This window comes from Mirounga leonina, unplaced genomic scaffold, assembly GCF_011800145.1.
Source record: "Mirounga leonina isolate KUSES-001 unplaced genomic scaffold, KU_Mleo_1.0 Mir_174, whole genome shotgun sequence".
Classification (NCBI taxonomy): domain Eukaryota; kingdom Metazoa; phylum Chordata; class Mammalia; order Carnivora; family Phocidae; genus Mirounga; species Mirounga leonina.
In genome coordinates, this window is record NW_023270451.1 from 69,959,250 (window position 1) to 70,030,674 (window position 71,425).

Genomic DNA, 71,425 nt, shown 5'->3' on the forward strand with positions numbered 1-71,425 from the left:
TTGCATACCCATTACTGAGACGTTCTCACATTGTCAGGAACGTCCACTGCAGGTTGACGCAAGTAGGGTCTTTATACTCTCCCACCCTCCTTACTCCTAAGGCCCCGTTGTCTTGCCAGAGCAGCCCTCAAAGGATTCAGCTATAAACCTGTACTGCTTTGATAAGCATTTAAAAAAATGAAAACCATAAAAAAAGAACAAACAATGGATCTTGTAGCTGAAAAAAGTTTGGAAACTTCAGCTTTATCTCATTTGGTCATCGTACCACCATGTGAGATTTGCATGGTCCTCATTTTTCAGAGGAGGAACAGAAGGATTAAGATCTAGAGGAGCGGGAGGATGAAGGCAAGAGGAGGCTGGGAAGGTGAAGGGTGGCTGTGGGGCTCAGCCAGGAGTAGGGTGAGTGCCTGCTTGAGAAGGAGTGCCCTTATGTTTTGTGCCCTAGGCACCTTGCTGGCTGCACCCTAGTGAGGCTGTGGCTGGAGGCTGAGCCTGAGAGAGGCCTCCCCATGGCCAGGAGCAGTTGTCCGCAGCCCTAGGATCTGACAGCCACCCTGAGATGGGCTCACCCTGCAAGGGGCAATGGGTTGGAAGTCGGGGAATCCTCTGGGAGCTGGGCTCCTGGTAAGCAGAGTTTGGCCTGAGAGCAGCAGAACCCCAGGACCAGGCACATTCTCTGCTTGTCCCTTTTCTCAGGTGTTTGGTCCTGAAGATTGCTTCTCAGTGTCCCTGAGAGGAGCCACCTGAAGGTGCTGCGGATGCAGATGAAGAAACCCACAGACATGCAGGGCTTATGCAGGTGCTTCATGCCTCCAGAAGGAGGTGTGGGCAACTCTGTTGCATTTAAAACATCTTGAAGTTAGGAATTGTGGGTGGAGGTCTCAGGCCCACAGAGCCATCTCCCCAGCTGCTCCCTATGTGGCCAGGACACTAGGAAACCTCTGTTCCCTGGGGCCGTTGCTGAGTCATAAACGCATGGGACACATTTCAACAGAAATGCCCATTTGTTAAGTTTGAGGTGACTTTCTCAGTCTCTTCCACTTATATCCAGGACAGTCCCAGAGAATTTAGCTCTGGTCATGACCACCTCTTTCCAAGGGCACTTCTGGAGAAGCAGGCCTGACCTCTCTTTGCCTCTCTCAGTCAGGCTGCCTCTTCCATGAATGAGTGGGTCCTGGGGGCAGAGACCCTTAATCTTCTCACCCTTAATCTTCTCGCCTCTTCCACCCATCACATTGGGACAGAGTGCAGTCATCCGTGTGTCAGGAGAGGGGGCATTGAGTGAGAATGTGGGGGTCAGCCGTGTGGAGGGACAGGTGCTGAGGTATTTGGGGGCTGCAGAGGCAAAGGGACATCCTGGGAGCCTGAGGAGTTGGCCTCTAGTCCTGTCCACCGTGAGCAGGCAAGGAACTCAACCTCTCAAGACTGTTTCCTCATTTATAATGTGGCAGTAATAATATTTGCCTCTTCGGCTTGTTGAGACAATCAAATGAGAAGCAGGTGAGAAAGCACTTGACAAAGCAGAAAATGTTCTGCTGGAGGGAGGCTTTATTTTTACCTCTGAGGAATGGATGGTGGAGGAAAGAAAAATGTTGGTATTTGGGGAGAGGATGGTGGGAGAGAAAGGCATGGGATAGGAGTATTAGGGAAAAGATGATGAGAAGTTTGGAATTTGTAGATACTGAGGAGAAAAGGGGAGGGGAAGAGGTAGATAAGCTGCAAAAAGGAGATGCTAGCATCTACCAAAATGGTGTGAGGGATGGTATGTGTAATGTGTTGTGGTATGTGCGTGGTGTGTATGTGCTGTGTGTGGTATGTGTGGTGTAGGTGTGTGGGTGTGAATATGTTATTTGTGGTGTACGTGTGTGGGGTGTGTGTGTGTCCCTGTTAGTTTCCCACCCTGTTATAGCTTCCTCTGCCTCAGGCTACTCTTCAGGACTCCAAGGGCCGTGGTCGGGTCAGCCAGCCTGGGCCTGCCCCCTGGTGGCCAAGAGTGGCAGGGCGACCGGAGTCTCACCAAGGCTGTAGTTTGGACACATCCTCTTCCAGAGTCTGTTGCTGTCTTCCTCTCCTATTTTGTAGATCTCAGGCCCCTTGTGAATGACAGAATCAGTGTGACAACAGGTGCAGTCGTTCCTAATCAGGTGGCCGTTTGTGGAACAGTTCCTTTAGGACCGCAGAGGAATTTCCATCCCTGCCGGGACTTCAGGCAGTGACTGGGTGATGGGGGGGCGCGGGTGGGGGATGTCTCTGGGTTCAGGCATTTTTACTCCACACAATACACAACTGCTTTGTTTTTCCTAAGAAGGATTTTTAAAACAAACAAACAAATTACTGAAGGCTAACAGAATTACATTGTGCAGGTTTCCAAAACAAACACCGTGACTAATGGCAGGTGTGCCGTACAGGCTTTGTTCTGCTTTTTACTGACCCCGGCTCCCTTAAGAGCTGGCCCTGGACCTTTAAGACCCAGCCAGATGAATGGGTTGGTGTCTTTGCTCTGCTCCTGTGATGATTCGTTCACTCATTTGTTTCTGATGCAACAAGTATTTACTAACTGCTCAGCACACATCTGACACTGTGCTAGACGTGGGGGTCAAAAAGATGAATAAAATGCACACCTCTCAGGGGCGCCTGGGTGGCTCAGTTGGTTAGACGTCTGCCTTTGGCTTAGGTCATGGGTTCTGGGATCGAGCTCCCTGCTCAGCGGGGACTCTGTTTCTCCCTCTGCCTTTGCCCTCTCTCCCCCAGCTTGTGTGAGCACTCTCTCTCTCAAATAAATAAATAAAACCTTTAAGAAAACAAACAAAAACACACACCTCTCGAGGGTCTTGGCTAGAGGCTAGGAAGCTTCTTTAGGATAAATGCTCGCATGAGGCTGTTAGCAGGGGTCTCCACCTGCACTGAAGCTTTGGTCCCCAAAGGGGTCTGGTGTGTGGGGGGGCATTCAAGATTTGGTGACTTAGTGGTACAAAGCATGGGTGTCCTCAGACTCATCTGTGTCAAAACTCATACCCTGATGCTCAGAGATCTTAGTATATTAGGTCTGGGGTTGGACTCAGGAGTCTGACTTTCATAAAGCTACTGGAAAGTCAGGTTTATGACCCCTTCTTTAGGCTGTGGCTGGGATAGGACAGTGGAGAAAAGGCAGTGGATTTCAAGTGACTGGCTTGTGGCTTCATGGGGAGGGCAGCTCTCAAGACAGCCAGCCACTGGCACCTTGCTGGAGCAGGACCCAGAGAGCAGGGTCTACGCCGGGTCTTCTGTGGCCTGACAGAGCTCTGTGGACTGGCTGGCCTGGCTTGACCGAATCATGGAAAAGCTGTTTGTTCACCTTCTTGGCCAAACATCACCAGAAAGATTCACTTCAGGAAAGAAAGCAGCTCTGTATCTATGGCAACATTTCCAAAAGTATGCTCTGGAAACATGAATTCAAAGTAATTTATAAATATTAATGCATAAATATTAATTTCAAATGTAGAGAGAAAGAGAAAGAAGAGATATTGACTCATGATCAACTCAAATTAAGATACACTGGTGTAAAAATAAAGTGTGTTTTTTTTAAGTAGCTTACTCAGAGATTTTGTTAAGATGACTTTCTAGGTGGGGTGGTGTTGCATTCAGCATTTCCCAAATAGGCTACGGAGCTGTTTTTGTGAGCCATCTCTTCTCTTCACACTAGGGTTCTGGGGAGCATTAGTTTGAAAGAAACTTTTTTTTTTTTTTTAAAGGTTTTATTTATTTGTTGGTGGGGGGGAGAAAGAAAGAGAGAGAGAGGAGCCTGATGTGGGACTCGATCCCAGGACCCTGGGATCATGACCCGAGCAGAAGGCAGACATCTGACTGAGCCACCCAGGCGTCCCTGGAAGAAACTTCTTTACAGTTTCCCTGTTCTTCCTCTCCACCTACAAGGTAAGAGAACAAATTGTTGAGACCTCAAACCAGGCTGGCACTCTTCTTTTTTCTAAGATTTTATTTATTTTACTTGAGACAGAGAGGGGGAGAGAGAGAGAGCACAAGCAGGGGGAGCAGCAGAGGGAGAGGGAGAAGCAGGCTTTCTGCTCAGCAGGGAGCCCGACTCAGGGCTCGATCCCAGGACCCCAGGACCCCAGGACCCCAGAATCGTGACCTGAGCCGAAGGCAGACGCTTAACCGACTGAGCCACCGAGGCACCCCTAGGCTGGCACTCTTAACAGGAGTGAAAGCCTTATTTTTATGTATAAGGCACAGGTATCCTTATAGTACATAAAAAGATAGAGGGTATGTATCTGTGGTATTAAATTTTATGGGGCAGGGAGCAGTTGGGGGGGAAAGAGCCTCCTCAACGAGCAATGCTGAGGAATGCTGGCAGACTTTCAGCCAGTCAGACTGGGATTGGGGGACAGCTCTGCCACTGTGTGACCTTGAGGTAAGTTATTTGAGCTTCAGATTCTTCCCCTGGGAAATAGAGATTCTCACCACCTCATGAGATCTCTGTGAGCTTTACAGAAGGTGTTTGAAAACCAGAGGCTAAAGACATACCGTTAGGCCTGCACCTTTGCATCCATTGTGGGATTGCCGCAGAGTTAGCTAATCATCTTGGGCTTTTCTGCCTTTAGGCTGTAGACAGAAGCATAAAGATACATGAAGCTTGGTACAGCAGGTCTAAGGAAACAAAAATGAGAAAATACTATTTTAGCTTGTAAGGTAAACAAAGAAGCAATTTTACCTGGAAGGGGGTCCCCAGCAAGTCAGAGCAGGCACTCAGGGGTAGCTGCAGCACCACCTGCGGGGCGCTCCACTGCTCCCCTGGGCAGCAGGGTCCCAGAGCCCAGGGAACAGCTACTTCATCTTGCAGGCCCAGCCTGCTGGGTGTCAGAGGCTGGATAGACACTGAGGTGGGTGAGGCAGGCTGAGGCAGGAAATGTCCGCTACACCTAAAAATAGTGTGGGAGGGAACAGGAAACAAAACTTTGGGCCAACATGGAAATGCTTTCTGAATTATCAGGAAATCAGGATTAAGAGCTGTGGGGCAGACACCACCCTGCAGCAAAACTGCAGTTCCCTGTGAGCCCTCTCCATGGAAGGAAATGGAGGAAGCCAGACTTGGTCTCTGGTGGGGAATGGGGACTAACTGGGAAAGCATTAGGTTCAGTCCTTTGCTGCATTACTAACACAGCATATCTGTATCCTCTTGATCTTTAATTGCATGGAGAGGCAGGTCTTTACTAGGGTGGCCAACAGTTTTCTTGTTCCTGGACTAAAGGGGTTCTCAGGACATGGAACTTTGAGTTTTAAAACCAGGGAAGTCCTGGGCAAACTGGTAAGTTGGTTACCTGACACTTAACACAGAATGCTTAAATCTCTCAAACTTCAGTGCAGGGGGTACAATCCTGCCTACACAGAGCATCACCTGGGGGAGTTCTTAAAAATCTCAGGACCTAGGGGCGCCTGGGTAGCTCAGTCGGTTAGTGTCTGCCTTCAGCTCAGGTCCTGATCTCAGGGTCCTGGGATTGAGCCCCATGTCGGGCTCCCTGCTCAGCTGGGAGCCTGCTTCTCCCTCTCCCTCTGCTCCTCTCCCCACCCCTCTCTCTTTCAAATAAATAAAATCTTAAAAAAAACCAAAACATCCCAGGACCTAGACTGAAGTCAGACCAATTAATTTAGACTCTCGGGGTGGGATGCAGGCATCTGCGTTTTATTTTATTTTATTTAGGATTTTATTTACTTGAGAGAGAGGGAGCCAGCACACATGAGCAGGGGGGAGGGGCAAAGGGAGAAGCAGACCTCCACTGAGCAGCGAGCCCATCCGATCCGGACTCCATCCCAGGACCCTGGGATAATGACCTGAGCTGAAGGCAGAGGCTTAACTGACTGAGCCACCCAGGCACCCCCAGGCATCTGCATTTTTCTTTAAAAAAATTTTTTTTATTTATTAGAGAGAGAGAGAGCACTTGAGAGAGAGCATGAGCAGTGGGAGGGAGAAGCAGGCTCCCTGTTGAGCAGGGAGCACTGATACAGGGGCTTGATCCTAGGAACCCAGGATTAGATGCCTACTGACTGAGCCACCCAGGTGCTCCCAGGCATCTGCATTTTAAAAAAACTCTCTAGGTGGGTGATTCCTGTGTGCAGCTAAAGCTGAGAGTCATGGTTTTACTGTGGATTAAGTATCACCTGGGGCCTGTTTTCCGGGCTTCCCCACCAGAGATTCTCAATATATGATCTGCAGTGGAAGCTGGGGACGTTTCTCTTAAAACTAAGTCAGCAGTGATACCCATGCAAGGGTTCCCTGGGCACACTTTGTAAAACACTGATCTAGAATCTTACTCTCTTGTGGATCTATTAGCTTTAAACAGAAGGGGATGTTCTGATCAATCAAAACATTTATTCAACAACTACACACTGGAGGACTATAAGATGACTCAATCAAGTTCCTCTTCTAAAAGCAATTAACTTCTAATGAGCAAGACAGACACACTTTAGGGCAGCTGGTGACAAGTCATCCCTGGAGAAAAAAATCTAGGATTGAACCAATGAATAGCATTGGGTTGAGCACCAGAATTCCTGGGCTGTTATCACGACCCATATATTAATGAGCTATGTGTGCAACCCTGGGAAAATGATCCCCGTTTGCTCGTCCTCATCTTCCTTAGCCGTAAATTGCACGGTTTGGACGACCTGATTTTCTTTCTTTCTTTTTTTTTTTTTTAAAGATTTTATTTATTTGACAGAGAGAGAGACAGTGAGAGAGGGAACACAAGTAGGGGTAGTGGGAGAGGGAGGAGCAGGCTTCCCGCTGAGCATAGAGCCTAATGCGGGGCTTGATCCCAGGACCCCAGGATCATGACCTGAGCTGAAAGCAACCGCTCAACCGACTGAGCCACCCAGGCGCCCCTGGACGACCTGATTTCTAAGGCCCTGCTTCGTCTGAAGCTGACTATGAACCTTGCCAGCACATCTTGTTTGGAGAGCAGAGTATGTAGGGCTCTGGGCAAGCATGGGGATGCTATGGGCAAACTCCTTGTATCCTGAGAGGCGGTAACAGCACTTTTTGCTAAAAAGAAAACAGGGGTGCCTGACTGTAGAACATGCGACTCTTGATCTCAGGGCAGAGCTCCCTTAAAAAAAAAGAGAGAGAAAACACGTTTCCATGGGGAGAAGAGAGTTAAAGTCATAGGGTCCCACATGGAGGTCCCCATTGGGACCTAGGGGGCACCTGAGTTGACTATAGCATTTGTTGCAGATGGTGAAGGATAGAACAGAGCCTTCCAGCAGGTGTACTAGCTTGCTAAGGCTGCCATAACAAAGTACCACAAACTGGGTGGCTTAAACAACAAATTTATTTGGAGATCAAGTTGTGGGACCATGCTCCCTCAGAAGGCACTAGGGAAGGATCTGTTCCAGGCCTTTCTCCTAGCTTCTGGTAATTGCTTAGTTTGTGGAAGCATAATGCCAGTCTTCACATGGAGTTCTCCCTGTGTTCAAATTTCTCCTTTTTATAAGGTTATCAATCATACTGGATTGGGGGCCCAGGCTACTCCAGTAATGATTCATGTTAATTGATTATATCTGCAATGACCTTACTTTCAAGTAAGGTCACATTCTGAGTTACTAGAAGTTAGGACTTCCACACAGGAAATTGGGGGGGGACACAATTCAACCCACATCAGTGGGGATGCACTAATAGTAACAGCTAAACAGATTCAATTACTGAAGAAGGCTTAGAGGTCCAAAATGATAGTGCTTGCAAACCTACAGTTTATTATAGCATAGCAACACCATCAAAGCAGAGATACCATCACAGCCAGAGGCTGCTCATGGCAAGGGGCCTGGGGAAGCCAAGTCCCAGCTCCTATTGCCTCCCTCTGTTAAGGTCTGTGGCAGGGCATGCTCTTTCAAATCAGGAACCACCAGTGGGTACCTGGAACACTTCAGAGCCCCAGATTCTTGGTCCAGATTTCTTGTAACTTGTCATGCAAGCATATCCTCACTATATAACCACCTCCAAATGGCAGAGCCTCTGGGTGGGTGGCGGTGCTCATCTAGACCAGGTGCAAATCATCAATCTCATTGCTATCAAAGCACAATTCTGACAAGCTCGTACATACCACCCCAAACTCCTCGGGGGCATTGTTATAAAGCAACACTATTAATCAGTGTGCTCATGCCTTAACCAGGGTCAGTCCCAGGTGAATCCCAGACCTGCTGGAATTAACCCGTATAGCCGGGGGGCGGAAGGAGTTCACACAAGTGACCCTCTTCACTAGGTACTGAGTTCCTCCTTCTGTATTTCAATATGTGTAAAATTCACATGGACCTTAAGAATAAAAATCTGAGGCTGTTTGAGAGACTAGGCCATTCTGTTCCCTTTGTCACTGGCCTTGGTTTGGGGGCTGGTGGTTTAAATTTTTTTATTTTTATTTTTTTTTAGTAATCTCTACACCCAACTTGGGGCTTGAACTCATGACCCCGAGATTAAGAGCCAAATGCTCCTCCAACTGAGCCAGCCAGGTACCCCTGGGGGCTGGTGGTTTAAATCTAACTTTTATGTGCATGTTTTTTAGGTCTTTTGTAGCTCCAGCTACTAGGGTCCCTTCTTCCTTCTTGCTGCTTTCCTGAACCACTGCCCAGGCATTTTTGGTCCAAGATGCCTTCAGCATATGATGTGTGGGACAGAAGCCTCCATGCCTGCCCTCTGGAACTATGCTGACAGTCCCTTGCTGTCACAGGGAAGTGGGCGTGAAGGGAAGCCCACTGATGTGAGTGAGCCCAGTAGCCTGAGCAGGTGCCGAAAGGAACTTGCCCATGCTCATTTAGCTTCAGGAGGGCCATCCAGAACTGGGGGTGCAAAGAGCCTGGGCAGCTCTTGGGAGCAGGAACAAGAACGAGTTGGAGTCCTGGTTCAGTTGACTGATGGTCTGTAGGAAGCAGCATGCTAAGGGCCACTGTAGGCTCAAATAGGCAGTAAGAGCCCCAAATCCCAGGTATAGGGGAAGCCGAGGGTCCAGCTGCTTTCCATAGCCATTTCTTCTACATGGAGGTAGAACAGGAACCAGAATTGGGAGTGAAGCTTGCAAAGTGAAGTGAATAGTAGAACGAGCAGAGCAAGACAGCTGGTAAGGCTGATGGGTGCTGAGTCTCCAGGGGGTCTCCATTATTTCCAGCCCACCAGGAATAGCCCAGAGCTTGGGAACTGGCTGAATCTGCAGAGATGGCAAGGGGCCCAGGGAGAGGTGACAGAGGAGGAAGCCAGGCAGGCTTCCTGAGACAAAGGGCAGAGAAGACTGAGGCCTCAGTGGGGTTTCCTGGCAGTGCTGAAGCAGTGTTAGAGGTGGAAGATGCCAGGAGCCAGAGCAAGGGGAGGAGGGACTCTTGTTCCTTCTGGGAATACTTGCAGCCCTGGCTGGGAGGGGTCTGCCCCATCTTCCCGGGTCCCCAACTAAACCACATTTTCTCTGCCTCTACTTCTTGGTGTCTATAGCTTAGCCTTATTTTATAAAATTCGCCCCTGTTCACCTCCACCCCTAACTTGGACAGACACAGCCACGGTGTTTATGAATTTAAGTTTTGTGTTCAGGAAGATCAAAGTAACAAAAAAAGGATTGGAAAAGCATTAAAAAGGGATTGGAAAAATACATAGGTTTAGGCAATCCCTGTGTAATTTTGCATCTCCCTCTGGAGTTTCATGGAATGTCCATGAAGTGTTTATGTAGATGGTGTAATAGTTTTGGATAAGTAGCTTTGTGGTAGGTAATGATGATTATTTAGGTGTTATATGCCTGCTTTATAGTTCAGGGGTCTCTTGAGTAGTCAGTATGCTCATTTGCCTGTTTTATGTGACTTAAGAGTAAAATTTTACAATTTTAAACAGTTGTGGAGGCTTGAGTTCTAGAAGCTTTGCATTTGATGAGCTTTTCATTATGTGTATGATTCACTTGAAGCTGAGACCTTACTTAGTTTAAGGGGACATTGGAAAGGCCACTGAACTAGGCAGGTCCCTGTTAGCCATGTGACCTTGAGCAAAGCACTTCTGTAAGCCTCAATTTCTTCCATCTGTGCAATGAAGAGAATGTATTGCCTACCTTCCAGGATTAATGGCAACAGTGTATGTGAAAGTCCTTTTTGAACTGCAAACATCTATGCAAGTGCCTGGTATTATTCCTGCTGTTATTATTCAATATAACATTGTTTCCATGGGAAAGTGCAACTTGCTTTATGACAATTGGATTTACAATGTCGTTTCCAGGAATGCATTTATCTCGAAGTAGTCTTTGGCCAAAAGCAACATAACCTGACCCAAGGATAAAATGCACTGTGGCAAAAGACAGGAACTGCCCAGGCAGATTTTGAAATAAAAAAAGAAAATGAAAACTTTCCCCAGCTATGATGCTCATCTTGCTCCACCTTGCCCTCCTGCAGAGAAGTCCTTGTATTAGGGTTCTCCAGAGAAACAGAAAAAACAGGATGCCTCTGTGTGTGTGTGTTTATCTATTTATTTTAAGGAATTGGCTCATGCAACTCTGGAGGTTTGGGAAGTTCAAAATCTTGAGGGTAGGCCAGTAGGCTGGAGACCCATGGAAGGGCCAATATTACAGTTCAAGTCCAAAGGCAGTCTTCTGGCAGAATTCCCTCTTCTTTGGGGGAGGTCAGTGTTTTTCTATTAAGGGCTTTAAGTGATTGGGTAAGGCCCACCCACATTATGCAGGGTAATCTGCTTTCCTCAAAGTCTATTATCATTTTAAATATTAATTTCATCTAAAAACACCTTCACAGAAACACATGAAATTCACCATTATAATCTCCCTCTGTCTCTCTCTGATGCCCTTCTCTTTCTTTAACCCCTCCCCAGGGCTATAGCAACCATCCTGAAGTTGGTGTGTTTTGTCTAGTCGGTGTTTTTATACTGTTACTACATAGGTTTGTGTATCAATATGGCAGGTAAACTGAAAGTTTCAATTGAGGCATCCAGATAAAGGATGAAGTATGAGGCCATGTTAAAGAATTTACAAAGGAAAACCAGCTGCAGAACCATTAACTCTTATCTACCAGGACAGTATAAATGAGTCGGGGATTTAAGATTTGAGGAGGATTTATGGCATCAGCTGTTGTCAGTGAGCACTGAGCTGTGGGCACCATTCTCCCACCCTAAAATTGAAAGGCATCAACCAGAACTCTGAAGATCCCTGAAGACTCAGGAAAAACCAGAGAAGGGAGTGTTTTTGAGCCACCTTAAATATCTCCTGGCTCAGAGACAGTGATGCTGGTACTAGACCAGTAAGGGCTTTCCTGTGCCTTTCTTCTCCTCCTTCCCTCTTCCTGGACCCGGAGAGATCAGAAACCAGGGTTGGCAAGGTGGGAGAGGAGGGGCAAAAACACCAGGGACGGCAGGCAGGAAGAAGCCAGCCTCATTTCCCACTGGATGGCTGGACTGCAGCTGGCCTGAGCTGCACAATGGGAGAGTGGCTTTTGATCTTTTGATTCTTTAAACTTGCCCCCTCCCCCAGCCCAGAGTGTATTTCCCTACCCTGTTGGTATTGGGCTTGGCCGTGTGACTTACCAATGGGATGTTAGCAGATGTCACACGAATAAAGCTTGCAATATGCTTGCATCTAGGACTTCCCTCTTGTACTTCTGCCATCATCAGAAAACATGCCCCAGGTACTGTGGTTCCTAAAGAATGAAAGACTTGGAACAGCCTTGAACAGAACTCACAGCCTAGAGCTAAGCCCAGCTGAGATCAGCAGAGCCACCACAGACTTGCGAGTGAGAAATTGATGCTTATTTCTGTGTGTCGCTGGGCTTTGGGGTGGTTTATTATGTGGTGTTAATAATGAGAACAATGGCAATAATTGATAAAAGGAGTAACCAAATAAAGTTGAAAATTGTAATGATTACACTAAGGTAGACATTATTTATTGACTAGAACTACCCAAGTTTCATTCTGGGGTGGGGGAAGAATATGTCTAGCCAAATAAATTTAAAGGAGCATTAATATGGGGCCCCTGGGTGGCTCAGTCGTTAGGCGTCTGCCTTCGGCTTGGGTCATGATCCTGGGGTCCTGGAATCGAGCCCCGCATTGGGCTCCCTGCTCCACGGGAGGCCTGCTTCTCTCTCTCGCACTCCCCCTGCTTGTGTTCCCTCTCTTGCTGTGTCTCTCTCTGTCAGATAAATAAAATCTTAAAAAAAAAATAAAGGAGCATTAATAGACAGCAATAAAGTTGCTTTCTGAATATCCCCGTGAGTCTTGCTTGTTCAGCTTAACAGTCACATATACTTCCATTAACGGTATGTAATAATGCTATATATGTTTAAAAATTTACGCAAATAGCATCATGTTACATTCTGTAAATTGCCCTTTTCACTCAGTGTTATAAAAAAATTAAAATCTGAAAAAAGGGGTGCCTGGGTGGCTCAGTCATTAAGCGTCTGCCTTTGGCTCAGGTCATGATCCTGTGGTCCTGGGATTGAGCCCCACGTCGGGCTGGCTCCCTGCTCTGCGGGAAGTCTGCCTCTCCCTCTCCCACTCCCCTTGTTTGTGTTCCCTCTCTGGCTGTGTCTTTCTGTCAAATAAATAAATAAAATCTTAAAAAAAAAATAAAATCTGAAAAAGGATAAAAAGTAAATTATTGAAAAATGAATATACCACAAATTTTTTTAATTTTTTAAAAGATTTTATTTATTTGATAGAGAGAGCACAAGCAGGGGGAGTGGTAGGCAGAAGGAGAGGGAGAAGCAGGCTCCCCGCCGAGCAGGGCTCTATCTCAGGACCCTGAGGTAATGACCTGAGCCAAAAGCAGATGCTTAATCGACTGAGCCACCCAGGCACCCCTGAACCACAAATTTTTTAATCCATTCTCCCAATAATGGGCACTTAATTTGTTCCCCCATCTTTTTTGGGGGCAGTTATTACAAACTACGTATCAAGAAACATGTTTGTATTTGAGTCTTCCTGTTCATGTCAACACAAGTCTCTCAAGGATATACACTAGAATGGAAAGGTAGTCACTGGTGCTATGTACCCCTCACCAGTATTTCCATTTTCCTCCTGTGGGGGGAAAGACAGAACTGCACGCCCCATCCGCTTCAAGTTAGACCTAACTATATGACTTCTCAGGCTAATGAGATATCCGTGGAGGTGATGCATTTCACTTACAGGTGAAAACTTTGAACAGCCAGTGTGTGACTTGCTGTTTCTCTCCTACTACCACAATGACCAGCATTGTTCTGGATGGTGAGGTCTGTCAGGGAGCTTCTTAGAGTGAGAATAATGTGGAGCCCAACCCCTAGGTGTCCCAAGATGGTTGTGTAGCATGAGGAAGAAATTAACCTTGATTTGATCCCCTGAGATTTAGGTTAGTTTTTCAAGCCAGCACAGCCTTTCTATCCTGTCTGAAATATAAATCAGTACTAGAGGGTACTCCTAGGAGGGGCACCCCATAACAAAACACCTATGGTACTGGCTTAGTAGCTGGGTAATGTGCAGTGAGGAAACTTACCGACAGCTGGAAAATGGCCATTTACATTATGTAGTGGAGAGAGATTTTCTTAAACTGCACTTGTAGGAATTTGGGAGGCAGCTAATTGACCTAATGAACTTGGAGATTTAAGAAAAGAGGTTGGAAAGCACAATATTAATTGTAAGTTAGTCACTCTTGACAGTGTTTGGTGAGATACTAAAAGAAAAAGATGAAATCAGGGAAGAGTTGGCTGGTGTGCAACACTTTTAGGACTGGAAAAAGCAAACGTTTCTCATTATGAAACAGTAAAAATAAGAAAGGCTTAGACAAAGAATGATTGAAATTCAGTTTTGTAAGCAAGGGTTACATCAACACTATAGATGTCATATCCATTTTAAAATCTCTGGTTGTATTAAAATGTCTTCTAGTAAATGTCCAGGTTCTTTCCATTGGACAGAATGTATTGGAGCGGGGGGTGGGGGGCAGGGAGACTAAGGGTATAGACCAAAATACCTTCAATTAAGTCCAGAGTGACATGGTGGTAAGGAAACAAAGAAATGCAGCAAAGAGGAGATATATTCATAAAGGAAATTTGAGTGTGTCAGTTGGTACTTAGTGCTGCCTGGGATCATACAATAAGAGACTGAAGGTTTTAAGAGAATTATACTGCCCAAAGAACACTGGCCTGATCTTGACTTTGAATCTTAAAACAACACCTGGGTGCCCCAGGAAGTATGCTGGGAAATATGCTTAGTCCACAGGGAGAACATACTCTCTGGTGTACACTTCAGCTTTGGCCAAGGAGCATAAGGAGAAAAGGAAATCTCTTGGAGGGTCGTGTCAGAGCCTACAGAGAACATTTCAGGAGGTGGAATCAGGATCTAATCAAAGAATATTCTTCATTCATGGGGAAGAATGCTCTGAGATTGGGCGCCTGGGTGGCTCAGATGGTTAAGCGTCTGCCTCGGCTCAGGTCATGATCCTGGGGTCCTGGGATCGAGTCCCACATCGGGCTCCCTGCTCAGCAGGGAGCCTGCTTCTCCCTCTGCCTCTCTCTCTCTCTCTCTCTCTCTGTCTCTTATGAATAAATAAATAAAATCTTTAAAAAAAAAAGAATGCTCTGAGATTTTGCAGTTGCTACGGATCAGTGTCTGCTGTGTCCCATTATTCTCTTTTCTGAATGGGAGTGTTTATTTCTATTTTCCTGTCCCATGTTCTATCATTAAATATTGGTATGTTGGAGAAGATAACTAGTCGTATTCGTCTCCTGATGAAGAGGCATCACATCTAGATGGAGAGACAACTGCCCCTCACCTTGATGTAGAAATTACTGTGAAAAATTGGATATATTAGACTTCGAGCTTGGTGCTGCACTGGGGCTGGGATGGTGCCGTGCTAGGATGGGTTGTCTCCCTTGGGAAAGGGTTGAATATATTTTGCATCCAGAGAATAATCAAATACTGGGTATTTGGATGGGGATAGACTGTGAAAGTTGTTAGGGCTATTCACCAATATTTTTGATTCTCCCCTTCTGAGCTCTTATGCTTGGTGGGCCCCTCCAGTCTGACATTGGTCAGGAATGAATCCCACACTTCACAAGAAATGCATAAAGAAATACTTTATAGAAAAAATGGAACACTCACAAGACCAGGCTCAGCAAGATAGAGATGCATGTGGCCTCTCTTTTCCCATCACCTCTGGGAGAAGCATGCCAGGCCAGGCCACCTCCTGGCAATGGCATGAGTTTCATTCCAGTGAAGTTCCCCTTCATACCTTTTAGTACGGGAGTCTCCCTTTTCCTAGGGGAGTCTGAGAATGTGGCCTTCTTAGAGGAGAAGATGTAGGATTTCTGATGTTGGGCAGTCTGGATGTGGGATCCTGGCTTTACTAGGTTTCTCTAAGGACCTTAAGCCTGTGAGAAGTTCTTTCTTTTCTACTGAGGGAGGAAGGTTCCAGTCCAGGAAACAGAACTCAGGTGCTATCTTTCCATTTGGGAGAAGGGGTCATCTCTCCACTACCAACCCATGTGAGAGCCTAGGATTATACTTGCCTGTCCTCTTAAAGGTTGAAGGACCCCTTAAAGAAGGGTCCACATGACCTGCTTTGGCCAATGACAGAGTGTTTAAAGCCTCTATGAGCCTGTGTGCCACTTGACCTTTCCTTCTTCTTTTTTTTTTTTTTTAAAGATTTTATTTATTTATTTGACAGAGAGAGACACAGCAACAGAGGGAACACAAGTGGGGGGAGCGGGAGAGGGAGAAGCAGACTCCCCGCCGAGCAGGGAGCCCGATGTGGGGCTCGATCCCAGGACCCTGGGATCATGACCTGAGCCAAAGGCAGGCGCTTAACGACTGAGCCACCCAGGTGCCCCGACCTTTCCTTCTCCTTGCTATGCTGACCGTTGAAGCTCTGGGTCAGGAGGCTCCGTCAGTCTGTGCTCCTGAGTGAGGACAGCGTGGAGCAGACATGAGAGACTGTGAGAGACAAGTAGCATGAGATAGAAATAAACCTTTGTTGTTTTGAGCCATTGACACTTGTGAGTTGTTTTTAGCTGCAGCAAATTGTTTTAGTCTATCCTGACTGCCACAACTGGGTCTGCTGGGTGATGGGGTGCACACAGCCTTGTGGAGTGATTGTTTCAGTTGGTACTATTCCTTACTGACTTTCTTACCGAGAGAGAATGCAGGGCTTTGCCTTGGATGTTCCCTTACACTCCCTGCAGTGGTCATTGTTGGCTTCCAGCTGGTCTTCGAGCAGCTGCTTGTTATCCAGGACTCAGAAGTTAGACAAATCTGTCGAGGAAGAAGCAGGAGAATCTAGGTGGATAGGAGGAAGACTGAGAGACAGGCATAGTTTGAAGGCACATGGAGAGGTCAGCCACGACTGGGAGAAATGCGTGAGTGTCCCAGGTCTAGTAATAGAGGGCCAACCCACATTAGCTGAGGCAGCGCTGCCTGGAATCCATGCTTGGAACCCAGAGAACAAAAGAAGGATCAGGCGCCAAGACCACGGGCCTGGGCAACTAGGACTCAGAATTCTGGCAAGGGTTTTGGTAAAAGGCAGGGTATTCCCAGCAGGCATACGGCACATGCTGTGTCAGCCACCTTCTGGGTCAGTAGCTTCTTACATGGCTGATGTTGATCTTGGCACCCAGGTAGAGCTGTTTGTGGAAAGATAGACATCTGAGTGGATGAGCGTTTGAGGAGAAGAGTCTGCGCTGCTTAGGCAAACAGGCTAAGATTGGGCTCAGTCGAGCTGCTCTTCCTTCTTTGACCTCTCTGGTCCAGCCCTTACTGGGGCTTGGGCATTTCCCCTCCGCACATAACTTTTCTTGGCAGTCCTCATTTTTATTCTTTAAATCTTCATTGGTACCTGGCCCATTAGGGAGAAGGAAGGCGAAGGGAAGTCACATTTATCAGGTATCAAGTACTATGTGTAGGCATTGAACCACGTGCCTTACACGCACCATCCCATTTAATCTTCACAGAACCCCTTTGGGCTGCTGCTGTTGTTATTCCTGTTTGATCGATGAGGAACCTGGGGCTTGGAGAGGTGAGTAATTTACCTGAGGTCACTTGAGCAGAAAGTCTGTCTGACTGTAGAGCCCCTGCTCCTAACCCCGGCACTGCATCTGTGCTTATTAGCAGAACGATGGTCCTTCAGTCCCATGTCATTACCCTTGAAGTCCCCTCTGGAATCCCTAGATCATTTGCACAGGACAGGACCTGCCTCTTGTCGAGTTCACATTTTACCTGCTTTCTCAGATGGCAAGGCTCACCCTTATTGGCACCAGAGTCCCCTGGAATAAGCCTCATCTCCCCCCAGTACTGCATGGCATGTTTAAACGTATGATTTAGCAAGCCCACATAAGTGTCACCAAAGGAGGAGGAGCTGCTCCCTCACTTGGGAGCCAGCGGGTTCTGTCATGCAGGTGGAAGTGTTTTTGGGGGCCCTGGGGTAGTGAGTGATAGTCAAGACCAGAGGGGGGTGGTGCAGAGCAGGATAACAGCTGTTCCTGGTGGCTCCGAGTCACATTTGGAGCCTAAATTAGCCTGTTCTTTTCCAGATCCTCTATGGGCTTGTTGCAGGCTGCCTGCCTACCTGGCTCATCTCCTTGCAGGCATTGTTTTGTCCCTTCCCCCCATTCCAGTCCTTCCTCTAAGGTTCTTTGACTAGAGTTAGCTTACTGAGAGGCTAGACAGGGCCACCTAAATGTGGGCTGAGGGATGGAGGGGTGCTCAAATCTCTCCCCTATCTCTTCCTGTCCTTAGGAAGTTTTACCATTAGAGATTAAGTCTTTAACTAGAATGAAACTTGAGAGGTAGTCTTACCAGCAAAATGTATCAGATTTTCCCCTGAAGACAGTATATTTGCAAAACATACACAAATAGAATTCTCATATAATTCTACTACTATGTAGGGTAATTATGTCAAACACTTTTCTTGCCTCCTGCCTATCTCACTCCCCCAGCCCCTGTGCCCTGTGCCCTTAGAAGGCTTCCCTGATAGAGGGAAGGAGCATCAGGGCTCTGAGTTGAGAGGTCAAGGAGGGGCTCCACCAGAGGGAGCCAGCAGAAAGGGCCCTTTGGGCCCTTCTCACAAGTCTGCTCTCAGCTGGCTGTGCTGTGGCCTTGGAGCTGGAAAACTCCTCTGAGCCTCACCTCTTTTGCAAACTTGGTGCAGAGCCTGCAGAGAGCTGCTTTTTTTCTGGGCCTCTGTTTCCTTTCATGGAAAACAAAGGTTGAAGGAGATAATCCTCAGTACTCCTGCCTGTTACGATTATGCAGTAAGTCTATAATTTTTCTCTGCAGAGTCTGTACTGAGAACAGTTTTCTGAGTCTTGGTGTTTGCTGGCTCAGCACTGTGGCTCTCTCTGTTGAAAACTAATCTGTGCCCCACAGTTGATCTTAAAAACAAGGCAAAACAACAACCAGCTGCTTTTCTTATTAACTGTGCAAACAACAGAGGTAGTCTGGGAAGGGGCTGCTGTCCAGTCGTATGATGGAACTGGGCTCTGCTCCAAGGCGCAGGGTTGACGGATGCTCTCCTGGGGGGAGCCTTTGATGCACCTAGTATCTACTTGCAGCAGTTTGGCTTTCCACATTTTTGACATTGTCTCAGCCCTCCGGAGGTCCTATCTGACTGGGGTCCCTACCAGTTTTTAGGCAGAAGGCAGTGTCAGGGCACTTCCCATCACTCAGGCCTGAGTTTTCTTTGGAACCTTTTCCAAAGTAGCTCATTCTTCCAGGGCGTGTGCTGCTTTAATACTTTTAATACTTCTTCTATGTCTCATTATTTTAAATATTCTGATTTTCTTGTCTCTATCCATTTTCCCTTTATTTGAAATTTTTGGTTTCTAGTACTCTTGTTTGTTTTGCTTGCTGGCTGTTGCTCATGATGGGCATGTCCTTACAATTTGGAATTGTAATTTTGGATCATGAGCTCTCACTTTCAGGGAGCTTCATTTGTGGGTTCAGTGCATGTTCCTTCAGAGTAGTTTTGCAATTGCTTCTTAAGAACCGGGATTCCCAGCCATGGAAGCAATTTCATGTTAATGTCTTTATCTGGGGATTCCCGGATCCACAACATAATTTCAAATCCCAAACCCTCGCAAGTCATAGCCCCCGTGCCTAGAATTCTCAGGGGAGACTTCTCTAATGGACTAGGAAGGAAGAGATACGTGTCCTTGCAGTCTCCTTCGTGTCCCATGTACGAGGGCATGAATTTTTCTGATCCATCCCTTTACTGAGTTTCCATCTCTTTGAGAGTTCTGGCTTTATGAGGAGATCTTAGTTCCCACTTCCCACCTTGTCCCATGCCAAGCCTTGTTTCCTGTTCTTGGATATGGGAAGCTCCTGAGATGAGATGAACGGTTTGGATTTAACTGGGGCAGATTAACAGCCTCAGATTAGCTGGGGCAGCACTGGTGTCAGCTCATGCCCGTACTGCCAACAGATTCCAGCTCCCTCTTGGTTTCTGTCCCTGGGGGATTCCCCCTTTTCCTTAGGAGTTCAGCTAAATCAAAAATATTTTTCTGTTACATTTCCCCCAGAATTTCTGGGAATTTTCAGGTTATTTTGGTCCCCATCTTGCTGGAATCTGAATCTCCCAGGCCCTCCTTTCTGCTGAATGGGAGTAAGTAAGAAGGGAGGAGAGGGCCAGAATTGGTTGTGTTAACTTGTAGATAGCCTCTTTGGAACAGGGGGATATCATCTACCTCAGTCGTCTTTACCTCTTTTACTCACGAGAATTTTGAAAAATGATGTGTTTTGTGGCTCATTTTTTTTTTTAAAGATTTTATTTATTTGAGACAGAATGAGAGAGACAGAGAGCACATGAGAGGGGGGAGGGTCAGAGGGAGAAGCAGGCTCCCTGCCGGGCAGGGAGCCCGATGCGGGACTCGATCCAGGGACTCCAGGATCATGACCTGAGCCGAAGGCAGTCGCTTAACCAACTGAGCCACCCAGGCGCCCTGTGGCTCATTTTTAAGTTCACTTATGAACACTTTCAAAATATGTTGAAATAAATGCAAAGGATATAACTTCCGGCATATTTGAAATGTTTTCATTTAAAAATAAAACTTTTAAAAGCTTTTAAAAGTGGTAGTGATTTGATACCTACCATCATTCATTAAAACATACACATAAAACTTCTTTTTTTTTTTTAAATTATTTATTCATGAGCGAGAGAGAGAGAGGCAGAGGGAAAAGCAGGCTCCCAAGGAGCAGGAGCCCGATGTGGGGCTCGATCCCAGGACCCTGGGGTCATGACCTGAGGCGAAGGCAGACGCTTAACCATCTGAGCCACCCAGGTGCCCCTAAAACTTCTTTTTTAAATATTTCAAACTTTACATCAATTTCCTCTTTGAACTCATTTTTCTGCACCATTTCCTCCTAAATAAATTTATCCTGATGGAATGTTTTGCCTTTAAAGTGTTTTATTGATCATCCTCTCATACTTCTCAGCAGCGCAAAGATGTTTATGAAATTAAATTTTATTTCCTGCAATCATAAGTCCCTAAGTGTTGAGCACATTTCTTCTGGGTTGAGTTACTTTTGCAATTATTTTCATTACTGTTTTAGAAGATTTTATTTATTTGTGAGAGAGTGAGAGAGATCACAGAGGGAGAGGTAGAAACAGACTCGCTGCTGAGCAGAGAGCCTGATGCGGGGCTTGATCCCAGGACCCTGGGATTATGACCTGAGCTGAAGGCAGATGTTTAACGACTGAGCCACCCTGGTGCCCCTGCAATTATTATTAATATGCCATTGATCAAAATGACATGAATACATTGCAAAATTTGATAAATAAATGCTTAAAAATGGAAATAGTCAATGAGATGAAACTGACACATTAAGTCAGGTATCCAAGGACATATATCAGTATTGCTCCAATGAGACAGGATTCAGTATACATTTTGCTTTTATTTTTATAGATGTAAACCCTGAGCAACTTTGTTCATGTAAATAAGAGGATGAGAAAAGGAAGTTTTGTTTCACTCATTATTCAATTCTTTAATTTCATCTAATTTTTAAGCCAAAATCACATTGTGATCTATCGTCAAAAATTATTTTTAGCAGTCTGTTAGTTAACTTGGTTAGGTTTTCCTCCAATTTTGCAGACAGCGAAAAATTGAAAAATCATATGACTTAGAAAAAGTAAATGGAGTCACTAATTTTCTCACCATGTAAACCAGTGTTTCTTTTTTTTTTAATAAAGATATTATTTATTCATTTGAGACAGAGAGAGAGCAGGAACAGAGGGAGAAGTAGAGGGAGAGGGAGAAGCAGACTCTCCACTGAGCCAGGAGCCTGATGCAGGACTCGATCCCAGGACCCTGGGATCATGACCTGAGCCGAAGACAGATGCTCAACCATCTGAACCACCCAGGTACCCCTAAACCAGTGTTTCAAAATTGTTTTGTCAGGTGCCCCAGAGGTTTGCACACCTGAGAGTAAGGCAGTGAGATTCTGGGTGGGTGAAAGATGTGCCTTGCTGTTATAAAGTGGGAGAAGGGAAATCATGTTAGAAAATCCTCTGCTGTAGGTGTTTTAAGGTAGATCAATATTAGGGAGGGGAGTACATTTGGAAATTGAGTATCTGGAGTGGAAACTGATTCCCCTTGAGACCAACAGTCCTGAGCACCCCCTTGAAAGTTTTCTGGAGGGGCGTCTGGGTGGCTCAGTTGTTAAGCGTCTGCCTTTGGCTCAGGTCATGATCCCAGGGTCCTGGGATTGAGCCCCGCGTGAGGCTCTCTGCTCTGTGGGGAGCCTGCTTCTCCCTCTCCCTCTGTCTGCCGCTCTTCCTGCTTGTGCTCTCTCTCTCTCATTCTCTCTGTTAAATAAATAAATTAAAAAAAAAATAAAATGAACACCATGCCATGGGGTGAGTTAGTTTGTCTCAGTGCTAGTAGTTTCATCTGTAAAATGGGAATGGAGACGGTGATGATGGTGATGATGATTGATGATTGATGATTGATGATGATGATGATGGTGGTGGTGGTGGCAGGGACAATATCCACTATATAAGGGAGCAATGATCTTTTAGCCAATACCTTCCAATCCTGGACATTCCTAGCTCTCTCTTCTGTTTAGGCAAAATTCGTCTACTCTCTCCTCATCACTCTCTTCATAACAAGCCTTCAGCTATTTGATGTTTGAATACCTCTTCCCTTGGTCATCTCTTTTCCAGGATAAATCTCCTGAGCTCTTTGTTTAAATGGGGTTTATAATTTTAAGACTCATTATCCTTCTGGTCTCTCTCCTGGATATATTCTCATTTGTCAAAATGACTTTTAAAATAAGGTGCCCAGATTTTATCATCATACTCCAAATGTGGTTTGACCAGGGCAGAATGCTATGAAATTGCTGTTTCCCTTGATCTTTAGATGTCATCTGAACACTTAATAGTTTTTCCTGAGCATCCTCACTGTTGACTCGGTAAACTTTAAGCCACCACCCACAGATTATGATGCAGCTCTGCTACGGACCCAATCTCCTATCCTATCCTATAATTTTGCAATTGACAGTTTATGAACTTGAATATGGGACTTTACATTTATCTCTCTGAAACTTAATCTTAATGGGCATAGTCCATATTGTAGCTTTCCAAAGAGATTTTGAATCCTGATCCTGATTCTGTTCGTTAAGGAGGAGAACACAACACATGGTAGTGTATAGTGAATATGAGGGCTTAGGAGAAAGAGCAGTGGATGAATGGTTTTATGAACTTACTCAAGCCAATTAAATCATCAGTATTTTAGGTTCTTTTTAGTTGATATCAGTCACTTCTATTATTTAGAGATAAAAGATAGTGTTGGTTTTTTTTCCTACTAAACCTTGTACCGAGTGGTATGTATGAATGAAAGTAAGTCTCAAACTGAATTTTGTTAAACATGCAAATTCTTATTAGCCAACAGGCACAAAAGGGTCATAAAGCCCACTCTTGAAAGCTCCATGATGTCCCAGCTCCCTGTCCCTTGGGCATTCTTCTAAGCACTTCACATACTGGGGTAGCTGAGGCAATGCTTGAGCAGAGGATTCTGTGAACTTGCCATTTAGGGTCAGGTGACCATCCTCTGTAAGCACTGGGTGAGTCCTGAGGTCCAGGGTGCTCCTCTGCAAGCTATGGGCTGCTGGGCTCAGTGGGTTCAGAGCCCTCGTTCACACACGGCTGAGAATGCCTGTGATGTATGTTGCCGGTCTGTGCATCTTCACCAGCATTTATTTCAGTGATGAAAATATTTTCTAACATCCATTAGACCAATTTACAAAAAGTGGTAATGTGGATTAGAAATTAAGTTGGTTGGAATGCTTATAAGAAACCTTTTGAGGGTGCCTGGGTGGCTCAGTCGGTTAAGCGACTGCCTTCAGCTCAGGTCATGATCCCAGGGGCCTGGGATCGAGTCCCACATCAGGCTCCCTGCTCGGCGGGAAGCCTGCTTCTCCCTCTCCCACTCCCCCTGCTTGTGTTCCCTCTCTCGCTGTCTCTCTCTGTCAAATAAATAAATAAAATCTTAAAAAAAAAAAAAAGAAACCTTTTGAGTGTGGGGTTTTCATGAGACTATCCAAATGCTAACTGTACCCTGGAGTGTGTATTCCCCATTAAAGAACTCCAAATGTTAAATAACCTCCCCTAGGCCTTCCATGGATAATTGTGACATATGTTCTTGTGCTGGTGAATTTCATATGTCAACTTGACTAGGCCATGGGGTGTCCAGGTATTTGGTTAAACACTTTTTCTGGATGTGTCTGTGAGGGTATTTCTGGATAAGATGAACATTTATGTATGTATGTATGTATGCATGTATGATTTAAATTTAGTGAACATACAATGCAATATTGGTTTTTGGAAGATTAACATTAATTTTTTTTTTTTTTAAATAAGTAGGCTCTGTGCCATGGGCTTGAACTCACAACCCTGAAATCAAGAGTTGCATGCTCTACTGACTGAGCCAGCCAGGGACCCCAAGTTTTTTTTTAGATTTTATTTATTCATTTGAGAGAGAGAGAGGCAGAGAGCACAAGCGGGGGGAGAGGGAGAGGGGAGGGAGAAGCGGACTCCCCGCCAATCCTAGGACTTAGAGATCATGACCTGAGCCGAGGGCAGATGCCCAACCATCTGAGCCACCCAGGCATCTCCAGGTACTCCAAGATTAACACTTGAATTGGTAGAGTGAGTAGAGCAGATTGCCCTCCCCAAGGTGAGTGGACTTCATCCAATCTGTTGAAGATCTGAATAGAACAGAAGAGGCTGGGGCGCCTGGGTGGCTCAGTTGGTTAAGCAACTGCCTTCGGCTCAGGTCATGGTCCTGGAGTCCCTGGATCGAGTCCCGGGTCGGGCTCCCTGCTCGGCGGGGAGTCTGCTTCTCCCTCTCCCGCTCCCCGCTCTTGTGCTCTTTCTCTCTCTCACTCTCTCTCTCAAATAAATAAAATCTTAAAAAAAAAAAAAAAAAAGAACAGAAGAGGCTGAGTAAGAGAACTTCTGCCTGACTGCTGAGCTGGGCCATTGGTCTTTTCCTGTCTCAGGATGGAACTGAAAAATTGGCTCTTGTTGGGTCTTGAGCCTGCTGGCTTTTAGACTGAAACTTGTACCGCTGGCTCTCTTGAGTCTCCAGTTTTCCAACTGCAGATCTTGGGACTTGTACTTCATAATCATGTGGGCCAATTGCTTGCAAAAAAATCTCTTGATCTATCTCTATATTTCTATCTATATGTATATCTATATATCTGTGTATGTATTTGTCTCCTATTGGTTCTGTTTCTCTGGAGAACCCTAATACAGCTATATATATATATTACCATCTATGCATAAGTATTGTGAAGTAAGTTATAATAATGTAGCGGATTGAAAGTTGGGCACCTTGGTTTTCTTCCCAAACTCTTCCTGTCAGCTGGCTCTGCATGGCACAAGGTGGTCCTTTAAGGGTCACCAGAGTGACACAGGGAGTTTCCATCTGGCTGTTCACCTGTTAGCAGCAGGACTCAGTACCCATTCCACAATGTCGCATGGTCTAGGTTAAGAATTAGACTTTTCTTTGGGGGTGGGGGTGGATAAAAAGAACTTATAAGGCAGAGTCAGCAGAAGGAAAAGGTACAGACCTCCCCCCTCCCCTGGTCCCTCCAAAGGGGCATACCAGGACCAGGTGCTATGCTGGATGCACAGTGTGGCTTTGCATTCCAGTGGAAGGACCTTATTACTACTTGGGGTCTGCCTCTTTGTGGGGGCAAGTGTGAGAGCAACCTGATAGTAGGCAAGGGAAACCTCAATGCCTGGCACAGGACAGTCTGGGTTTTAGTACCAACTGTTACTGAGTTTTCTAGAAACACCTGTTCTGTTCTGTTCAGCACCTGCAGACCTGGGGCCCATTGGAAGTTGCAGCTCCTCTGCAGAGGTGTAGGTGCAGGGAGGGGAGGAAACCTACTGGTCCCATGAGAAGCTGGGCTTGGGTGCTGCACTTTGCACTGGGAGAGTTGGGGGCCTCTTCCCAGCTGGCTCAGTGCCCAGGAAACCCAGAGTGAGGTCTTGGGGTCATTTTATACAGTCCTGGCCCTTGCATCACATTTTGTGACTGAGGGCTGTGCCCCTTCCTGGGCCTCCATCTTCTCCTTTTTTAGAGTGAAGAAATTGGTTTTTGGTATCTCTCAGGCTCTGCATTCTAAATAGGGCTAGAAGCCCTTTTTCTCCGCATTAAACAAAAACAGCTACATAGACACTTGATACAGAAATGGTACGTGTCAAATATATAAAACTCCAAGATTCAAAATATTGAGAAATTTTCCTTCAGGTTTTCTTGCACAAATGAGTAAAATCATGTACATTTCAATATTTTGCTAATAATGATGCTCAGTGACTTGAATGTGTAAAGAGATTTTAAGAAATGCTCAGAAACAACTGATAAAGGCTTTGCATCGCTGAGTGACTCAGTGAGCATTTGTAGGATAGTGACGTTTCTTTTGTTTTCCTGAACTCATTAACAAAGGCATACGGAAATTTTGTGTTCATAGAGTTCTGTCTTTTTTTCTCCCTGAAACCATTGCAGTTGTTTTAACTCTCTGTGTGACGAATTTTGGAGATTCAGAGCCCTTTTTAAAAGTGCACATCTTCTTGACCTCAAAACATTTGTACATCCAGTCTTCACATTTCATGGCCAAGTGGAGCGCAGGACTGTGGCAATATTTTGCCCACTGGTTTTGGCAGTGCTGGGGGGAGAATCCGGAGACAGGGCCACAACAGAGATGTCGATGCCCACTGCTGAAGGTTTGGCCTTCCTGCATGGACTTGGTCACCACGCAGGTGAATAATTATGATGGCATAATTTTCCTGCATTCGGCAAAAATTGCACACACAGCAATCTCACAGTGCACATTGGTCTCGACCATTTTTCTTTATAAAAGCTATTGCATTTGTCTCCTTTTACAAATGATTCTGTGACTCATTTCAGAGATAGATAACTTACTTCTAAGGGACACATGCTCCCCTTTTCAAAGTCCTTGGGAAATTTCTCTTCAAATTTTCCTTTCCCGCACCTAACAAAGTGTCCTGCATATAACAGACAGTACATATCTGTTGTGGCTGATGATGATGGGGAGTGAAATTGAGGAAGCCTTTTATGTGTTTATCACGGCGATGCTGTGCAGTAGATGGGTGTGAGGGGTTGCAGAAGCATCCGGTGATGACTGCTACAGCCCCGTCTCCCTGCACCGACTTGGTGAGCCTTTGATTGAATGGTGATAAAGGTATCATTTTGCTGCATTAGGAGGGAAAGGTATATGGAGATTTGACATGCGTGGTGTTTCATAACTTTCGATAAAATAGCGACATTTGTCTTCGTTCATCTAAGGCTGAATCATTTCTGAAATAGAGACCTCAATTTAAGGTACGGAACATTTCTTTTTTTTTTATTTTTTAATTTTTTTATTTATTTGACAGAGAGAGACACAGCGAGAGAGGGAACACAAGCAGGGGGAGTGGGAGAGGGAGAAGCAGGCTTCCCGTCAAGCAGGGAGCCCGATGCGGGGCTCGATCCCAGGACCCTGGGATCACGACCTGAGCCGAAGGCAGTCGCTTAACAACTGAGCCACCCAGGCGCCCCGGTACGGAACATTTCAAGTTAAACATCCTTGAGGAAGCTTGCCTCATGTTTTTCTGCCCAAATGGGGAGTAAGACTGCAGAAATCTGTTACCTTTTGATAATGGCAGTTCTGAGTCACAGCATGGTGAGTGCAGTTGCAGGCGGCTGCCCGGCGTTGCTGGCTTGTTTCGCTTCTGTTTCATGTAAGTGCTCTACGGAACTCAGTCAGTGGAACCTGCTGAGGGTGAGTGGTAAATGGGGAGCCAGAGGGTGGTTTTGAGGAGTGAGGATAAAGGAAAATCCCGCACAGACATCTTTTGGATGCCTATCAAGTGCCAGGCTCTATACTGGGCAGTGAGGATCCAAGGGTGAATATGGTCTCTGTCCCCAAGGAGCTCCTGGTTAAGTGAGAGAAATGACTAGAAAGCAAATGCTTACCGCACAGAGAACTCCATGCTGAGACAGAGGGAGCGCAGTACAGGGGATGCAGGGAAAGTACAGGCGATGGGACCTCATCCAGCTCCGGGGAGTCAGGGCAGCTTCCCAGGGGGAAGGTCCATAAAAGATGCTTTGAGTCAGCCACGCGAAGGTGGTGCAGGGCTGCAAGCAGTGTCCCAGCAGAGAGAGAAGTATGTGTGAAGGATAAAGGTAGGAGAGGTCTTGGCAAAGCGATTTGGCATCTGGGAAAGGAGAGGTCCTGAAGAGAAGATGGGTGAGGAGGAAGTTAGATCTAGAAGTGAAATCATAAAGAGAAAGGACACCATGTCTCAAATACCTCCATTCTGCTGTCAACTTAATGCCACGCTGGTCCTCTGTCCTCATGCCTCACATTCGGTCAGATACCAAGTCCTGTTGGTGTTTCCTCCAGTGTCTTTGGAACCCCCCCATTCCTCCCGCTCTTCCCTCTTGCCATGGCTTCGGACTCGTCCCCTCTGGCTGAGACCCTTCCAACAGAGAGATCACAAATAACAACACCTTAAACGTGAGAGTTTATTTCTCTTTCACAAGTAACCGTCTGATCATGGGCAGTCCTGGGACAGCATGGTGGCTCTGTGGTGTGTGGGATGCAGGTGTCTTCTCTGTTGCCGCTCTGTTATTCCTGTGTTTGCGTGATCCCATGTATCTCACCAGCTCATCTGCAGTCCAGCTAGGGGGAAGAGATAAAGGAGGAAGGGAAGGCATGCTCCTTTCTTTAAAAGCGTCCCCTAGAAGTTGTTGACAATAGGCTGTACTCACATCCCCTGGCGATGTGACTCATGAGTCACATCAACAAGGAAGGCTGGGAAGTGTAGTTTTTATTTAGTGAGCAAGAACTAAGATAAGAACTATGAGTTCTATTACCATAGAAGGAGAGAAGGGTTATTGAGGAGCATCTGGTCAACCACTCCTAGTCTTACCGTCTCATCTGCCATCTGCAAATCTCTGAAAGTCTAAGTCATACCACCTCCCTCTATACAAAATCATGCTCACAGAGTTTTGTCTCAGCCTGTCTGGAAACACTCTCCATTCCTGAGTGTGCCAACACTTCCGTGCCCTTACGTGTTTGCTCCTGCTCTGCCTTCTGCTAGAAAGGCAACAGAATATGGTGCAAGCAACATGAGACCAGGTTCAAATAGCCCTCTAGCTGTGGGAACTGGGGCAAACTACTCTCATGCTCTGAGGCTCCATCATTACATAAGAATTTAACTTCAGGGCTAGGACCAGGGTAGAAGATAATGTAGGTAAAGACAGTGCTTAGTAGGTGGCAGCCATTGCAGCCAGCCTCCTTCCACTGTTTCCCTTGGGTGAAACTGCTCACGCATCAATGTAGACTGATCACTTTCCCCACAAAGCCTCCTTCTCGGGGCTCCCAGGTTGCTGTCGCCATAAGGTCTTGGTTCATTTTACTGGTATGTCCACCTTACCTGGTAGACTAATCTCTGGTTCTTGCTGTTCCTAGCACAGTGCCTGCTAAAGCCAAGATCAGTGTTGGTTAAAGTGGGTTGAACTGGGGCCAAGCAGCAAATCAAGTTAACCTAGAGAAGCAGAGGCTCAGAAACCCGCATCCCAGGGCCTTGAAGCTGGTGGTCACAGCTGGGCATCTGGGGCCAGATCAGCCCTTACCCAAGGTCAGAGCCTTCTGTGGGCAAGGAGACCAGACTGACAGGCAGATGGCAGGAATGAGATGTGGGTAAGGAGATCTGGGGAGAAGGGGTCATGGTGCAGGGGAGGCCCAACAGCACCAGGGGCAGGGCACTAACCATGTGGAAGGACCTGGACACTAAGCCAGGCAGTGCTGAGGTCAGAAAGGGGCTGGTCCTCATCTGTAGGGGGAAGTAAGGGGAGTGGGAGTTGGGAGCAGAAAGCAGGGTCATTGACCCCCGTCCAGGCACAGCATCCTGTGGGAACAAGCGAAGGTCAGAGAGGCGGTGAGAAGAAAGGTGATTTCTGCATTTGGGTTGTGCAGGGATGTGGTTGCACTGCTGCGGTCTGTCCACCAGAGGGAAGGAGAGACCCACACATGAGGCTCGAGTGGCACTGGCTGCAGAGCTTCCTGGAAGGTCGCTGGCCGTGGCTGGGGGCTGGGTGATCAGGAAGATGCAGTGAGGATCAGGGAGGAAAATCGAGTCTTCTCCTTCTCCTTAAGACAGATTCTGTAGCTGGACATTTCCCAGCCTCTGGGCTATAGAGAGTGATGCCGAAGTTGTGCTATGGGGGGCCATTGAAAAGGTGACCCCAGGCAGCACCAGTGAGGACCTGGTTCAGGCAGCCTCACTGTCCAGTCTGCTTCTAGCCCACTGCTCAGAAACAGGCCTTATCTGTCCCCCTCCCTGGTCTGGGACGCTCTTTGGAGAGGACACCTGGTGTGGGAGAGGCACTCACGTAGGCAGAAAGTCCCATACCCTATAACTGCGCACCCCCAGATCTGAGGACCCCAACCAGTGGTCCTGTCCCTGTGTGGGGCTCATTAAACCCTCCCCATTCCTGGAATCAGTGGCGAGACCCTGCCTTGCCATCCAGCTGTGGGTGGTAGAGTACAAGAACTTTGAGCAAAAGTCTAAGGGTCACACTCATCTCTGTGAGACTCTTTCCTCTTCTGTGAAGCAGAGATTTGAAAGCCAGCTCTTACCCAGGGCCATTAAGTATTAAAAATGAGATAATTGCATAAACATTCTTCTGAGCCATTACATGAGATAGAAATGTGACTTTTTGTCATTGGCCATCCTTTTCAAGCATGAAGGTTTTGTGAGGACAAAGACGGGGTCTTACTCATCTCTCGGACCCTATGGGGCTGAGCACTGTTTCGGCACATGGAGGGTGGTCCCTGAGAGTGGATGAGTGAGTCAGCACCATTGGGTCAGCACTGGCTCTTGCAAGACAGGGCAAGGAGGGGTGACAGATGAAACCACAAGGGACAGAGCTGCCCAGGCCTGACCTGCCATGAGACTATGCATACTCCAAGGGTGGGTGGCAATGATCCCAGAATCTCCATGGAGGTAGTCCCTTCTAGGAAGCTTTCTTCGGGCAGGTTTGGCCCATCTGCAAGCTGCCAGAGCCCCACTTACTCCGGGGTGGCAGGGGGGTCAGGGATGGTGCGACCTGGCCAGGTAGACAAAGACTAGGGCTGGAAATGAGCCCCAGGGCAGCCAGGACTGAGGGCAGCGGTGGGCACCAGGCTTCATTTTCTCCTCTGGTAGCTCCCCTTTCTAGCTGGTGAAAGCGTCTGATTGGAGCCCCTGCTTGGGTGCACATTTTATTTCCAGAGAGATTGTTCCATAGCTCACCAGGGGTCTTAGATTTCTTAACTTGTCTTTCTTCTTCCTTGAGAGCAGACATGTGTGGGGGCGTTCATAGGCTCCGACAAGTCCCATTTCCTTACTAATAAATATTCCTCCTCTCCTCTCTAAGCGTTAAAAAAAATCCAGAGGAAGAACAAGTTGCCCATTTGTCACCTGCTCCTCCGTCCAGAGCAGAGGACGCATTTTGCTATTGCTTCTGGCTGACTCAGAAGCAAGGATGAGGGATGTGCTTGCTTCTTTCCAATCAGTTTAATCCTGCTTGGGAGGGCTAGCTCTGCCCTTGACCCTGGCCATAGTCTGGGGGAAGGGCAGGAGGGAAGGAGGAAGGCAGTCCTGGGCAGTGGCTAGGGCAGAGGCCATGGGAGACCAACCAGAAACAGGGAGGATGGGGGAGAAGATGGATAGGCTGGGGACACTGATCAGGGCATAATGTGTCTCCAGGGGACAAGAGGAAGAAGGTCCCCAAACCAATGAGCATATGGGCGTGTGGTGAACCCAGAGCCCGTGGCTGCCTTTATCTAAAGCCTTGGCTTCTCTTTGGTGATGGCCACACTGGTCATTTGTTGGAAGCAACAGGAGCGTGGTGTTAAGAAAGCAAATCATCCAAGCTGCAGCCTTGTACGGCCCGCCCAGCATGTAAGCATCCTAGGGGCTGTCTGCCTGTTATGCTGGGAGGGTGTAATGTGTCTCCATGCTCTAAGATGCTCTGTTTTCTCAGACCTTTGTTCATCTCTGTTTAATGTGTTTTTCAGCCTGTTACAGAGAACGCAGACGGTGACCAGATCCAGCCTCTCCCAGACCACGCCTGGCGGTTGCCAGATGACAAGTCAGGTCTAGTGATGGGGGGGCACGTGCTTTTTTCAGTACAAGATTTCGTGATTGCAGATGTTCTGGGATGTGTAACAGGGGACAAGAAACACTTGCTTAATATTATTTGCCAGAGCCCTGGACAAGGAAGGCAGACTCTGTGTTGTGGGTCTCATTCCACACCTGGCTGTGTGCCTGTGGTGAGGGACACCGACCCTGTGGGCCTGCACCTTTCTCATCTCATACCTGCCCTGCCCTGCCATGCCATTTGGGGTTGTCCTGTTTGATGTGCTGTCCAGTGTATTTGAGTGCTCTCTGCATCCTGTGACGGACAGTGTAAACGGAAGGGGCTGTTACTCCTCAGGGGAGGTTGGTGAGCTCCCATCTTTCTGCTCTCCTCTCCTTTTCTCATCTTCTGTGCTGTCTGTTCTCGCTCTGTAAGCTGGCTGACTCTCCTGGGAACTGGATGCAGCCAGTTCCATGGTCCCAGTGGGAGCCACCAATCCTGTGTGTCCCCCAGGGTAAGGATGAGTGGGAGGAGGGAGGATGATGCCCTTTTGGGCCTATTGGGCCTTCTCTTTGGCATCAGCGTGGAATATCTGGAAGCTGCCAGCAGAGGGCAGTAGCACCTCATGCCTTGACTCCTCCCCTGCGCTTCCTGGCCTCAGCTAGAAGGCCACCTCTGTGAGCTGGTGTGGGTGCAGCACGCAGGTGGATTTAATGACCTGTGCTATGTGCGATGGGTTAACTGAGGGCCTGATGTGGTAGGACCACCTTGAGAGCCAGGCCTGGCAACAAGTGCTGATTTCCTTCAGGGAGCCCAGGTCGAGGGGTGGGGGGGCGGCGATGTCCTGGATGATGCTGACTAACGCTGAGGCTCCTCTCAGGGGCTGCTTGCACCCACCAAGCTTCCTGCCCAGAGGGAGGGTCCCCGGATGTGGCTCAGATGAGCACTGAGGGTAGGGATGGGGAGCAGGTGGGTAGATCTCACCTGGCCAGGCCCTCTAGGGCACCTGCTGAGCCCAGGTAGTGCATACAGCAAGGGGGCACCCACCCCAGCAGCCCTGCAGCAGGTCTCCTAGCCTGGATGCTGGACCCTTGCACAGGCCCTTGCCCTCAGCCTCCACTCCTGGTAGGAACCCTGGCCCCCTCCTGGCCCAGCTCCTGGAAGCCCCAGCTACTGCCTGCGCTCAGCCATGCCCCGTGTCCCTGGATTCCTGGGTGCCCCCAAACTGAGACCAAAGGCAGGTGCCAGGTTCTGTCCACAGCAGGTATTCCCCCCTTGCCCAGCATCTGAGCACATTGCAGGATGAGGTTGTAGGATGAACTTACTGATCACAAGGGACTTGGCCCAGAGTTTCTAGGGACCTACAGCCCCCTGAGGAAAGACAGAATAACATGAATCTTGTGTTTCTGTTGTGTTTTGCCCAGAGGGAGTTTTGAGGGCACAGGGAACTTTAAGGCAGGTGGAGTGTCATTATTCCCTCAGGGTTGTTGTTCTCTCCCCCATGTGAAACAACAGCCAGCCAAGTCCTGAGCCTTGGCAATCACTCTGGCTTCCCCTGGGTGATGGCATGATCTCTGTCACAGGATCCCTCTCCCCAGAAAGCAGGAATTGCCCACAGTGTTTGCTCACACCCGAGAAATACTCTGTGCTGCAGAATATTCTGGGATGAGGATGTCAGGTGTCCTCTCCACTCTTATGTTTGCCAGTGTCACTTTTATCACATTACTCATTCAGTTAGTATTCATTCATTCACTCATTGGTTTTTTATTGAACAGCCATGATGTAGCAGGTACTTTTTTATGTTAGGGAGGGGGATTGACATCCAGTTTCAGGCCCCATGAAGAGTCTTGCCCCTCTCCCCCCGTTGAGAACCCAGTGTGGCTCCAGATGTGGGATAGAGGGATGAGGAGGATGGAGCCAGAGGACGGAGTAGGGGCACACAGCCAGGCAGAGCTGAGTGGAAGTGTTGTGACAGATACCAGGGGAGAAGATGGTCAGAGTAGGAGGGAGGACAGACTGGGGAAGGAGACAAGATGGATGGGCAGGCCAGATCTGGGGGGGAAAGGATGGGGAGACCTGAGAGGGGAAGAGACAGGAGCAGGGAGGAGGGCAGCGGGGGCCTTCTTGGGGATGAGGCATGGAGAAACGCTGGACAGATGGGGGCTGGAGGGGTGGGGTTGATGAGAGGACAGGATGGTCTCGGAGAGTGTCTGCAGTTCAGATTTGGGACTGGAAGCCTTGGAGCAGGCAGTGACGAAGCACAATCCAGATGGAGGCCCCAGGGATCTAGAGGTCCCAGCTGCAGCTGCAGAGCTGGCCTTGAATGGCCAGCAGCGTGTGTGAGAGTGTGCCCAGGTGGGGTGGGTGCACGCTCTCTTAGACCCGGGAATAAAGTCATCAAGACAAAGTCCCTGCCTTCCTGGAGCTCCCCTGAGGAGACAGAGCCTCCTGAAAGCAGGGTGAGTGGAGGGTTTGTGAGGAAATGATATTTATCTTCTGGCCTCTCCCTGCTCTAAGCCGAGCTCCTTCCAGGGCTGCCAGGCCTGTCCCCGGTGGTCCCCTGCCTTTCTCTTGTTGAAATTTCACAACATACCTGTTCTGTGTCCCTTTCCTGGGTATTCCACTGGTTGGCAGGAGCTCATTTAATGAGGCCTAGCGTTAAAGACTTAATGACTAAACAGATAATGCCTTGGGAGTAGCATTTATCCTCTGGAGCCATAAATGGCTTAACACAACATAGTAAGTAAAACTGGACCAAGGGGCAGCCAGGCAGGGCCAGTAAAGAAGATAATGTGGAAGTTTGGACTCCTGGTGCATCAGACTTTACCGTACTGACGGCCAGGCTTTCTGCTTACACGATCAGCCACTCCTCATCCATGCATCAGTATCCCATATTCTAGGATCTCCAAGGAAATCTCCAGGGAAAATGGGTTCCACTTCTCTCTCCTCGGTTCTGAGATTCCCAAAGCCACGCAGATGCCCCTGATGCCTAATCAGCCCTCCCTTCCCCACCCAGCTGGGGTCAGGGTGGCGCACCCCATGCTGCCTTGGGGAAGGTGGACAATAGCTGAGCCTTCTCTTCACTTTGTGAAGGTTCCAAGTCTCTCAGCTCTTTCTTCCTCAAGTTCAAAGAAAATCGGTTCCTTTAACCTTTCTGAAGCATCTTGCTTTTTACCCCCAATCATGTTTGCTATTTGTATTCTCTAAATCTTTTCCTGTTCTTGCTTCTCAAGTGAAACCTTACATTGGACATGTTTGGGGACTTTAATGGGATGATTGCTTCTTGTTTCCCATATTTTTTAAAAAAATATTACAACATTGGGCGCCTGGGTGGCTCAGTTGGTTAAGCGACTGCCTTCGGCTCAGGTCATGATCCTGGAGTCCCGGGATCGAGTCCCGCATCGGGCTCCCTGCTCAGCGGGGAGTCTGCTTCTCCCTCTGACCCTCCCCACTCTCATGTGCTCTCTCTCTCAAATAAATAAATAAAATCTTTAAAAAAAAAATTACAACATTATAATCGTAAATAAAAAATGTTTTCATTCTTTTTTCCTATGTCAGGATCTGTTTTTAGGACTTCTCTTATGTATCTTAATTTAATGTTCTTAACAACAAGTCTATGAGGAAGGCATTATTATTTCATTTCATATCCCCAAATTAGGCTTAGAGAAGGTAAGTAGCTTGTCCAAAGCCGCACAGCTGGTTAATGTTGTAAGAGCCAGGCAGGGGTTGGGGGAGGGTGCTACAGAGCTCTAAGCTGCCTTCTATAAATATGGAAACTTGTGTTGTTTAATTTTTAAAATTCATGCAAATATTTTGCATTGTCCTTTATAGAAAACCCATGTTTTATTTTATTTTTTTAATGATTTTATTTATTTATTTGAGAAAGAGAGAATGAGAGACAGAGAGCATGAGAGGGAGGAGGGTCAGAGGGAGTCTGATGTGGGACTCAGTCCCGGGACTCCAGGATCATGACCTGAGCCAAAGGCAGTCGCTTAACCAACTGAGCCACCCAGGCGCCCCTCCATGTTTGTTTTAATAAAAGAATAACACCTTTTATTTCTTTTTTAAAAAAGATTTTGTTTATTTGAGAGAGAGAGCATGAGCGAGAGAGAGAGAGCAGGAGTGGGGGGAAGGGCAGAGGGAGAGGGAGAAGCAGATTCCATGCTGAACAGGGAGCCTGACGCGGGGCTTGGTCCCAGGACCCTGGGATCATGACCCAAGCCAAAAGCAGACGCTTAAGCGACTGAGCCACCCACGTGCCCAACACCTTTTATTTTTGTGAACCCCAGGACAGAATCAGTGCCCTGGGGAGGTATGCCATATCTGTGCTGTGGCTTCGGGTCCCCCAGGCACACCCCCACACACCCCTGGGCTTCAAACACCCCATTGGGAAAATTTCTGTGCTGAGTCATGGGATCTGTCCTCTAGCATCACCACATAGCTGTACGGCTTTGGGGGTATCTTTTCATTTCCTGGAGCACCAGTTCCTCACCTTTTAAGATGGGGATGACTGCTTTCTTAGAGTCGTTATGAAGATAATGTGAAATAATAGACACAAAAGGGTCTGTGAAGTGCAAAAGCATGACATCTTTGGTTAACATTTACATTTTGACATCAGGAGGTCATTTGAACCACATGGAGCTTCTTATTTACTCTGGACCCCAGATTTATTTCACTACATATTGACACATTCATTTTACTCAGAGTATCTAGCTCAATCTCAATTTCCCAGGATTGAATTGAAGTCTGTTTCTCCCTGACTTGATTTCTCTGCCTGATTAATAGAATTTCTCTTCAGGTGAAGAGATAGGCATGGTGGCTGCAGAGCAAGGGGGTGTCCCCACCCATGAGAGCAGACACAGCTGTAGCAATCCCTGAAGTTGGGACTTTCACAGAATACTCACCCTACCTGAGCATCAGCATCTTTCAAGGACCCAAACGATGGTGTGATGCAGGGTTGCTGCTCATAGAAATGAGGACTAATTCCAAGTTGATGCAACAGTCAGTGGGTGTTTATGCAGTGCCTGTTCTGAGCCAGGCACTGTTCTAGGGCTTTGGAGATATCAGTGAGCCCAGCAGGCAAAGATTCCTGACCATGGGAGCTTAGATTCCAGTGTGTATAGATATACTAGATGTAAATGTAAGTAAAGGTAAAAATAAGCAAATTATACTGTGAATTGTGTAAGATTGATGAATCACAGACCTGTACCCCTGAAACAAGTAATAAATTATATGTAAATAAATAAATAAGCAAATTATAGAGTCTATTAGAAAGAAGTGATCTGGAAAAAGGAGAGAGTGAGGGGCATCAGGAATGCTGAAGTGGTGATGTGTGCCAACAGTAAAGGGGGGCTCAGGATAAGCCTTGCTGAGAAGTGAGATTTGCACAGACTCCTTAGGTCTCCATTTGGAGTCAATCAAATGGATGTCTGAGGGAAGGTTGGTCTGGCAGAGGGACCAGATAGAGTAAAGGCATTAAGATGAGATTATGCCTGGCATGTCTGAGGAATCAAAGTAGCCAGTGTGGCTGAAGGAGACATGAGGAAAAGAGTAACAGAAAAAAGGTCAAAGAGGAGGGGAAGGCAAGATCAATCTAGAGCCTGCGAGGCTTCTCCTCTAAGTGAAATGGGAGCTTTTTTAGGGTTTTAGGTAGAGAAATGGCATAGTGTGACATCCTTCCAGTGTATCCATTCCCCAAATTCCATACAGATTTCTTGGTTTTTGGCTGAGGTGTGCAGGTTCTGTGAGCCAGGGATAGGAGTTGGTTCTGTTAGAACCACCTAGCCAGAGAGTGAAGAGAGGTGGCTCCTGAGGGGAACATTAGTTGAGCATGTAACTATGCTGCTAGAAGGGAGAATGGATCCTTGGAAGACAGAAACATTGACCATCCTCCATTAGCTGGTGGTGGAAATAGGATCTGGGCATAAATAACATTCCAATAAAAGATTATTGGAGTTCAGAGAAGAATGAGACTAATACAAATTCTGAGGATTCAGGGTTTAATTATGAAAGATGCCATTTAATCTGGGACTTAATAGAGTTTGGGCAGGTGAATATGAGAGTAGGGGTACCCTGCGTGCTGAAATGGTGGAAAAACAGAACAACAAGCAATTAAAAATAGGGCAACAAGTGATGGTAACTGGTTCTACTTTTCTGGATTGTAGGCTATGCTAGGGGAAGGGTGGGAAAGTTGAGATGGGTTCATGAGGTTCTCAGATACCATTTTGGATGCTATGAGGAAAGAAGTATAGCAAAGTTATTCTATGTTTAAAGGATCAGGACATAAACTTCTTAGAATTCTATCAAAGTGTCACTTGGTAAGGAGGGAGAGGTTAAGAAAACTAAATTCAGGGGTGCCTGGCTGGCTCCGTTGGTGGAGCATGTGACTCTTGATCTCGGGGTTGTCAGTTCAAGCTCCACATTGGGCGTAGAGATTACTTAAAAATAAAATCTTAAAAAAAGAAGAAAATAAAATTCAGAGAAGTGGGTGGAGTTAAGGGCCTAGTTGGGAAATGATTATGCTATTATTAAGCTTCAGGATGTGAGTCATCTCAAGAAACAGGACCACATGACTAAAACATGGAGAAAAAAACAGGTAATAGAAATAAACCTGTAAAAGACACAGATCTTTATATATATATGGAGAGGGAGAGAGAGAGAAAATCTTAAGCAGGCTTCACACTCAGCGCAAAGCCCAACACAGGGCTCGATTTCCCACCCTGAGATGACGACCTGAGCTGAAATCAAGAGTCAGATGCTTAACCAACTGAGCCACCCATGCGCCCCCAAAACACAGATCTTAGAACAAGCATAAATGGATTTTAAAACAATTAACATATTCAGGAAGTTCCATGAGAAAGAGAATTTCAACAGAGAACTGGAATCTACAAACAAAAAAGAGGAAAATTCTAGAACTGAAAAATGCAATACAATATGGGTTTAATAGTAGATTTGACACACATGAAGAGAATAGTGATCTGAAGTTAGGAAATATCCAGACTAAAGACGAAAATATAAAGTTCAGGGGCGCCTGGGTGGCTCATTTGTTGAGCATCTCCCTTCGGTTCAGGTCATGATCTCAGGGTCCTGGGATCAAGCCCCGCATCGGGCTCCCTGCTTGGCGGGAAGCCTGCTTCTCCCTCTCCCACTCCCCCTGCTTGTGTTCCCTCTCTCACTGTGTCTCTCTCTGTCAAATAAATAAATAAAATCTTTAAAAAAAAATGTAAAGTTCAGAAAAGAGTATAGGAGATAGAAAGAGCATGATGAAGAGGTCTAACATATATGCATGGGGAATCCCAGAAAGAGAGGAGAGAGACTATGGGGCAGAAATAATACTTGAAGAAATAATAATCAAGAATTTTATGAAAGTGAAAAAACACATCAGACTATGGGTTCAAGAAGAACCATGAACCTTCAGCAAGATAAATGCAGAGAAAACCATACATCTACGCTCATCGCACTAAAATGGCCAGAAACAAAAGACAAAGAGGAAAAAATTGTGAGGCAGCCAAAGAGGAGAAAGTGTACATTACTTTCAAACAAACAGCAGTAAGAATAACAGCTGGCTTCTCACCAGAAATTATGGCAGCCAGAAGACAATGTGATGATATCTTCAAAGTGATAAAAGAAAATACTTGCGGGGTGCCTGGGTGGCTCAGTTGGTTGGGCAACTGCCTTCGGCTCGGGTCATGATTCTGGAGTCCCGGGATCGAGTCCTGCATCGGGCTCCCTGCTTGGCGGGGAGTCTGCTTCTCCCTCTGACACTCCCCCTCTCATGCTCTCTGTCTCCCATTCTCTCTCTCAGATAAATAAATAAAATCTTTAAAAAAAAAAAAAAGAAAATACTTGCTAATCTAGAATTCTATGCCCATTGAAGATACCCTTCAAAAGTTAAGGTGAGGTGCACCTGGGTGGCTCAGTTGGTTGGGTGTCTGACTCTTAATTTTGGCTCAGGTCATGATCTCAGGGGTCGTGTGATTGAGCCCCACATTGGGCTCTGCACTCAGCGGGGAGTCTGCTTGGGATTCTTTCTCTTCTCTCCCTCTGCCCCACCCCCCACTCTCGTGCGCATACACGCATGTGTGTGCATGCTCGTGCACGCTTGTGTTCTCTCTCTCTCTCAAAATGAATGAATAAATCTTTGAAAAAAAAGTTAAGGTGAAATAAAGCATCTTAGGGCATACAAACACAGAACTCTTCACTAGCAGACCTACCCTAAAAGAAATACTAAAATGATTCTTTGGACAGAAGGAAAAGGATTCCAGAGGGGAGCACAAGGATGCAGGAATGAATGAAGAGTGACTGTGTGGATAAATTTTCATGAATACTGACTGTATAAAACCGTAGCAAGAGTTACTTTTTATGAAGTGTGCATTATGTTCCAGGCAATGTGCATGTATTATTTATTCTTCATAATAGTCCTGTGGGTTTGGTACTTTTATTAGTCCCATCTGGAGCACAGGGAGGGAGGCTTAGAGAGTAAAAGTGGCTTGCCTGAGGTCACCGAAGCAGTGAACTTGAGTTGGTCTTAATGCCAAGTCTATATTCCTCTCATTAAGGTGTGCTTTCCTGAAGTGTCGGTGGTGAGTTCCCTCACATTCCAGGGAGAACTGGTGAGGTGGGCATCCATCTGGGTCAGCTGCGGTGGCTTCATTTCCATGTGCTTCCCACTCATGGTGACAGGGTAACCCAAAGTAGTTCTGGATGTGGGCCCAGCAGCTAGTTGGACTGCACCCTCTCTCTGTGGGGCTGGCAAGTTCCTTCTGCTTCAAGCAACTTCTTTTTTTTTTTTTTTTAAAGATTTTATTTATTTATTTGACAGAGAGAGATAGCAAGAGCAGGAACCACAAGAAGGGGGAGTGGGAGAGGGAGAAGCAGGCCTCCCGCCGAGCAGGGAGCCCGATGTGGGGCTCGATCCCAGGACCCTGGGATCATGACCTGAGCCGAAGGCAGACGCCTAACGACTGAGCCACCCAGGCACCCCTGCTTCAAACAACTTCTTTTCTCCTTTCTACCCATCAAATCACCAGCCATCCTGCAAGACCCAGAAAAAAATTTGCCCTGGTCCATGAAGTTGACATGGACATTTTCCTGTGTTGTGATCGCTCCCCTTTTAACTTACCTGCAAATACAGACCTCAGTACATTATTGAAGAGTCTTCAGTTGTTTCTTGTGTGATGATTTTCTCTCCTGCCATTAGATGATAAGATCTTAGAGAGCAGAGGCCATAACTGGTTTGACACTTTACCTACCAGTGTGCTTGGTTTGGCACCTGGCACACAAAGGTGCTCAGGTGCTAAATAAGCTTTGATTAATTATAGGTCATCCTCTCCACCACTGGCCGTGGAGTAGAAGCCAGTGTTTTGGTCATGAGTACCACGTGAACATGGACAATTGTGGAGTGTTTCAGGTTGCTTTGAATTGAGCAGAGTTCTAGAACTCAGTGGGGTCCAACATCAAGACCTCTGGATTGAAGTATGAGCAATGAAATTTGCTGAGTTATATTTGGGTTATCAACCAACCAGATTCCCAAGCACCACTAAGAACAGTTGTTTAACAGAATTTGGCTTTCTCATAGAATTTTCTTCTTCTTCTTCTTTTTTTTTTTTTTAAGATTTATTTATTTATTTGCCAGAGAGAGACACAGCGAGAGAGGGAGCACAAGCGGGGGGAGTGGGAGAGGGAGAAGCAGTCTTCCCGCTGAGCCGGGAGCCTGATGCGGGGCTCGATCCCAGGACCCTGGGATCATGACCTGAGCTGAAGGCAGACGCTTAATGACTGAGCCACCCAGGCACCCCTCTCATAGGATCTTCTGTCAGGCTGATTTGTGAGTGACATCACAGTCAAACCACTCCAGCTGTCCCCCAACCCCGTTACTCTGGGTCCCACCTCAGAGCTCTGTGTCCTCCCTATTGATTCACCACTAATTTTTAATGTGCTTTTCTCAGTGCTGATATTCATGGAAGTCTAGACACATCTGTGGGTAGAGAGGACACCCACAGGGTACCCATGGTGAATATTAATGAGTGTTCCATAATGAGACCAGGACACCTGTGTGCCAGTGGGAGCATTGAGGCAGAAAACAACGTGGAGGAAGATAAAAGAATAAATGGCATTCTTGGACGGGCAAGATTCCTAGATGGGGAGAGTATTGTGTGGATCTAAAACAACCTGAGTGGATATTGGATTTCTCTTAGCTTGGCAGAGGCCAACAGGAAAATGATGTGGGAAGGTGACTAGATTAAGAGTCAGTTCTGGAGTTCATTGAGGACCTTGTCTGTGCTCAGTGTTATGCTGAGATGCAGCTCTGAGGGAGAGAAATATGTCCTGTGTTGGCCTCAGATGAGGGTGAAGGAAGAAAAGGCAAAGTAAAAGTGTTCCTGGATACAAGACGTAACGTATAGTGGTCCATATACTTCTTTGTTTCATGTGTGATTCTGTTTTGTATTTTATATTTCACATAAAGTGAACTTAATTGAGGAGGAATGAATAGCCATGAATAGCCAAGCATAACAATGGGTTATATTTCACAGAATGGAATTAAGGCCTAATCCTACACATATACACATACACACATGCACTCAGATATTCATTCTTTTAGTTGAAATCTATAAAAACTAAGGGAAAAAAAATTAAGTAATCTCTACACCCAATGTAGGGCTCAAACTTAACAACCCTGAGATCAAGAGTTGCATGCTCTACTGACTGAGCCAGCCAGGTGCCCCAGAAATTTTTTAAAATTATAAAACATTGACAAAAATTCTTCCTGGGATTTTGCTAGGAATTTATTATACCTGTACATCAATTTGGAGAGAATTGACATCTTTATTATGCTGAGTGTTCCAATCCATGAATACAGTGTGTCTTAGATCTTAATTAGATCTTTGATTTCTTTCCTTAGTGTTTTGTAGTTTTCAACATGTAAGTCCTGTACATATTTTCTTAGATTTATACCTAAGCATTTCATTTATTTTTGAGTGGCATTGTATTTTTACAATTGATTTTTGTATGTAGATCTTGTGTCCTTTGACTTTGCTGGACTTATTTAGTTTTAGGAATTATGTTTTTGTTTTTGTAGATTCTGGAATTTTCTGCCCAGATGTTCCTGTCATGCACAAATAGGGATAGTTTAATTTCTTTCTTTCTGATCTGTATGCCTTTTCTTTTCTTGCCACAGTATGCTTGCTAAAACTTCCAGTATTATGTTGAAGAGTAGTGGTGAGAGTGGACAGCCTTGCTTTATTCTTGCTCTGAGAGGGAAAGCATTGAATCCTTCAGTAGTAAGTATGATGTTAGTTGCATCTTATTTGTGGATGTCCTTTATCAAGTTGAGGGAATTTCCTTCTTTTTCTAGTTTTCCAAGAGTTTTTAATCATAAATGGGTATTGAATTTGTCAAATGCCTTTTCTGAATCAATTTATATGATCATGTGATTTTTCTTCTTTAGCTTTTTGATGTAGGGATTACGTTGATTGATTTTTAAATATTGAAACATATTGTATATATTGAGACTTACTGTGATAACTCTAGTAACCAAGACAGTGTGGTATTGGTAGATGGATAGGCACATAGATCAATGGAATAGAATAGAGAACCAAGAAATAGCCTCACGCAAGTATGGCCAACTGATTTTTGACATTGGGGCAAAAATAATTCAATGGAGGAAGTATAGTCTTTTCAACAAGTGGTGCTGGACAATTGGATATCCATAGGCAAAAAAGCTCCCCCAAAACAAAAACAAAAAGAGCCTTGACTTAAACCTTACACCTATACAAAAATTAACTAAAAATTGACTACGGATTTAATATAGAATATTTTTAGGTCATCTTTAATAGCATTAAGTAGTGTTTTATAATTTATAAAAATCTTATGTACCTATTGTTATATTTATTCTTAGATCATTTATAGTTTAGTTTGCTATTGTAAGTCGTATTTTTGAAATTAAATACTCTAACTATGTGATGTCAATGTGTAGGATAGTTCATTTTAAAAAAATATTTATGTATTTATTTGAGAGAGAGAGTGCATGTGTGCACAAGCTGGGGGAGGGGCAGAGGGAGAGGGAGAGAAGCAGACTCCCTGCTGAGCGGGGAGCCTGATATGGGGCTCAGTCTCAAGACCCTGAGATCATGACCTGAACTGAAACCAAGAGTCAGATGCTTAACTGACTGAGCTCCCCAGGCACCCCGATAATTCATTTTCTTTTAAAGATTGTATTTTTAAGTAATTTCTTCATCCAACATGGGGCTTGAACTCATAACCCGAAGATCGAGCGTTGCACGCTCTACTGACTGAGCCAGCCAGGTGCCCCTGATAATTCATTTTTGTATAAAAATTTTATATCTCACAACTTTGCTGAATTCCCTCATTAATTTTAATTATTTTAAAATAGTTGTGTGTCTTCTATATGGAAATCATATTTGTGAATAATTACAGTTTTATACTTTTAGTGAAATGCTCAATAGAGGCAATGAAAGTGGTGCTCTTACCTTGTTCCTGATTTTAAAAAGAATTACTTCTATTTCATCTTAAGTCCAATATTTGATAAAGTTTTTGGTGGCTGTTAAGAAGATCCCTTCTATTTCCAGTTTGATAAAATTTTTAAAGTCCCTAATGCTTTTTTAATCAAAAGATTTTCTGTCTCTATTGAGTTGGTTATATAATTTATCTGCCTTCTTTTAATGCCATTTATTATGTTGGTAGATATTCTAGTATTGAACTTTCCTTGCTTTTGAGAGATAAATCTTACACGGTCGTAATGTATTATGATTTTAAACATTATTTGATTCAGTTTGTTAAAATTTTATTTAACATTTTTACATCTATTTTCATGAATTTGGCCTGCAATATTTCCTTCCTACTTGATTTTGGAATCAACATTTTGGAAGCCTCAAAAGTTGATGAGTTTTATTCCTTTTTCTCCTCTTCAAAACAATTTGAGTGAGATTGAAATTATTTATTTCTTGAGGGTTTGGTAGAATATGCTTATAAAGACCCACTCCCCAAATGAGTTTTAACCACTGATTTGATTACTTTAATGATTGGTATATATTCTATTTTTCTTGAGTCAGTTTTTCTAAGTTTTGCTAGAAAACTGTCCATTTTATTGGACTTTCAGTTTTGGGGTTATAGAGTTTCCATCCTGTCTTCTTACCTAATATATGCATTTAAGACTAGAAACATTTGGGGCACCTGGGTGGCTCAGTTGGTTAAGCGTCTACCTTTGGTTCAGGTCATGATCCCAGGGTCCTGGGATCGAGCCCCACATCGGGCTCCCTGCTCAGCAAGGAGCCTTCTTCTACCTCTCCCTCTGCTGCTCCCCCTGCTTGTGTTCTCTCTCTGTCAAATAAATAAACAAAATCTTTATAAAAAATAAAACATCTATTTTACTAATTCTCTCTTCAGATTGTCTAAACTGCTACTAAATTCATCCACTGAGTTTTTTATTCTAATATATCTTTAATTTCAGAATTCCATTTTGGTTCTTTTTCATATCTGCTTGGTCATTTGGAAAATAGTTTTCTGTTAGCCTGCAGACTTTTTCCAAGGTTGCCTTTTATTTATTTAAAGCTATGTATTTCTTGGGGCACCTGAGTGGCTCAGTTGTTAAACGTCTGCCTTCGGCTCAGGTAATGATCTCAGCGTCCTGAGATCGAGCCCCGCATTGGGCTTCCTGCTCGGCGGGAAGCCTGCTTCTCCCTCTCCCACTCCCCCTGCTTGTGTTCCCTCTCTCACTGTGCCTCTCTCTCTCTGTCAAATAAATAAATAAAATCTTTAAAAAAAATAAAGCTATGTATTTCTTGTATAATCTAACCCTGTAATTTCAATATATGATGCCTTCGCAGGTCTGTTTCTGCAGCTTGTTGTTTCTGCTTATTTTTATTCATGGAGCTTTGCTCCCTTGTGTGCTGGGTTATTTCTGACAATAAGCTGCAAGGTTTTTATGGGTCCTTATTTGTAGTATTTCTTTGAGGCTTTGATAGTAGACTTCATTGAGTTTTAAAATTTAATGATTATATAAATTATTTATAGAAATTCTACACTATTCTTTTTATTATCTTGTTCCTTTCTTGTTTTTGATGATTTTGTATTATAAATGATTTGAGGCTTTGATTTTATAGTCTGTATCAAATGATTCTATGAACTAAAACTCCCGTGGGTCACGTTCTGCTGTTTATTGTTTCCTATGACTCCTATTCACTTTGTTGTGTTCTCTCACATGTTTTTTTTTTTTTTAAAGATTTTATTTATTTATTTGACAGAGACAGAGACAGCGAGAGCAGGAACACAAGCAGGGGGAGAGGGAGAAGCAGACTCCCCGCTGAGCAGGGAGCCCGATGTGGGACTCGATCCCAGGACCCTGGGACCATGACCTGAGCCGAAGGCAGTCGCTTAACCAACTGAGCCACCCAGGCGCCCCTCACATGTTTTGTAATTTGGGCTGATCAGCTTTTATTTAATGGAGCTTAACAGTGGTATTCTGTGCAATGTGTAGAAGAGCATATCCTTCTGGAGATGGTTTGCATTCATTTCTATCATGTGCTTGGGGCATTGCAAAAGGGCAACTTTTTTTTTTTTTTTTAAATTTTATTTATTCATGAGAGACGGAGAGAGAGAGAGAGAGAGGCAGAGGGAGAAGCAGACTCCCTGCTGTGCAGGGAGCCCAATGCAGGACTCAACCCCAGGACCCCGGGATCATGCCCTGAGCCAAAGCAGACGCTTAACCCGGCTGAGCCACCCAGGCGCCCCCAAAGGGGTCACTTTTGTGTGGCTTTCTCAGTCAGGAGGCTCTGAGACTACAGATAGTAGAGGGCAGATCCGTGGTTATGTGTTCTTAGGAAGATATTTTTTGGCTATCCAGGTCCCAGACCCTGCTAGATGGGCTTCTGTGTCACCTCCCTTTGACAGTGGACAGAGACCATTGCCCTCAGATGTATTCCCCATTTCATCCAGGGCCCCAGCTTTGTCTGTTGTCCTTACATGGTTATTCAAACCCAAATTTCTTTATTTGCCCTTTAATCAAGACCAGTAAATGCTCTAGGGGCAGCCCCCGCCACAGTACTACTTTACTATTTTGGGTTTCAGCTTCCTCTTTCTGTTTTTTAATTTTTAATTATTTTTTTCCTTGCCTCTAGAGGTTTTACTGCTTTCTTATGAGATCACTCAAGCATTTAAAGGATATTTGCTTTATTTTATCCAGCATTTCTAAGCGTTTGGTTAACAGGAGATTTTTTAGCTATGTCATCTACTGTATTGCTGGCAATTGATATTAATTCATTTTTAGGGAGTATATTGTATCCAGTACCTGATTTGAATACTTTTTTAAAGAAGTTCTGACTGGTCTTTTTGAGGGTCGAAAACAGTGAAGGCAAGGATCTTACCATATTTATTTTTATATTTCTCATGCCTTGATAGAAAGTACCAGTAATTGTCAAAAAAATGAAGAAATAGGAAGTTTATCTAGAGCATATCATTTGCTATTCTCTCAAGACTGCACTCACTTCTAAACAATGATAAATAAAATGTCCCAACTAATCTAAAAATTGTTCTCAAGCAGACAGCTGATTAGAGTATCTTTGTTTGTCCAGGAAAAGTTTCTCCTGACTTTGTGAGTATTAAGGCTTTCCCTACATTCAAACTAATGTCATGGAGGATAAAAATCACGTGGCTAGCAAGGCTTTTTCCCTCCATTTTGATGACTTATGTCCTGGGCCGAGTTTACATGTGGACATTTTTGTTCTACAATTGTTTGTAGACTGGATGCCTCCCAATGCAGCATGATTACATCAAACAATATTGAGAACAGTGCTCAATCCTCCCTCCCCTACTGGTGTGCCCACGTGCAGGAATACCTAAACGCATACACACACACAGGGTTTATCAGAAGGGCACTACCCTTTGGGTGAATAATTATGGCCACCTTTAGGAGTTTGCATGGCCAGAAGGAAGGCATGGCTGGGTACAGTAGGCCTTGGGAAATGGCCACTCCAGTAACTTCCTGCCCTTCTGCAGCCCCTTCCTATGGGGTTCGCACTTCCGACCAAGCAGGTGTGGCTTTGTCCTTGAGCTGGCTCTGCCAGACCTCACTGATTAATTGCTAACCAACGTGGGAGTTCATCAGAAATTTCCAGGGCAGCTAGGGTGGAGGTTGGAGAGAAAATAGAGCAAGCAGCCACCAGACATAATCACCTACCCACATGTCCTCTCCAGGATGCTCAAGAGATGAATATTTGGAGGCAGTCTCTGAATGAGATGGTGTTGACCACACATACTGTTGCTCTGGGCAACCCAAGGAGCAGCAAGTGGCGGGCGGGGAGGTGGTAGGGAAGGTGGGGGATGAGCCTTAGTGCTGAGAGTAGGAGCAGAGTGACACAGGGTTTGCTCTATGGGTGGTGTCGGGAGCCAGCATGGAGAGGATACTTCTAGCTCAGAGACAGACAGACTCCTGGGAGCTGTGGTTTATAGTGTCTGTATATTTGCATTTGGTGCTTCAGAGGGGAGTTTAAACCAAGGCAAATGGATGCGGCATTGACTGTCAGACAGTAAGAGACCGCAGACCCATTCCCCATTGTCTAATTTTCTAACTGGATAGGCAGACAGGCCAAACGTGCACCAGGCCTTATCCTGTAAGCATTGGATGTAACTCCAGGGAGGAGCTAGCCAGACATCAAGCTATGGCTTCTCTGCCAGGTTCTGTAGGGAGATACATATCGATTATATAACCCACAAATATGCATTATTGGCTACTATGATAGGGATTTGGCCCTAAACCCTCTTAGAACTCCAGGTCCCAGGAAATCAAGTCAGTTCTATCGTGTCCAAGCCTGAGCTTTCCTGCACATGCCTCCTTTCTCTTGGCTCCACTCTGGTTCCTGTTTAGTTTTCTTAGAGAGTGGGGCATGGGAAAAGGGGTTGGAGGCAGCCCTGCGCCCATTTCACTGCACCAACCCTCTTGGAGGCCTAGGAGATGAAAAGATGCTGCTGACAATCCTTTTTTTTTTTTTTTTAAGATTTTATTTATTTATTTGAAAGAGAGCGAGTGGGAGGAGGAGCAGAAGGAAAGGGACAAGCAGACTCCACAGCGAGCGCAGAGCCCCACATGGGGCTTGATCCAATGATGCCGAGATCATAACCTGAGCTGAAACCAAGAGCCGGTTGCCCAACCGACTGAGCCACCCCGGCGCCCCTGCTGATGACCATCTAAGAGGAAAAGCCAGGCAGCCCAACCCTTGCATCCTCAAGCAGTGAGTGTCAGGATTTCAGGTGTCAGTCTTTTACCTTGCCTGGCATCACATCCTTCCCCATCCCCTTAGTGTCTTTGGTCTCAGTTTTGATTGTGGCTCTTTGAGACGGGCAGAAGGGGAGACTTTGTTCCCTTTGGGGTTGGAGTAAGTCAATATTAAAGTGATATGGAGGATTTCCTTAGGAGCTCTAATCTCAGGTGGGCTAGTGGTTTTGTCTAAGACCCTTTTCCTCTCCATGCTGCTTTCCTGCTTGCTGGGACTCCCCTGAGCAAGTGTCCCCGTGTCGTCCCCTTTTCCCTAGAACATCCCATATCTCTGTCTCAGATTTTCTTCTACTTGCTGTTATTTGGACTTCTGCCAGAGATTGTTGTATCCCTGAGATATGGAGCTTGCCCTCTGGACAGAACTCTTTCTGCTGGTCTCTAAAGCAACGGCTTGTCCTCCAGGGCCTGTTCTGCCCCCATTAGATGGGGGTTGGTGTTAGATCCTGGATCCTCCCTGTTTGCCTGGCCATCTGCAAGTAACTGTTTATTGGGCAATTCCTGAGGTGTGACAGCCACTACATAGGATCCCTCTGGCTGCTGGGTTGAGAGCTACTGTAGGCGTAAGGCCTGGAAGCAGAGAGAACATTTCAGAGTCCATTGCAGTGACCCAGGTGAGAGAAAGTGGTCATCTCCGAATCGTGGTGGAGTGAGGGCGAGTGACTGGATTCTGATTACATTCTGTAGGTAGAGCCAGTGGGATTTCTTGAGAAGCTGGATCTGGGGTGTGGGAAAAAGCAGGTAGTCAAGGGTGACTTCAAGGTCTTAGGCCTCAGCAACTGGAAGGATTGCATTGTCATGAATTGAGATGGGCGATTTATCGGAGGGAGTAAATTTGGGGTTGACGAGGGGAGGATTGGGAATTTAGTTTTAAATATGTTAAGTTGAAATAATTTTATATATATCCAAGTGGCAATATTGAGTAGACATTTGGCTATAAGTCTGGGTTTAGGGGAGACACCAGAGCACTCATCAGTCGGTAGAGACAGAGAAGGCAAGAGGAGAGGAGAGGCCCAAGGACTGAGCCCTGGGACACCCCAACCTTAAGAGGTTGGGGAGATAAGATTTTGCTCATTTTGTGTTTTCTGTCTCCCACTAGAATGTGAGCTCAGTGAGGACAGTGACCTTTTCCATCAGTGGCCCACCCTCAACAGAAATCTGTAGGATGAATGAATGCAGAGCTTTCTACCACCTGTGCCATCTCTGACTCTGAAGTGGGCTCTTGGCAAGCTTTTCTGCTTGGGTGCCACTGATCCAAGCCAAGTCAGCCCTGAGGTCATAGGGTGTGGGTAGTGAGGGACAACTCTGGCATATCCCCGCACCCAGCCTCCCCATTGTACCTTGCAGCTGCTTCTCAGAGGCTGGAAGATGAGGGAGGGGCTGCTGAGAGGACCCAGGAGCCCTGCAGGATGACCACAGAGGCCACAGCTTTGGGAAGCAGCTGCTCACGTGTGTCCCATGGGGTGTCTCTGGGGGAGGGGGACCCTGAGGCTGCTCAGAGCTGGCTCCTGCAGGATCTCACCTTCCTACTATGAGTCTCTGTGTATGTTGAAGGCATAGGAAGTGCTGTTATCCTGTTATCCCTGTCCCTTCCCACCCAGGAGTCTAAAATCCAATTCCCCGAGAACATCAGCAAACAATGGATGCAGACATGGGAGGAAATGCCAGAAGGCCTTGGGTGGCTCTGCGGGCTCCGGCTCCCGGTGGAGCCCAGATCAGATGAGCGCAGTTTTGACGGATGAACCTAAGAAAAGCTCAATGCTGTCCCAGGCCTTCCCACCTTCATATTCTGCTTTCCTTCCTGGGGGCTAATTGCTGTGTCTTCCACCAGACGCAGGCACACCCCCACCCCACTCTTGCACATGCGCCTTTAATCCTGTACCCCACTGCTCCCCTTCTCTACATATCACATTCCCTTCCTAGACCAGCATCAGCTCCTTAAGCGGGATTTCTTGAGATCAGTGCTTTCCTTTCTTAGCCTTCTTGGCTCCTCACTGTTCTCAGCAAAGGCTTCCTCTTTTGGTGTGATCTTCACCTGCAGTCTTCAGATATGGCTCTGGGCCTGGCTCTGAGGGTACTGACCAGCTGACCCTGTGTCCAGCCTGTAGCTGCCTGTCTCCTTCGTGTCTGGAGCTGCTTTCTGCGGTCGCAGCCTGTGTCTGTCTGCTCTTCAATCTTTCCTAAGAAGTTATCGACTACATGCTTTCAGACTGGTCATTGAAAATGCAACAGGGGCCTGCAGGCTTAAGGATTTATAGCATACAGACTCTTTAAGAGTAATAAAGTAATTAAGGGCGAGGGCTGATGGGGAAGATACAGAAAAATCATCCACAATGCTATGACCTAGAGATAACCACTGCAAACACTTAGGTGTGTTTCCTTCCAGTTTTTTCCCATGCATATTTATAAAGCACTGCTGGGATCATACTGTTGATTTCACTTTTCACCCAGTCTGCTTCTGGGTGGGCATTACAGGTACATGAGAAAGAGGTGTCATTCTTTCCTTTTTTGTGCGGAGAAGCCTCAGCTCCTGGAGCATTATTCCAGCTACCCAAAGCCAGCCCCATCGCAGACCAGATCCTGCTTGCTCTGTGGGCACTGTATTTTCTTTGGGTTTCATCAGCTTCAAGCTCTTACCCAAGCTGAGCTCTCCCTGCACTCACTTGCTCCTGGAGAGGTCAGTAGTAACTCTGTTCCCTGTTTTTTTTTTCTGTCCTGAGCATAGCAACAATGCACCACGACCCCCTGCCCCCACTTGGCTTTGAGCAGCAAGGACCTCCTGGATCCCCTGTCCCTTGGAGCGGAGGCCGCTGCCCACCCCTTGTGTCTCAGGGATGCCCCACCCTTTTTTTGATCGGTTTTTCCATTTGGAATTCAGAGCACTTTCTGCTTTCCTCCTTTGCAAAAAGGGCCAGAGGCTGTTTACTCTCCCATTACCAGTGAAAGCTAGCATATGCAAGCAGCCACTTCCTATTGATTCCCGGGAAAGCAGCCTGGGAGGAGCAGTGTCTCATGAGGGCACAGGTAGGCAGAGGCTTTTCTTTACAAAGTCAGAGTCTCCTCTCCAGCAGTGACTGACGCCCTGGGAGGGGCCAGAAGGAAGACTGCTCCTGCCCTCTGTGCTCCACCGCTTAGGCCCCACAAGGTTTCCCAGCATGGAGCATAATCTTACCCCTGAGTGAACTGATTGTGTCATATCTGTTTCAGGTTTCTGTCCTTGGGCTGGTTGACACCTTTTGAAATGTCTCTGTCCCTTTTGTTTCTCCAGGCCTTGCCCACCCATGCATATCCATTCAACTTACCCCGCCACTGAGAAGCCTCCGCCTAACTCTTCCTAACTCTTGCTCCAGTCCCTTCAACACACTTGGTCCCTTAGCACCACCCTTGGCACCAGACCTTGGCACCTGGTTAGGGCCCTGCGCTGGGCCTGTGCTTTGGAAGGTTTCTCTCTGGCTCTCCTCCCACCACGCCCCTCCCCCAGGGAATCCATAGTCCTGGGCTAATGGGTCACCCTTTTTCTCAACTCAGCCGGTGGACAGCTGGCTCTCAGAGGGCAGGACCTATCTTATATTGGTGTTCCGTGTAGGATTTGAAAGATGACTGGGTGCATAGTGGGGCTTCAAAAAACAGGGGTTGAGTAAAAAAGAGAGTGATGCCACAGGCGTGACTCTTTCCGGGCCAAGAGTAGGTGGCACAGACTGGCCCTGGAGGTGTGTGTGAGGGATGGGAAAGGGTACTGTGGGAGGGACCCTTTAGGGATATTAAACAGGCCAGGGAGGAGCAGGCTTTAACAACAGTGAAAATGCTTTGGGCAAATACCATCATGAAATGCTGTAACCCAGAACTGCCTAAACTCAAGGGCACCTGGCGTCTCTGTGGAGAAGGAAGCCTGGAGAATGAGTGTCCTGGGGCGTGGCTCTGGGATAGGGTGGCTTGTCCCGGGGGCTGGAGACCTCACCTTTGGGTGGGGGTTGCAAGGCCAGGCTCCCCGGATTCCTCGAGATGCTGGAGGTTCCATCTCTTCAGCTGGATATCAGCTGGAGTCTAGCCTGTTTGCAGGGAGTGGGGATCAAGTGGAAGAGGAATCCTTTCTGAGCCTACCTGGCTGACTGGCTTTGGCCCCAGAGATGCTGTCGGGCTGTATGTCCCAAGGAGCAGAGGATGGAACTGCTAGAATTTAAAATGGCTGAGCCTGCAGCTGGGTCCCTGGGCTTTTTGGTGGTTACTGCTCCCTTTCCTATTCGCTTCATCTAATGCACAAGACTAAATTCAACTTAATTAGGAGGATTATATGTCTTACAAATTTAATATTTAATATTCAAGCAGAGGCTTTCCCCTCTCTGCATATTTATTAAAGATGTCCTGGGAGGAATGTTAATGAGTCATGATGTCATAAATATTTAGACCCAAGGAGCAGGAAACAGGAACGAGGGAGGAGGGGAGAGAGGAAAACAGATCATTTTAGGAACCAAAAGGGAATGAGATTTTGCTCTTGGATTGGGGCTTGTTGTGGAGGCAGCTTGGGCAGAAATACAGTTTCAAGATTCAGAGCTGTGAGCTGTGTTCTTGTTCAAAGCTGAGTAGTGCTGGGGGTGCCCTGTGTGCTGGCTAAGTCAGCCTTGTTTTGCATCCGAGTGCCTTCAGGAGGCCAAAGCACACATTCTAATGAATAATGGAAGAAAACGCCCTAGCCAGATGTTGTACCCGTTCTGTCTTCTCTGGTTGTTTGGAAGTGGCATTGGTGTAGATTTAGCATTAGCATGACTGACCTTAGTGCTGAACTTTGATCCAGATGCTTAATAATTTATAATCAAAATAACATGGGGAGGGGAGCGATGGGGCAGAGAGGAAGGGGAGGAGCCTAGAAGCTCATCTCCTGACCTTGGGAGGAACTTTTCCATGGTTACACTCCCCAGTGCCCTTATTTCTCCAGACCCACATGAGACGCAAATTATGTTCTTTCCTGATGGATCTGGTTTGTTGAACACTCCGAATTGAGAGGGATACAGAGAAACCAGGATGAGTCTCCTGTCCCATCCTCTGATGCCATCTCACACGGAGCCTGGCTTTCCAGCCCCGTTAGGGAATAAAAGGCAGCCTGGTCTTGTCCAGTGTACACCTCTTCCCACCACCCATCCAAGTCAGCGTTCCTGCGGTAGTACTGGGCCTGGCTGCTTTTCCAGGGACAGCGTAAGCCAGTAAGAAACAAGACGTGTCTCAAATCTGCCCACTTTTCTCTGGTCCTCTCTGGCACCAGCCCAGTCCAGGCCACCAGCTTCTCTCCCCTGGACCAGGCTAATGGCAGACAGGACCAGAAGAATATGGGAGCAGCCTCTGGACGGGTCTCCCTGACTCCAGGAGTGGCCCTACAACCCCTTCTCCACCTACAGCCATGCACTATTTTGTAGCTGGAGGAAGGGTTTTATCAGCCTCTGCTAGACACTCTCCAGAAGCTGCCTATTGTCCTCAGGATAAAGTCCTGTCCTGGGATGAGGCCCTTCATGATCAGGCTGTGGCCAACTCTCCAGTCTTAGTTATCCCTTTATCCCTCACCCTTCACTCCTGCCCTGCTCTGTGTGATCCAGCCACTCTGAAGTTCCTGTAATTCCCCAAACGTACTTTTCTCTGTCCTCTGGGCCTTTGCAAGTGCTGTGCCCTTCGTCTAGATTTCTTATCCCCTTTGCCTAGCTAATTCCTATTCAGCGTTCAGGGCCCCTCTTAGTTACCACTTAATCTGGAGAGTCTTCCCTGATATCCCCTCTCCCCCCAGCTAAGCTGGGTGCCCTGCACTGTCTCCCATACTTGATCCTTCCCCTCCTTCAGGGTCTATCGTGTAGATTAGCCGGTCTGCATCGCCATCTGACTCTCAGCTCCCTGAAGACAGGGATGGTTGTCTTTATTCACTTCTGTATCTCTAACACAGAACCTCTCTGCAAGACACAGAGCTGAGGAATTCCATGTGTGACTGACTGACTAACTGCATGACAGGACATGGAACATGGGTGACCGTCACTACGTCACTTCAGTTCCAAAGAGGCAATGTAAGAGTTCGCCCAGTGATGCTTCTCCAGTTGCCTCGGCTAGCAGGATTGCAGGTAGGCCTCAACCCTGAAAATAATAGGTACTCCCACCATTCTTACAGAAGGTTCCAGAAGGCCCCATTGCCAACTACTATCACACCCCCATCCCCACCCCCACTTTATTTTAGCAACAGACAAGGGAGAAGTCAAGATAATTTTCAGAACTATGGAGTTAAAGTTCTGGTGGGGAGAGTACGGTGGATTTTCCTTCCCCTCTCTGTGGAAAATGCATCCCTGAATCTGGGTGAAGTGAAGGTGGCCCTCAGGGAATCAGCTGTAGAGACTGGAGGTGCCTGCATGAGGGGGTGCTGGAGCTCATTCCTCCCCAGGAGGAGGAGGGGGGCTGGGTGTGCTGCAGTGTGGCTGGACATCTCTTACCCCTCTCCCCCCCCTCCAGGGCTCAGACAGCAAGAGCACACTCAGCAGCAGGTAAAAAGTACGCAGTGGGGGGCTAATAGAAGCCATTTCCATTACAAAATGATCTGGCTGTGGGTGGAGAAGGGGTTGTAGGGCCACTCCTGGTGTCAGGGGAACCTGTCAGGAGGCTGCTTCCACGTTCTTCTGGTCCTGTCTGCCATTAGCCTGGTCCAGGGGAGAGAAGCTGGTGGCCTGGACTGGGCTGGTGCCAGACAGGACCAGAGAAAAGTAGGCGGATTTGGAAAATGTCTTGTTTCTTACCTGCCTCTGTGGATTTTTTTATTGCAGGAATATTTTATTGAAGAAATTTCCAGCAGGGCCAGCGCCAGCTCCATAGGTGCTTTCACCTCAGTGTCCTGCCTGTCTGGGGGCCTCAGTGGTGGCTGTCCCAAAGAGTTGAAAGCACAAACCCTAATCTCTTAGCCCTAGGGGTCAAGGCCCATGTGATGGTGAAATGAGTTACCATGGCAGCCCAGAGCAAGTTTGGGTTTGGCCTGGCAGATTGCAAGTAATTGGGGCAAAAATGCTGAGATGAGCCAAGGCATTTGGCTCAGGTAAGAGACCCCTGTGACTCTGAGCCACCTTAACCCAGAGCAGAGGAAAAGCGAATTGTGTATGCCTAACAACATGTACCTGTCAGGCTGGGGAGTGAGGCCTGGCAGCCCTGGGAGAAGGCATGTCTCAGTTCTGACCTGCTAGGAGGGGTTGTGGTAGCTATGGGAACCAGAAGTGCATGAGGCCATAAAGAATAGACCTGGGCCCTGCCCTACCTGTGGGATGTACAAAGTGGCTTGTGCGCTGAGATCTGAAGGGCAAGGAGGATGCTGAAGGTTCTGGGTGGGAGGGTGCAGCAAGCAGATCATAAGCAGATGAGGCATTGTCACTGGAGACCAGGAGAGAGTTTGCTGGGAGGGGCTGCGGAGGTTATGGGAGTACCCCGGTACTGCCCACTGGTAGTGTCATGGCGACACACTGGGCCCTGTCGTCCAGGAAAGCCTCCCCTCCCTGCCCCCTCCCTCCACATCCCCCACAGCTCCCTGTGCTCTGATCCATCACTTTGCTCCGGCAGTGCTAGGGCTAGTGAATTCCAGTGCGTTGCTGGAGTTCTTCTCGATGTTATACTTCCCTTGTCCCCCCGTTGGTCCTCACGCCCTTTGTAGGGCTTTGGTGACATCCTGGGGAGAAGGCTTCCAAACAATGTTTTAAAACCTGGGAAAAAGAAGCAGGTAGTGGCTAGAATCCCAAAAAGGTTTCCAACTCTCTTCCCCACTCCTTGCCTATAGGAACCTGCTGCCTCTCTTGTTTTCCTTCTTTTGACATTTGAAGAGGAGAGGAGGAGAGGAACTAGCTGAGTATCTAATGCTACTTACATGTAACTATCACTTGCCATTGCCAGGCGCAGTGACAGGCACTTGGAGTTACTTTCTGTTTTCAACAGAACAGCTCATCACAGCCACCTGATGAGATAGGTACTATGCTGTCCCTGTTGGACAAATGGAGAAAATAGTGCCTGGGAAGTTAAGTGATCTCATCCAAGGCAAAAGCATTAGCGAAGTCTGATGGCCGGGACTTCTTCCTCATCTTGAGTGATCAGAAGCACTGGGCACCACTGACGATGCTCTCCTGTTTGAAACCCTTAACGTGACTTCTGGACACCTCCTCCCTTGTTGGCTGCTCCTTTTCTGACTCTGTTTGGTTTCTCCTTATCTTTTGGACCTCCAGCCATTGATGGCTCAGTTCTTGGTCTCTTCTCTCTCGGTGCTGGCTCCCTTGGTGACCTCGTTTAGTCTCATGAAAGTGCCAGCTTCATGCTGACCACTCCATACTGCATCAGGTGTGTATTTTTATCCAGCTGACTCTTCGACACCTCTGCTAGATATTACTAGGCATCCCAGAGTTACCATGACAAATTCGAACTCTGCATCTTCCATTCCAAACCTGCTCCTCCTCCAATTTTCTCATCGTAATTAAGTGGCAAGTTCATCTTGCCATGGCTCAGGCTGAAAATCATTGAGTCTTCTTTGACTCCTTTTTCATTCTCCACATCCAGTCACCAGGTCTGCTTTCAAAGTATATCCAGATTCCGACCCCTTCCTACTCTTTCCTCCACCCACCCTGGTCCAGGTCTTGCTCATTTCTTGACAATTGCATGGTCCTTTGGCTTCCCTGTCTACCCCCACATCTGTTTGTCACACAGTAGCCTGACCACGCTCTTGCTGTTCTCTTTGCCTGGAATGTCCTTCCCCAAAATAAGTATATGGTTGTGCATAGGGGAACCTGCTTGGGAGCAAGAGGGTGTTGAAACATAGCCTGCATTCTGCTCACCAAGTATGGGACTTTATTCACTCTTGGGTGGGGGGCACTGTTTTCTGATTTGCACAGGGGCTTGCTGCGGGCCACTGGCTGTTGTGTGGTCCCCTAAACTCTATGGGCCTCAGAGATACCTGGGGGTGCACTGGAGAGTGAGTGCAGGCTTTGACAGTGAGAGAAGGGTGAGGATCCTGCCCAGATCTGCTCTAAAGTTGTAGATTGCCTGTGGAAGTTTTCCTGGGATCCCCTGGAAGTCTTATTGACAACAAGAGGGTGCTGAGTGAAGAGAGGTCTCTCACATGCTTCTTGGAGCAGGTTAACAGAGTTCACAGAGCTACTTAGTAATTTCCACGTCCCTGAGAATCTAAGAGGTCCCTTGGCAGGACCTGCATGGGGCTTGGCATGAAATGGGTCTTTGATTTCTGTCTTTCCCGAGTCCTACCTTTGTCCAAGCTTCTGGGTCCCAGAAGGCTCATCATGTGTTAAGGATAGAGGTGGGAGCATGGACTCTTGAGCCAGACTGCTGGGTTTAAATCCCAGTTTCTCCATCTATGAGCTGTGTGATCTTGGACAAGTTACCTAACTTCTCTGTGCCTATTTCCAAGCTATCAAATGGGAATAAGAACAGTACACATTAAATGAGTAGTTATGTATTTCACATAAAAAAATTGGGCCTGGAATACCTAGTAGTCTAATTCACTCCCTGGGGAAGCATAAAAGAATGTGCAGTTTGCTAGTGTGGTTGGCTGCAGGGAGAGGGTGGGAAAAACTCAGCAGGGACCCTTCTACATGGAGAGCCCATCCCTGTAGCCTTGTGTTGCCTGGGTCTGGGGCTCTGGGGTGTTAGAGGAGCCCCGTGTGGGAGGAGTCCTTCAGGGATCCGGCTGCAGCTTACACATGATGGGGAGTCAGTGGTGAGGACTCTGGGGTTGTCTGGGGCATCGGTGGTTCCAGGAAGGAAGCAGCTCTCAGAGTGGTCTTTGGCTGATTGTGCATTTGAATTACAAACAGAGATAAAGCTAGAGGCAGATGGGAGCAGCAGAGGGAACCCTGCAGGCAGTGGGGAGCTAGGGCAGAGGGAAAGATGAGGCTAATCATACACTTGTTCTACCTGCCTGGCTGGTGCCTGACTCAGAGCCGAGAGCCTTCTTAAGAGAGGACAGGCTTGGTTTTGAGATGGCACTCCTATCTCACATACTCACTAATAGCCCTTTATAAGAATTTAAGCTTCCCTAGGGGCAATGACTAACATGAACTGTGCCAAAGCTGTTGGTTTATGTCTGGAAGGAGATGGTATAGGTGGACATGAAGGTGGGACCCTCTGAGTGTGATGGGGTCTCAGGTGCCCATCATTTTCTTAGGAAGGTGGCAAGGGTCAGTAGCCTCCCAGTTCTGGCTCCCTGCCGCATTATGAGAAAGGTACTGGAGGCAGGTCCCTGAAGGGAGGAAAGGGCCTCTGCCTCAGTCTTACAAAGGGGGGGGGGGTGAGTTGTGGCCTCTATACTGCACAGACCAGTAAAAAATAAAAATCAACCAACCGACCTACCAATTGGGACTAATACGAAGAAGCTGAATTCTTTTGTCAAGTGAATTTTTTTTTTTTAAGTAAACTCTACACCCAACATGGGGCTTGAACTCACATGCTCTACCCACTGAGCCAGCCAGGTGCCCCTGTCAAGTGAGAATTTAAAAAAAGAAAAGGATGGGTATTAAGGAGGGCACTTGTTGTGTTGAGCACTGGGTGTTTTATATAAGATGAACCACTAAATTCTACTCCTGAAACCAATATTACACTATGTGTTAACTAACAGAATTTAAATACAAATTTGGAAGGAATAAAAAAGGAAAAACACGGCCTTAAAACAACAACCATAATAAAACCACTATTACTATTATTACCTATTCACAAAAGAAAGAATATTTTAGGGACACTTGGGCGGCTCAGTCGATTAAGTGTCCAACTCCTGATTTTGGCTCAGGTCATGATCTCAGGATCATGAGATGGAACCCTGTGTGGGGCTCCGTGTTCAGTGGAGGGGGTCTGCTGGAGATTCTCTCCCTCTCCCTCAGCCCCTCCTCCTTTTCTCTCTCCCCCACCCCTCCCCCTGCTCGTGTGTGTGCTCTCTCTTTCTAAAGTAAATAAATCTCTCTCTAAAAAAAAGAAAGGATATTTTATTTTTTTATTATTTATTTGTTTATTTTTAAAGAGAGAGAGCGTGCAAGAGCAGGGTGGGGAGGGGCAGAGAGAGAGAGAATCCCAAGCAGGCCTCACACTCAGTGTGGAGCCCATGCAGGGCTTGATCCCATGACCCTGAGATCACGACCTGAGCTGAAATCAAGAGTCAGATCCTTAACTGACTGAGCCACCCAGGTGCCCCAAGAAAGGATATTTTAATGTGAAAAGGGGACTGTTCTCAGGAAGGGAATAATCTCAGAATAGAAGGTCATTCTGAAAAGGACAGTTGGCAACCTCATACACACACACGTATGAACGCATGCACTTGTGCATCCTGCGTTATTCTTTATTTTTATTATTTTAAAAGATATTATTTATTTGACAGAGAGAGACACAGCAAGAAAGACGGAATACAAGCAGGGGGAGTGGGAGAGGGAGAAGCAGGCTTCCTGTGGAGCAGGGAGCCCGATGGGGGGGCTCAATTCCAGGTCCCCAGCATCATGACCTGACCGAAGGCAGATGCCCAACGACTGAGCCACCCAGGCGCCCCCTGCGTTATTCTTATTATAATTGTTTCATTTTGATAAAGTCTGACAAAAGTGTTCCCCTGGGTAGGTCTGGTCTATACATTGACCTTGAAGACAAAGGACTCTGGGGCTCCAGGAGCTGTGGGTCTGGAGAAGGATAGGGGAAGGCTGAGTAGGAGGGCATCCTTTGGGTTGAGAGATGGACTGCCCTAGGCTCAGGGGCTGGTAGAGCTGGGGAATCTTCTTGAAGCAGGCCGGGTTGATTCTTCTAATATAGCACATCTTAGAAAAGGAGAGCTGGAGGAGGGAGAGAGTAATAATGGACTGCCCCCTGGTGGGATCTCCTCCCATTCCCCCTCCTTCTCCACACACCCTTCCCCTGTTTGCTGTTCCCATGGGCATTGTCATCTCCCTAGGGTGGATGAGTTTCCATTCTTGGAAGGAAGCTCTGCTCCAGCCAAAGTCTTGGCCACAACTTTCTAAAGTCCAAGTGGAGTCCAGCTGGAAGCCTACCCTAGAGCTCCTGGGATCAGTCTGTGTGAACCCCGTCTGAGTTTGACTTTGGCTGGTGGATCTCTCCCGTGGGCCCCAGGTGACAGGCTGTCAGCAGCTTCCTGAGGCAGACATTTTTTAGCTGCATCACCTTCAGAGACTTTTTTCATCGGTTCAGCTTTTTTATTTGTTGTTCTAAGCTGCTGACTTACATTGTCTTTATCTGCTCTTACCATAAGTTCTGACCATCCCTCAAGTGGGAAAATGCCTGGCAAAACATCAGTTTCCTCTGAACGGAGATTCTGAATTGTCCATGAAATGAAAGCTTGTTCCCCGAAAGAACTTTAATAGAGCTGCCGCACAAAGGTTGCCGCTGAGCCACTTGGGCCTTTGGTGGCTGCAAGGACAAAGCACCCAGTACTGGCATGTCCTGCGTTAATGTGTGCCGGCACACACACAGCTGTGCTTGGGATTTGCACACACGCACCATGAACGGGGGCCTTCGGGGGCAGGGCCTGGGGGAGCAAGGAAAGGGAGTTTGAAGGGGAGAGCCATTTTTCTCCTCACCTGCCACTGACATGAACTCTGGATTAGAGCAGAAGGTTGAATCCTGTCCCTGCTCTGTCGCTAAGGTGCTGTGGGACCTTCGCTTTTCTGAGCTTCACCTGCAAAATGGATACAAAGACCTCTAGAGACTCTGTGTCAGTCAGCATTTGAGGCAGGAAACAGAAACCATTGTAGGTATTTCAAGCAGAAAGGAATTTTTTAAAAAATATATTTTATTTATTTGAGAGAGAGAGCACAAGAGGGGGTAGGTCAGAAGCAGACTCCCTGCTGAGCAGGGAGCCCGATGTGGGACTTGATCCCAGGACTCTGGGATCATGACCTGAGCCGAAGGCAGACACTTAACCAACTGAGCCACCCAGGCGCTCCAGAAAGGAATTCTTAAAATATTTTATTTATTTAAGACAGACAGAGAGGGAGAGAAAGAATGAGCAGGGGGGAGGGGCAGAAGCAGGCTCAATGCTGGGCTCAGTCCCAGGACCCTGGGATCATGACCTGAGCTGAGGTAGACACTTCCCCGACAGCCACCCAGGCGCCCCTCAAGCAGAAAGGAATTTTATACAGAGAATTAGAATTTTACAAAATCACTGTAAGAACTAGAAGAATGGAGTCAAGGCCAGGTTCAGGAAGCTTCTGCCATGGTGACTGCGTCCGCTGTCACTGTCACAGCTGCCCACACCCTTGAAGATGATGATGTGACTGTGGGTCCTGGGGTCCAGCCACCACCAGCAGTTGCATCTGCCTGGCCCTGCTTGTCTGAGCTTTGCAGAGACAGGGTCCCTGGGGGCAAATCTCCAAATCTGGCAGAAATGCATCAAAGCGGCAGAACCTGAGCTGAGCTACAAGACTGGGAGGTGGAGTTTTTAGCTTTGCAAGCCCTGGAGATAGAAGGGAGAAATGGAAATTGAGACTCAATTGGAGCATCTGGCATAGTCTTTTTGTTCCAGAGTTCCATGATTCGGCTGGGGATATTAGCCCTGGGGAGTGTCAGCAGAAACACCAGATTTCCAAAGTTGTTCGTCTTGCTACACTTCATCCAGGCTCCTGTGTGCCCCGTAGCTCCAAAGGCTGAGGTGCCCTGCCTGCCGTGCAGTGGGTGCGGATGACCTTTGAGTTCTGTTGTGGCCTCCACTCTCTGCAGTGAAGGAATCTGCCAATTGCTTTCTCTTCCCTGGGTCCCTTCTGCCCCAGCTCCTGTCCTCAGGTGAGGCTGAAAAATAGGATCTGGAGGACGGAGGAGTTCAGGAGGAACTTTAGGAGGAAATCAAGAGTTCTCCTTTGGAGTCACACGGCTGAGGCCTGAGCCCCATTATCTAAGCACAGACGGTCCCCTCCTCTGCTGGGAGGGACCTGGGCAGAGTCTGAGTTCAGTGGGGTTCTGACATGGAGCAGGGATGGAGGAACAGGCTCCATTTCCTTACTCTTCCCTGTTTTCCTGACATGGCAACTTGGGATCATGACCAGAATGGAGGGTGGGAGGCTGGCTGCTGGTGGTGGAGTACCAGAAACAGGGGACAGAAGGAAGGGACAGAATCTTACACATTGTTCACTGAGAAACATCCGCCATGCCTGTACTGCTCCTCTGAATTGGTGCTAAGTGCACCCCCTACCCCCATTCCTGTTAGTAGAGCAGTGGGGAGGGAAGGTGCCATGGAGTGAGAAGATACCTCTCTTTCAGAAGCTGGGCTCCAGATCCAAGAGGCAGTGGTGGTGACAGTGAGTGGGGAAAGTAGGAGAGGGTAGTAGGGTAGATCTGGTGGAGACCTGGGGATACCCAGAGAGCTCCAGTCTCTTTCTCCCGGTGCATCCTTAGGACTTTGCCCCATGGAAATGGTCTGAGAAAGGTCTGGGAAACAGCTTTTTGAGGCAGCATCATTCAGAGGTGGGTGGGCAAATAAAATTTTGAGCACTTGGGTGGCACCATATCTTCCCTGGTCCCCTCGGAGCAGTGATGTGACTTACGGAGAGCACAGCTGGTCATCAAGATGGAATGTTCCACTTGAGAAGGTACAGTCTCAAGTGGAACATTCAGGAGACCAGTCCCCTTTTCTGATGTGGAAATTTATGGGCTAAAAAGAAGAACCCATGGGTCTTTCTGGGTGTGGGCCCCTCCCACAGCAAGCGTGGCTGTGTATATCAGTGTATTTCAGTTCTCCAGGCCAGCTGGGCAGGAGGTCTGGCCTTGTCTTGGCCCCATCACTTTACCTGCAGGGACCAGAGCTGTCAGGGCACATAATGACCACACCTGCTGAGGGTCCTCTTGGCTCTGATGGTCTGTGATTCCAGGTCTCCCACTCACCTGTCCCCTTGCCTTTCCTGCAGGCTGTGTGTTCCTGCTCCCACTGGCCTCAGAGCGAAGCTCAGTCGCCCCCACACTCTTTTCTCAGGCAGGTGGAGGGGCGGTCCTGTGTGTCAAAAGGACCCCTTTGGCTGTTGGGAAAGAGCCCGGATGTGCGCTGAATACAACCCCCGATGTTGTTATTCAGCAGGAAGAAAGACCAGAAAGGAAAGCAAAGGGAGAAGATATTGTTTGGGTACAATCTGTGTTTGCAATTTTCCACATCGGTTCTTTTTATGAACGCTCCAAAAACAAGACAACAGTGGCGGCTGATTCAATATGCGCCATGCAGGAAAACAATAAGGAAAAAAATAAGGGTTTTTAATAAGCACTTGGAAAGGCTGTAATTAAATCTCGGGCTCTGTTTGGAAAACAAGAATCTCATTTAGTGCTTTTGCCCCAGCGCTCCCTAACATCTGCACCCGTGTTTTCTGCTGGGCAATTACTGCGTCCTCTGCGGCTTGATTAACAAATACAGGTGCAGGGACTGCTCAGGAGGGGGATCCCAGGGTGGAGGGAGGGGCAGGCGCGGGAGAAGACTTGGCACTCACCCCAACAGGTGTCAGGGACCTGAGGGAAGAAGATGCCTGCGCTAACCAGAGTTGGAGGGCAGGGAAGGAGGAGTGAGGGAAAGGAGAATCCCCCCTGCCTCTCCTGCCTGCTTTGCTTAGAGCCTGATTTCACCAAGGAGCCCAGGGATTATGGGAACATTGGGGCCCTCTCTGGCCTAGGACTCAGGACTTTAAAAGGTGACCAGAGGGAGAAGGGGCATTTCAGTAAAAGAATGGGAACCCCAAATCAGTGGGGGTGTGTGCCCAGAAGCATACTTCTTTTTAGGAAATTTGCTAAGTATATAGGAAGAGTGGTTGTTCCCTATACCTTCTGTAGTTCAAAACCTCTTCCTCCTTGACCGTGGACCTCCCCCTGTCCTGTGGAAATGACCCCTTCCCCCATTATAGAACTATTTGTTGCTCCACAGTCGCTAGGGGCCAGGCATCTGCTAGGCACTGCCCTGCATTCTCACCTGAGTGGCTCAACCTTACTGGGGCATCAGTGCTGCTGTTAGCATCTTTGTTTTCTGGAAGGAGAAGTTAAGGTACAGAGGTTAGATAATGCATCCACAAGTACCTAGCTGGTAAGAATGGAGCTAGTTCTTGAACCCAGGCTGTGTGGTTCCAGGGGTCACTATTAACCCCTGCCTGCCTCAGTCCCCCTGCTTGTTTATCAGACACTCTCACAGTTCTCCTTGCTGTACCTTGCTCTAGGTGCTTGCTTCTCAGATGTTTTAGCAGTGCCTGCTGGGAAAGGGCAGAGGGCATCTTGGTCAGGTATGAGTTATGGGAGTGGCTGGGATCCCTCTTCTGGAGCCCAAGGCTTCAGGGATGTGATGTTGGGGAAAGTTATGGAGGAATAGCTAGGTCCAAAGAGATGTTGGGGCTTGCAGCAATAGGTGATGGTTTGGTGGGAAGTGGGGCCTACAATCTTGGGCAAAGCTACCAATACTTAAAGCCTTTTCTAGAAGGCTTTTTCAAATCTAATGCATTATCCAAGAGTTATGTATTATGAGATATATAATATTGGTGCTCTGTCCAGAAGTACTGCTCAGATTGGCAAGACCTAGAGGGCTGAGAGAATCTGTTTACTTTTGGTGTCTTGTGTTTATTTGCTGGCTGTCTCTGTTTTCAGTTCTCTGAAGCAGAGCCCAAGTCCTTTGGAAAAGTTTGGCTTTTCCTTTCTATCACCATGTGACCTTCAGGAAAGGATTCCCCCTCTGCAAGTCTCAAGGACAGATGGATTTCCTTGTTAGAGACTGGGTCCAGCTCCATGGTGCTACCTTATGGCTTTGCGGTCCCCCACTCTTGTCATGGCGGCATCTCAGCTCTAGCCAGAAGCTGGCTCGGGCCCCCTCCTTCCCAGCTCCTCCCACCAGTGCTGAGGGTGCTAATCTCTGTGCCAGCTGGACGTTGCCCTGTTGGTGTGTGTATTCGTGGCAACTCCTATTCCCAGTGCCAGGCTCCTGGAGGAGGGCTGAGGTTCTACAGCAGCCAGCCCCCTCCGCATCAGCTGGCATTGCGTCTCTCACTTCTGGAGTGAAGAGAAGGGAAAGCTTCTGATGCTCTGCTCACTGCTGCCTTTTCTGCTGTTGCGGCTGCTGTTACTTGTTGCTGCTGTGGCTGTTGGGGCTACAACTGCGGAAGGTTGCTGGTATCGTCTTGACAGAGAAGGGCAGAGTAGAGGAAGAGGGGAGGGGGGAAGGGGGGATGGGGGAGAGAGAGAGAGAGAGAGGAGCAAGTGAGCATTACCAGACAGGGAAGTCAGTCCATATCCTTGGGACCAACTGACTTAGTAATGTCTCCTGTCATCAGGAAGCCAATACAAATGCTGAAAATCCAAATAAAGATGCGAACAGGCCATTCCTTCAATGCCATGATATTTTGCTTGACATAGTTTTGAAGATACGAAATAGTTAACTATGACCCATTAATACTAGCTCTAAACTTTAGAAAGCACCTGAGTATGTCTTTGGTAACACAACCTTGCATACATACCATACTCTCTCCAGAGAGTTCTAATAGTAGTGAAGATGTGATTTCATTTATACTCACTGCCAAGTCTTCTCATTTTTCAGATTCAGACGGAGAGGTCAAGGAGATCACAGCATATTAATGGCCAAATTAGGTTTCTAGTCCAAACCATTGCTCTTTCATTGAAATTCCTTAACTCAATAGGATCTTGAATTTAAGCCTCTTTTGAGAGACCCTGTGTCACCAGGACTGCTTAGTGTGCTCGATAAATGGTTCTTATTCATGGTGGTTGCTAAATTGCTGACTGTGCTGGTTGATGTCTGTGAGAGTAGTTGAAGCAACTGTGGTGACCCAGTCTTTCTTCCATGGTGCAGGTGGGAAATTGGTCTAAGCTATGTCTTCTACACTCTTTGTCAAGCCTGACTGCCAAGTTCTGCAGCTTGGTTCTTGTATATTGTCTTCATTGAGTATTTGTGGGTTTTTTTTTAAAGATTTTAAAAATTTATTTATCAGAGAGTGAGAGCGAGAGCGAGAGAGAGAAAGCACAAGATGGGGGAGGGTCAGAGGGAGAAGCAGACTTCCCGCCGAGTGGAGAGCCTGATGCGGGATTCAGTCCTGGGACTCTTGGATCATGACCCAAGCCGAAGGCAGACACTTAACCGACTGAGCCACCCAGGCACCCTTCATTGAGTATTTGCAAAGGATCCAACTATGACCTAAACAGACATGATTGATGCACCTAAACAGACATGGCCCTGCTCTTGATGAATGGGTGCTCTGATGAAAGGAAGAGCACATGACTTGGACGTCAGGCATATCTACAGTGATGAAGGCCAAGGTTGAAGAGAACGTTAGGCTTTGATCTTTGACCACTCCCTTTCCATGCCTCTCCCTCAACAAGCATAGGAGCAGTGACTTTCTCTGACACCCATGGTTCCTGAGGGTAGTTAGAGGTGATGAGCTGAAATCGTAAGTGACTCCATTTCTAGTATTAGTGCTTTTTGGGTAGCAAAGTTTGAAAACATGATCGAAGGACATCAAAATAGTGTGAGGGAATACAACATGCTTCCATTATTCTCAGGGGGAAGCTGGACTTCCACATAGTCTTTGTAGTACTTCCTGGGGAAGTGGAGGCAGCTCTGCTAGCCATTTAGGTATCAAGACTTTGGATATATCAGGTTCTCACTGTTGATATGGATCAACAACCTTTCAGGTGCTAAGTAATGCAGATGGGTGCATGCCTCTTTTGGGTGAATCTGGGCAGACCTCACATTTAGTAGGGGAGAAGAAGACAACAGAGAAATGAAGGACAGGACTGTAATGGGTGGGGCCTAAAATTCTTTCTACACGTGAGTATCTGTGCTTCTGTAAACAGTTGAGTAGAAAGGAAGAAAGAGATAAATATGAAAGTGATGCAGTGTGGTGAGACATGGGAGTGGGTCAGCACCAATTTCCCAGGGTGACCTGGACTTTCCCTTTTCCCGCCTGCTGCCCCCACATTGCACTGATGATGAGCTCCAGTGTGGGGCAAAACCCAAGGCCTGATACCTTACCAGTTTCTAACTCTGGAAGCAGCTCTGCTGGACTAAGCAACGGTTTCTCTCTTCTTTTGCCTGAATCCATGAAGCTTCTCAGCTGATGCATCCATCATTCCCCTGGGCCTATTCCCTACCATTGTATGTATAGGAGGCCATACAAGTCATCCTCACCCCCCAGAACTGCATATGCCAAGAAGGTCAGCTGTATCACAGTGTCCGGAGCATGGAAGACTTCACAAAAGGTTTGCTGGAGTGATTTGAATTGTTCTGCATCAACAGAACAATTTATGGCAATGCTTTCAAAACTCAGTGTGCATGAGAATCATCCGGGTAGGATGTTGAAATGCACATTCCTGGGCCCATCCCCAGATTCTGATTGAACAAACTCTTCAATTGTGCTATACAAATCACAGCGTGCCATTCTTTTGTGTGATGTGGAGCTCATGACTTTTGGACCATGATGATTCTCCTCTGACTTCTTCATTAGTGGAAGGTGTTCCTTTCTGCCTGGCATGGGAATAGGGACCTGGGTTGTGACTCTGTCCTCTGTTCCTCACAGGACTCACTTTTACTGGATTGAGCCTGGTTTTAAAGGCTTTCCCGTAGCAGAGCCAGGGCTTCCTGTCACTCATCTGTTTCCTAACTTGTTCTGTTCTGATGTAACTTCTCTCATCCCCAGACTCAGTGTTTGGAAAAACCAACTGCTCAGGTTGGCTTTAGCAGCCCACATTTGGATTTTCTGTCCCCAGTGAGGCTCTTTTTCACTAGGACAGTCATGGTGCAGGAGTTTTCATGTGACCTCATCTGAGATCAGGCTTTTCTCCTTTTGAGGAGATTGTGCGCATTTCTCTCTCAGCTTGGCTCTGAGACAAGAACTTACATAAAAAGGTTAGATTGAGGATTCTGGCCATTTCAGAAGCAAATCCTTTGTAAGAGATTCAGAATGATCCATACTCTATGCCTTTCATGTTGATAACCTGGCTGAGGGAGGAACATGGGTCTCACATCCACTATCCTTTCCTAGAGGGCAGGAGGGCTCATGGAGATGCTGTTTACTATAGAAGAGGCTGAGATAAACCTTGATATATTGGAACTCTGGAGGCACAGCCTTCTCTGTGCTGAGCCTTGTCTAGCTTTAGCCAGGTCCCATATCAGGACCTGAAGGGCCAGGCAGGCCCATGGGAGGCAGGGTTCTTTTTTTTTTTTTTTGAGAGAGAGCAAGCAGGCAGGAGCTTGGGGTGGAGGTGGGGAGGGGGCAGAGGGAGAGAGAAAAATTTTTTTTTTTTAAGATTTTATTTATTCATTTGAGAGAGAAACAGAGAGTACAAGCCGGGGGAGAGGCAGAGGCAGAGGGAGAAGCAGACTCCCCGCTGAGCAAGGAGCCTGACGTGGGGCTCAATCCCAGGACCTGGAGATCATGACCTGAGCTGAAGGCAGACGCTCAACCATCTGAGCCACCCAGGAGACCCAGAGAGAGAAAATCTTAAGCAGGCTCCACACCCAGCGCATGGAGCCTGATGTGGGGCTCAATCTTACAATTCTGGGATCATGACCTGAGCCAAAACCAAGAGTCAGATGCTTAACTCACTGAGCTACCCAGGCACCCTTGGAGGCAGGATTCTTAAGTGTGCCTCCCAGGGTAGGGAAGCCTTAGAGCTTTGCCAGCCTTCAGCAGTCTCCCCAGATCCCCAGGCTGGTTTCTGGGTGGGAGTGCAGAAGATGAAAACTGTTACCCAAGGATTCTTCTGGAGCTATAGGGACCTTCCTCTCAGGCTGTATGTGAACACTGCATCAGCTTATGTGCTGTCCTAGTGAAATGGATTGAAAGGTTCTTAATTCATTTTTCTCTGGATGTCTAGTGATTTATGTTTTATAGGTGGGCCACATTCTTTTAATATCTCCGTTTGTTTCTGTATAAAATAGAATCAGAAATGGGCTGCCATTTCTGAATAATCATCTTCATAATAATAATGTATTTGACAAGTAGTTTTGAGCACCAGTGACATGCCAGGTACTGATTAATGGCTCTAGGGATATAGAAGTAAATAAAATGCATGTCCTTATGGAGCCTATATTCTAAAAGGGGAAAGAGAAAATAAAAACATAAAAATACTATGTAGTACGTCAGAATGTGATATATTTTAGAAAGAGAAAACAAGAGTGGGGGTAGGGCATAGCAGAGAGAGAGGTATTATTTTATAGAGTGTGGCCAGGAAAGATCTCATTGATCACCTAAAGGAAATGAAGAAGTAAGCCATGTGGATATTTGGGGAGAAAGCTTCTAAGCTAGGAGATAGCCAAGGAAAAGGCTCTGAGGTAGGAATATGCTCAGCCAACAGTGTGGCCAGATGATGGTGAGGAGAGTAACAGTAGTAACAACAAAACCATTTATGGAGTACTTTCTGTGTTCCTAGCACTGTGCTAAGTGGTGTGTAGACATCCTATTTTTAATTCTCACTGATCCAGTGAGGTTGATACTATTATCATCTCCATTTTGCAGATGAGGGATCTGAAGTTCAGGGAGGTTATGTAACTTGCCCAAGGTTACACAGCCACTATGTGGGGGAACTTAGTCCAGACAGCTCAGCTCCAGGCCCTGCTTTGTCAGTCACCAAATGGCAGAGGGTGGGAAGGAATTTGCAGTTGTCCAACACAATCAGCTTCTTAGAGAGGGGAGGGAGCTGTGTATATATGTAGTGGAGGGATGGGGTGCTTTCCCTTCTCTTCCTCTACCGGCTAATCTGTGAATATGTTGGCATAACACAGTCAGTCTTTATGGTCACCCAGACACAGTGGTCCTGAGTGGACCCTAGGGAAAAAGCATCAAAGACGAGAGAAAGAATCAGGGGCCCCATGGCTAACTACGGAGAGAATGATTACATTTTCCTGGCTGCCCATTCTGCTGCCTCAGGCGCTGGCCATGGTGCTGAATGCTGATGAGCTGAATGCAGGGAGAAGTCTGTGGCTGGTGATTTTAGCTAGTGCAGCAGTCAGCGCACGGGCTGTTTGTGTGCTTGATGCAGGATATTGATATGGATAGGTGGTGAGAGCTGAAAGAAAGAAGAGGTGGCAGGAGTGAAGGTTGGAGAGCCCATTTCTGATTCTAAGATTGGTCCACGGTGAAATAAACATAATGGTCTTAGTGGTCTCATCCTGGGATGATGTCCTGGGATGATGCTGGGTGGTTGTGCCAGGATAGCAGTTGGGAGCACCTACCAGCCTCCTACTGCCCAGTAATGATTACTGTTCACATCAGCAAGGCTGCCTTTTCTGTGATTCCACACCATGTACATTTCTACCTTTGTGCTTTTTTTTTTTTTTCTGTCAATTTTCTTAACCCCATTTGTGGAATTCTGATCTGTGATGTCACCTCTATTGCAGTATACATGGGTGTATTCTCCCTTGGTGCTTTGATTGTTTTGTTTCTCCATTCCGGAATGTTTAAAATGTGACTTAAATCATTATTGACTTCCTGAAACCACATTCCCTATTTCTCTTTTGAAGTACCATTATATATGTGGCGTATTTCACATGATCTAACAGTCATTGATTCTTATTCTATTGTCTAATCA

The 71,425-nt window shown here is 46.9% G+C and overlaps 2 long non-coding RNA genes across 2 annotated transcripts; one reads left to right on the forward strand and one right to left on the reverse strand.

Annotated features, from left to right (window-relative positions):
* Positions 1-3,818: 3,818 nt before the first annotated feature.
* LOC118021100 lies at positions 3,819-4,902 on the reverse strand. Its single transcript, XR_004682108.1, has 3 exons — positions 4,709-4,902; positions 4,522-4,599; positions 3,819-3,905 (listed from the first exon to the last, which is right to left on the reverse strand). It is a non-coding gene; the product is annotated as an uncharacterized LOC118021100 (long non-coding RNA).
* On the forward strand, positions 3,867-32,433 carry LOC118021101. Its single transcript, XR_004682109.1, has 3 exons — positions 3,867-3,912; positions 16,924-16,988; positions 31,541-32,433. It is a non-coding gene; the product is annotated as an uncharacterized LOC118021101 (long non-coding RNA).
* The last annotated feature ends 38,992 nt before the right edge of the window (positions 32,434-71,425 follow it).